Raw genomic sequence first — 72,089 nt, 5'->3', positions numbered from 1 at the left:
TGGACAAGGGGAAAGGGGTGTAACCACCCCCTCCCTGGGTCCTCCAGTAGTTGGGACCCTAGAGTAAGTCCAACCACTAAACTTAGAATAAGTATAGGAACCCAGTCCTTAATACTTTGGATTATACCTGGACGAAACTCTACAACATATATCCTGGAACTTTGACATTCTATTTCGACTAGAAGACAGAAGGATCTCCCTTGTGGTCAAGGAGTGACTTCCCTGTTCAAACCGGCTCCAAAGAAGCATCTTGCAGGTCTGCATTTCCAAGGCTCCCGCCGGATCCCGACAGATTTGCAACACAGGACACAGACTTCCAGACTTCCCCGAGGCCGACATGAGATCCCAGCAAAGCTGAGACCCGCAGCCCTCACAAGTGACTTGAAATCGGAACTCCTGGACACTATGCACATTTGCTAGTGCATCAACTTACCAAGCTTTCCCGAAGTTGTGCATTGGGCTAATTATAGTCCCTGGGCCGTCGACTGGTGGGTCCCCATGAAGGTAACTCTTTTGTTTCTTGGGCTTCCCTGATTGCTCCAGATGTGCCCTGACTCCCCTCCAAAATGTGAGTCCCTCAGACCTTTCTGGTCTGCACCAACGCCAATTTATTTGCTTTCTACATGGGTTGCTGTTGCCAAGGCTTGTTGGGTCCAATCCAGATACCGACACCACAGCACTCGACATCCCTCATGGCACTGCTCAAATCCAGCTCCTTATTGTTGTTGAGGCATCCTGGTCCTCATTGCTGAAGAGTCAAGCTTTACCTTCTGCACCTGTAATCACCGGACATCGGTGGGCATCTGCTCATCGCCTTCCTGGTCACTGGCTAGTAACCCAGACTCTGTCCTCTCTGCTTTCAGGTTCTTCATCTCTCTGATCCACCCTTGGATCCATCCGGACACTTTCTACTTGGTCGCTGCAGCTCTTTTCCGCAGCTCACCATAGAAAACGACGACGAAACCTGACACAAAAAGACACCTATGCACCCGGCTTCCACGGGTGATGTAACTCGAGTACTCCGGTGCTCCCGTGGATATTGACTCTAGAGCTGCCTAGTTCTAAATGGGTTTGCTCCAAGTCCACTTCTGAGTGTCCCTAATCTTTAAAATTCTAACCTCAACTTTCTCCATAGAAGTCAATGGTGATTCTCGGCTGTGTTTAGACACTGCACGTGTGCCCCGTGGGTCATCTCTGTCACTTCCTTGGGTGGTTCCTGGTTGCCCCAGCGGTTTTACAGGCCCTAGGCCTTGTCTCTATGTCTATTGTAGTTCTTATACTACTTTCTTAGTATATGGTTTATTACGCCCCTAGGGCTAATCATATATTGTGCTAATTTACTGTGTGCTAAATAAGTTTACCAAATGTACTTTCGCCTCTAGCCTCATAAAGAGACTAGAGGGATGTGTTTAGAATAAATACATATATGTTATATATATACCTAGCGTGGTTCTCCTTTCAATTGGTCATTCATGAGATTATAGACTGGCAAAACAAGCTGCTTTACATACCTTCAAGACTTAGCCTGAAGGTTGCTCTCCACAGCTACCACTAGGATAGCTTTCTATATAGATTATCTTTAAACCTACCATCAATAAGGGTCGTTTGGACTTGTGCAAGGTGCCCACTAGAATAGTGGACAGCATATGCCAGGCCAACTTCTCACAGTTTCACTTCCAGTGGATCTGCTTGTTGGCTCTAGTTGCATCTTAGGGTACCAGACAGTTTCACCAGCAAGGAGGAATAGACGCTGAGAGCAGAGGACAGCTGGTCAGCCACCACTAAGTGCACTGAGAAACACCTACTGGAACCCCTCTTGGACTAGGTGCAGTAAGAAGCCGGGGGCCCGAGTCTCTCAACCCCCAGCGACAGGACAAGAAAGAACTCTTAACCCCACAGGGCTGCTACCATCTCTGGTTGTCTTTGTACACCGCTTTGCCCTTGTTTTATTCTCTGCTGCTAATCTGCTCTCCTTTCTGTTTCTGCGATGCTGCTCCTGAATGCAAGAGGAGAAGTGGGAGGCAATCGGGGCCAACAAGTGGGGACAATGCAGTTCGCTTGCAAGCTGCACCCGGTCCTGTTCTGGCCGCTTCTGCTGGCTACCGGGTCTCTCACTTAGCAGCCACCTACTAATGGTGGCTGCGCTTGTGCTTGGCTTCCCAACCTGCTGGTCCCGCGACCCGTCTAATTAGCCTGACGGCTGCTCTACTGTGGCTGATGCTGCATCTCTGGATTTCAGGGGGCTTAGTCCTCCTGACTACCGTTTACTCCTCTGCACGGGTCCCCAGGCAGGAATTCGTTAAGAGTTGAGGCAGCAGGACGAGAAAGAGCAATAGGGCCTTATGGCCATCAGGGTTTGAAGAGGGGCTGGGCAGAGCCAAGAGGGTCAAGTGGGAGTCAAGAGGGGGCCGCAACTAAGCGAAAGTAAGTACTTGACCACGGCTCTCCCCTCAGCTTAGCTCTCTCCTCTCTCTTCTCCTCACCTCCAGATGACATTGATGCTCCGTGTTCTTTGCCGGCACAAGGGCTCTTGGCTCATATCACTTCAGCTGCAACTGCAATTGCTGCCGCAAGAGGCTGCAAAAGGCCGTGAGCAACCGTGGCACACACCGCCTGGTTCTTGAAGGAGCAGCACCAGCAGTGGGAGCGCCCAATACAGCCCTCAGAGGAGTGGCAGAGGAGTTACGGTTATGGCTACGGCTACAATGAGGCAAATCCAGCAATGTCACTTCCAAACGGCCGTTCCACTCTCCAACACCGCAGCCTCACTCGCTTGCTGACAAGAATGCACATGACCGCAGGGAGGAGTCCAACAGACAGTTAGTTCCAGGCTGCTGAGAGAGAAGCTCTATCACTGGCCAAACCATTATTTAAAAAAATGATCATCTTTAAGACAGTTCCAGTCATACTTACTCTATGGGATGCCTGTTCACCAGTACTGTCTTTTAACTTTTTTAGGCTGGGTCTGTTTCATCAGTTGTTAAATCCAGAGGAAAAATGGTTTAAGTATACCGATTCTCCATTTTGTTCCTGTAATTTGTCTCTTAAAAGTGATATTTTGCACATCGTGATGATATGTCCTATGTTTGAACATCTCCATCACAAATTTTCAAATCCACTTCTTTTAATTGGTTCCTTTGATTGTGACAGGGCAACTTTTTTGTTTTACAACTTCTAAATTTGCAATTAATATATTATAAAGTATCAATGTTTCATATGAGGGGTTCATAAAGTGATACGATAGGGGACAATACCACTTGTATTGTATGGCATATGAATCTATTCATATACTTTTTTTTACTGTGATGGATTCTCTTATGTACTTGTATGATTGTATCGCAAAATCGAATATAAGTCTCCTATCATTATATTAGGACGAGCAGCTAGGTGAAATGTATCAGTATAATGACATCCATTTATGTTTTATTGCTTGAAAATTATATTATTTCAATCATTGCAGGGCTCATTAGTACCCCACCTATTTTAGTGAATATTTTTGACCTCCCCATACTAGACAATAATATAGATAACACAGGTAACATAGGCGACCCCTAATGAGCCCACTTCCTAGAACTTTTTTCTGAGGTTTTTATCCCTTCGGCTTTCGTCTTAGTATTGTTTTAGCATTTTCACAATCAATGTATTATTAATGTAATTGTTTTATATATTACACTGCTATGACCTGTAATTCGTATCTATTGTGCTTTTATGTATTTATATTGCTTTTGTCCTGTGCACTTTTATGGTTTCTTGAAACGAAATAAAGTTGGTTGAAGAAGAAGACCTCTTAGAACAAACTGTGTGCCATTGTATCTTCTCTAGTCTGAGGGGCTGCATACACCCTTTGAAATAAAAGTTAGACAGTCCAAGTAAATGTATAAATGACCTTCACTAAAGATCACAATGACTTTGCATTACACTCCTGGTGACCAAACAGGTAAAACAAAGCAGTCTTAAGAGGAGCCCTTGAAATGTACCATGTTGGAAATCAATAATGTGTTTGCATTATTGAATACTATTTGTGGTTGCGATGTGAACTTAAAAAATATTTTTGCAAAATAAATAGTCTACAGTTACTGGGGTGTGAATTATATTTGCTGGAAAAGCAAGAGAGACAGACCTTGGTGGACTCGCTATTGGAATCATTACTTCTTCAATCTGCCAATTTTCATTTGCACAGAAATATACTTTTATGAGCCTTGAGACTAGAAGATTAATGTTGAGGTCCAAAGTGATTCAGTTTCTGCCTGGTCTGAGCTCTTACAGTTCAAAGGACAGGGTGTTACGATTCCCTTATGGGCCTTCTTTTGAAAGCCTCCACTTAGAATAAAAATTTTAAAGCCAGCTACAAACCAAAAACAAATGACAACATTTTGGTGTAAACCCTACTGGCCATGCACATTTGAGGCTGTTCCCCTGATGAGTCTTCTGAGCCTTCACTGAAGGTGATCATTCTCCTCATTAACATATGGGAACCTAAATGTGTTCCTAAATCTACTTTCAGTCACCCATCTTATGTGCTGCAGCTACTGCCTCTAAGTCACCTCTGTGTCTCTTCTAAGCAACCCCTCCCCCTATTAGGCACATCTGCACTCCCTTGGTTCGCAATGTGCAGGGCTGCAAGAGGGACATTGAAAAATCCCTTATCCACTAATGCTAATACTGAAACAGGTGTAGTGGCACCTAGGTCCAGGGTTTAGGGGAACATCCAAATTATGACTGTATTTTACTATCTAAATGTAAACAGGGGGCTAATTTCCTTTCAATGGTGTCCATCTAAACATTCTCAATCTCAGTGTGTCCTCTGACTGGAGGCTGTATCTGGTTGACTTTGGATGAGGATATATTGGTGAAGCACTTGCAGAATCAGGCAGATACCCAGAGGACCTGTGGGATGAAGAGGGAGAACTAAGGGGTGAAGAGGTTACACAGACGAGGAGGACAAGGGTACAAGAATCTCACAAAGGACCAGAAAAAGGGCCAGTACAACTGAATGGAGGAGGAGGCGAATGACCAGGTCCACCTGTAGGGTTAGGAACTGGATGTCCAAAAGAAGGAAGAGAAAGCAATATCAGTAGGGCCATGAAAAAGACCTGGAGGATCAGGCACCAAAGACCAAGTCTGCTAGAATGACTGATGCCACAAGGACATGAGGACCAGCATGCCCAAGACAAAGGGAAGGATCAGTAAAACCAGGAGGAGAATTAGAATGAGGAATACCAGAACCAGGAGGCCAAAGAGGAGGAGAATGATTGGCAAGTGGAAAACGAGGGGCATCAGGAGGACTAGGACACAAGAACAAGAAGGAAGAAGACGGCCAGATCCACAAGGAGGACTTAGACCACTACAAAGACCACACACAGGATGAGGAGAAGGAAGATGGCCATGAGGATGACTAGAGGAGTTGAAGGGGGTCCAGGACCACTAAGAAGTTTATGAACTCCAGGACCACCAGAAGGATTTGGGTCACTTGACCAACAGGGGGCCAATACCTTGTCCAAGTACTAGGGAAAACAAGAGGATCAAGACCAGGAGGACTGGGAAAAGGACTTCCAAGAGGACTAGGAGAATAAGGAGGAAAACCAGGAGGAGCAGGCACAGAAAAAGGAGGAGAATTACGAAGAGAAGGAGAAAGAGGAGGCCAGGAGGAACAGAACAGCAGTCACCGCCATGAGGGTCAACATCAGGACCGCTAGGAGGAATGGCACTAGAGGATCCAGAGGACTAGGAAGAGGATGACCAAGACTAGCTGGACCATAAACACAAGGACAAGCAAGATCATGAGGACCAGCAGGACTGGGAACAGAAGGATGAAAAGTTCCAAGAACACCAGGGCAAGATCACCAGAAGAACAACAAGGAGGGACACAGCAAGAAGCACCATGGTAAAGATAATATTTACCAACAGGACAAGGGTCTCAGGAGGATGAGGGCCACTTATGACCAATTATCAATACCCAGAAGATCAGGACCAAGAATATGTGGATGAAGACCAGAAGTATGAGTTTGAGGAAAACTACGAGGTGGGACAGGGTAAAGAAGATTAAGAAGATAATCAGGAGGAAGAGATCTAGAAAAAAGGATAGCTTGAAAACCAACATGAAATTAGGAGAACTAGGAAAAGGAAGAGCTGGTAAACCAGGAGCATGAAGAGGAAAACCTGCTGGTGGAAGACCAGGATGAGGAGAATGACCAGGAGGAGCAGAGGGACCAGGGCAGCCGAGAAGACTAGGAGCACTAGGATTACCAGGTCCCCCAAGAGAATCAGTGGACCATGACCTGGAGGACCAGGATACAAGCAACAAGAGAATCGTGAGAACAAGCATTAGGAGGAATAGGGATGGGTGTAGCAAATGCAGAATAAGGATTTGAAAAAGGAAAGGGAGAGCAACAAAACTAGTTAGTACCATCAAGACCAGCAGGAGGATGAGGAACAAGAAGACCATGACTGGGGGGAGGGACTAAAATGGCCAAGAGGATCTAGACAAGAGTGCCATAAGAAGCAGGCATAGCAGACAACCCAGAAAACTAGAATCACCAAGAGAACTAGGACAACCAAAACGAGGGCCTTCAGCAACTGTGGTTAGGAATACAGGGCCCACAATGACAAGAAGTGATTCTAGGCTACATGCGTTAGGGCATGCCCCAGTTAAATGCAAAAGAAACAATTGATGGACAGAATTCTGGACAATCCAAACATTCACCCACAGTCACAAAGACCTGGGTTAAATCCATCATTCTTTTGTTCACCACACCACCACAGTTTGGACCCAGCCATATGCAATTCAGTCTTAGACCTGTTCCTTGTGGGAACAGTCCAGCCTGAGCTACCAAGCCAGGTCCTCCCTGGACTGGAAGCAAGCATCCTAGGACCAGTTTCAGGGCATCACCCTTCATCAGCCAGGCTAGCTTGAATCCAGTGGTGAATTGAGCACGGCGCCCACGTCTGGGCATACCCTTCCCACTTAGGGCGACATTTGCAAAGGAACAATTGATGAGCGGGCTGCTGGGCAATGGAAACCTTCAAGCCCAGTTACAGGGATCTGGGTTAAATCCATCATTCTATTGCTCACCACACCACCCCAGTGTGGACCCAGCCTTAAGCAAATCAGTCTTCACCCTGTTCCTTATGGGAACCATCCAGCCTGAACTGCAAAGCCTTTCTTCCCATGGACTAGAAACAAGCATCCTGGGACCCGTTTCAGGACATCACCCTTCATCAGCCAGGCTAGCTTGAATCCAGTGGTGTAATGAGCACCAGACCCACGTCTGGGCATACCCTTCCCACTTGGGGTGACATATGCAAAGGAGCAATTGATGGACGGAATGCTGGACAATGCAAACAGTAACCCCAAGTCACAAAGATCTGGGTTAAATCCATCATTCCTTTGCTCACCACACCACCTCAATTTGGACCCAGCCATATGCAAATCAGTCTTGACCAAGTTCCTTGAGGGAACAGTCCAACACGAACTGCCAAGCCAGGTCTTCCCTGGACCAGAAACAAGCATCCTGGGACCGGTTTCAGGGCATCTCCCTTCATCCTCCAGGCTAGCTTGAATCCAGTGGTGTAGTGCACACAGGACCCACATCTGGGCATACCCGTACTACTCAGGACGACATATGCAAAAGGAACAATTGATGGATAGAATGGTGGACAATGCAAACATTCACCCCAAGTCACAACAATCTGTGTCAAATCCATCATTCTTTTGCTAACAAACTACCCCAGTTTGGACCCATCCATATGCAAATCAGTCTTGACCCAGTTCCTTGTGGGAACTTCCAGCCCAAACTGCCATGCCAGGTCCTCCATGGACTGGAAACAATCATCCTGGGACTGGTTTCAGAGCATCACCCTGCATCAGCCAGGCTAGCTTGAATCCAGTGGTGTAGTGAGCATGGGACCCACCCACTTAGGGCGACATATGTAAAGGAACAATTGATGGACGAAATGCTGGACAATGCAAACATTCACCCCCTGTCACAAGGATTTGGGTTAAATCTATCATTCTTTTGCTCACCGCACCACCCCAGTTGCGACACAGCCATATGCAAATCAGTCTTGACCCTGTTCCTTGTGAGAACCATCCAGCTCAAACTGCCAAGCCAGGTCCTCCGTGGACTGGAAACAAGCATCCTGGGACTGGTTTCAGGGCATCACCCTTCATCAGCCAAGCTAGCTTGAATCCAGTGGTGTAGTGAGTTAGGGACCAACGTCTGGGCATACCCTTCCAACTTGGGGTGACATACGCAAAGGAAACCCAGATCTCTTGACTGGGGGAGAATGTTTGAATCATTCAGCATTCCGTCCATCATTTTTTGCAGTTACACTTATCGCCCTAAGTGGGATGAGTATGCGCCAGACGTGGGCCCCTTGCTCAGTGTGCCACTGGATTCAAGCTAGCCTGGCTGATGAAGAGTGAAATAAAACCGGTCCCAGGATGCTTGTTTCCTGTCCAGGGAGACCTGGCTTGGCAGTTCGTTCTGGACTGTTCCCATGAGGCACAAGGTCAAGGCTGATTGCATATGGGTGGGTCCAAACTGGGGTGCAGCAGTGGGCAAAAGAACAATGGATTTAAACCAGATCTCTTGACTTGGGGAGTATGTTTGAATCATTCAGCATTCCGTCCATCATTTGTTGCAGTTACACTTTTCACCCTAAGTGGGAAGGACATTCACAGACATGGGTCCCTTGCTCACTGTGCCACTGTATTGAAGCTAGCCTGGCTGATAAAGGGTGACATAACCTGAAACCGGTCCCAGGATGCTTGTTTCTGGTCCAGGGAGGACCTGGTTTGGCGATTTTCTCTGGACTGTTCCCATGAGACACAGTGTCAAGACTGATTTGCATAAGGCTGCGTCCAAACTCTGGTGGCATAGTGGGCAAAAGAATGATGGATTTAAACCATATCTCTTGACTGGGGGAGAATGTTTCAATCATTCAGCATTCCATCCATCATTTATTACAGTTACACCAGTTAAATGCTGCATGTGTCCTCTTGTGGTTCCTTGAAGGTCTATAATCCAAAATCTGACTCCATTAGGTAACCTCTACAGAAATCCCTATGGACATTAGAGATCTTGATTGCTGACAGGCATTAATTATAAAAGGGTACTCCTGTGTGAGGCACTGTGAGTCAAAAAAACAGAGCCATCAATGAAGAAACAATTAGACATATTAATGGTCACCTTTCAAAAAATACTTGTGGTCATGTGTATTTAGAATTAGTACATAAGAGAGCTTGTTCACACACAAACTCACTCTAGCATTCATACAGAATTTATAATTTGATGTTTGTCATTTACCATTGACCCTCAACATGTCCTCAATTTTGCCCTTTGGCCTCATCTCAATTGACTTATCTCCTTGCAGACCCTTGAGTTATGCATGAAGGCAGCTGTTACCAAGAGTTGCAGAGCACTGAAGGAAACTGTGCCAACCGTGCTTACGGCTCTGCATCACCTGGTAAGTATATACATGAGGACATGCAAAGTATTTCAGCAGGAGACAACTGACATTTCCTAACAAAGAGGGTCCTGCATTAATCCAATTTATAGTAAGAGTATTTTTAGAGGGGAACATTTGGGAACTCGCTTGTATAAAATATTAAATGATCACCCATAAAGAGCCTACATGAACCAATTTGCTTCAAGGATGCAAAGAAAGAATACAATGCAAATACCTCTGTCAGATCTTTCAGCGTTGAGAGGTCATCAGAAGGAACCACCCATAAGTCTACCTCTCAGCAACTCTGGCTCTGATAATAGGTAGCAACAGAGTGGCCTGACAAGGGAAGGGACACAGGGAGGTACACCAAGGATGGAGACATGAAAAAGAAAAGATTTGCCCAATAACAATGGTTTACAAACAAATATATAATCACTAACAATGATTATCTCTGAGGGTCAATTGTCCATCTAGACTTTACTATATAACATATACTTATATAGATAATGATAAATAGTATATATCATATACATCTGATTAATGTCATCGATCAAAGTAAATTCATTATTTATCCAGCTGGGGTTCCTAAAGTCAATATGTACAGAAACTACCCTACAAATAAGTTCAAACAATCCAAATGCATAATTCAAAATCAAGTTAAAGCCATTCGCTTTGCTATACAATAGCATTAGCAAAGCTAATGCCTTTAACTTAATCAAAAGCAAGACCTATGCATTTTCAATGCTTCTTTTTTTATTGCTGCTATGAGTACTTTCCAAGAGACTGGGAGCATACTACATTTACTCAGATCCTGCTTAATATCTTTTACTAATGCTAACCATTTATCAGGGACCATCTTTGGCAGTGATGGGGTGATGCAAAGTCTTTAATATTTAGTGTAATAGAAGTTATTTTTTAAATCCCTTCACTTCTGTTTGTGCAGGCATCAGTGCAAGTGTTTTAGATTTATTTATATTTAGACAAAACCATGCTATCCCATAAACAGTCTACTTGTTCCGAGAGTCGTGTATCAAGTCTTGGAAAACCATCCCTTTACAGGTTCCTCTTTGAATGGTCTTCTGTTTGCTCCTCTCTGCAAGAATTAATATATTCAGATGGTATGTGGTATCTTGGCAAACACAAGGAGATCTTTGCCACAATGTCCTGAGGTCTAGCTTTGTCATAGAGCTCTTTCTCCCCCTTTGTGGTCTCTTTCAATCCCTATAGGGAAGTCTAAAGAGCTGTTCAAGCACTCCACCACATATTCTCCTTCTTCTCCCTTTCCTTTTCCATATTACAGCCTCTTAGATTGCCTGTCTGGACCTATTTTCTAGGTCTTCACATCTATTAACTAATTATATGCTCTCGGTCTCCGGAGTAACTATCGACGTGGTGGCAACCTGGCTCATGTTACATGAAAATTGCTCTTTAAAGCCATGCCTCCAGCCTGGTAATATAGATTCCACCATCTAGTGCAGTGGTTCTTAACCTGGATTCTGCAACACCTACTCAGGCTGCCCAAAATAGAAAATCAAATCAAATAGCAAATTAATTAAGCAAACCTAGCCAAAACATCGAAAATGTATTAATGTTCTATAAATTAGTAGGAATTTGCAACTGGGAGTCTACAAATTAAGTTGGTACTGTTAGCACGATTCGAGGGAGCAGCACAAGAACAGCAACTAGAATCCAGTTGGACAAATGGTGGCCTCAACTGGAGCACTGCTAGACACGAAAAACGCCAGCAGTAGGAACGAAAAAGAAAGTGATTTGCAACAGTCTAGCATATTGTTTTTGAATCTGAGAAATAAAAACACATTTTGAAAAGTTCCAACCTTCCAATTAAAATGTCAACTTTTTCATAGTTTTTTATTTGTGAGTGAAAGAATTGCATATGTTGTGTATTTTGTTTGATGTACACTTGTTTCTTTATTTTCCTGTATTGTTTAGATGTTTGAATCGAAGCAATTGTGCTCAGGCAGGGTCCAGCTTCTAGTAGTGATTCAGTCGGTGTCTGTTTACAGATGTCAAAAGTTTAAACACCACTTAATTGTAGTGGCAATTCCGCCTCACTTCAACATATGCAATGTTCCTAACCCCTTCCTACTAGTGTCATGCTTATCACCCACTTAAAGTTGTTCAGTATTTTCATGTGTCACGCTGTGTCTTCCCGGTAGCAAGCCTCAATTTGCAGGTGTTCCGCTACTAGCAGTTGTCATCATGCATCAAGCCGTCTCCCTTACGCCATGTCAAAGTCCTCATGCCCTAGTCTCTCTTCCTCCACCCATAACAATACATATAACCCTCATACACTGCCTGTCATTCTTCATAACCCACCTTGTCGCACACCATACCCGGATGGTGTCAGGCTTCAATCGGGGTAGAACGCATCTGAGCTGGGTTTTGCTTCTAACATCTGAAGTCACAGGTCTCGCCTTTTCAGACGAATAGCCAAGGCTATTGTGAAATATCCTTCAGGCTTAAAGAGCATCTTCATGCGTCCCAGACATACCAACTTTCAATGCATGTACCTGTCTTGTCATTCTCTATATCTCCTATTGTGTCACAATCCTTGTCCCCGTCTCGGACTTTAACCTGCAAGCAGCATACCTACAAGCCAAGTTGTCAAAATTCCATGATGTCAAAATCCTAGAATCAAGTTCCCTGCAATGAACCTCGAACCACGAGTATCATAGGGTTTTACCAATTGTCTCTAGAAGGAAATGCCACTGTTCAGTGGAGTCGCTCTATCCATTACTGTTTCGGTTTCATCCAATCACCTACAAGATGCTGCTTTAGGTTTCACACGTGTTCAAAGATGACTTACAAAGATGTCGTGCTCATGTCAAAACATACCTGCTGTTATCATGGAATGTATGACCTTACAACGCGGTCTTTACACCGCGATACGTTCACAACGCGGTCATTACAATGCAAGTTGTTAGAACGACTTGCGCTAGAGGCGAGGGACTTAGGAATAGTATGATTTACTATTCCAACTCCAGCTACGTAACAATAGGGAAGGTATTGGAATAGTAAATCATACTATTCCTTACTATATAGCGCCATCCAGCGCAAGTCGTTGTAACGACTTGCGTTGTAATGACCGCGTTGTAAACATATCGCGGTGTAAAGACCGCGTTGTAACTGTTGTCTCCCATTATCATGCTCTTCCCTACTAACAGACCTACATAGTCATCTTCCGTGCGGCTGCTCACCCGCAATTATGGCACCAACCAGTCATCAGAATGGCTGGAGTCGAAGACCAGTGTCACAACTCCTTAAATGACCGGTTCAGGTGTGGCACGTTCAGCCAGAATAATTGATGACAAATCACCCTTAAAGTAATATTCAGTATTCCCTTCTACAAAAGTATGTGTCACTTAATAGCTACTACATAAAACAAGCTTACAAAAAAAAGTGCTGCAATGAACAAAATAAATAATTATGAGAAGCATACGCTTACCGTCATGGCGGCAGAGAATAAAGAAGCTTACAAAAAAAGTGTGGCAAGCTGATAATATACCTACTGTGTCACGCCACGGGTAAGAGATCCAATCCCGCTAGGCATGGCTAAAAGGAGACAGGATGGCAACAAGCAGCGATTTACATGCCTTGCATGCAATCATTGCACTGCTATCGGCATAATTTTGATGCCAAACGTCGCGCACAAATCAAAGCTGAAGGTGGAGCTAAGACGAGGCTTTTGGAATTGTATCAATTCCAAGAAGATTCGTAAGACGAGAGCAGCACATGCGCTGCCTATGTCACAAGACCTAAAAAAGGAAGTACACAACTTGACGACCATGGCATGAAATTCTAAATAGCAATGCTGGTGTGTGGAATTTGCAATGAACAGGAACCAAAAAGACATGCAGCTCTGATGGGGACCAATCTGCGAGAACTGAATGCAAGCAAAGAACAAAAAAAAGAAATTATTGCTAGCGGTACGGCAGAAGCAGCGAGTGGCGGTGAGACCTGAAAAAGACCCTAATGCAGGCACCAACAGAAACACTCGCTCACTACTCTGCCAACCAGAAACTGGGGACACAAAAGGGAGGAAAAGTGCACAAAAGAGGCCCGCTCTGAAAAGCATGCAACCCACCTTGCTAGCCAGACACTGTGAGATGCAAAGGGGGAACGCACTTACAGTCCCTGGAGATAAACTAAGTTGAAGTGCAACAACAGCCTCTGTCTTGATTTCCTTGAACAGCAGACGCTGTCACTAGTGCCAACTGTGTTAAATAGCATTCAGTACGACTGCCTGCTGCAATGTTGTGAGACTTCAGTCTCCAAACCATGCAGAAACCATAGGAAACTAAGGCGTTAATCTTAGAATGGCAACTGAGAATTTGCAATTCCACCATCATGGCCCCACAAATCCTGACAAACTCTTATGCCGTCATTTCCCCACTGAATGGAATTTGCTTTCCAGATGTATAGGGTTGGCTTTCAAATAGCCTAGCTTCCATTATTGTTTAATATGGCTTTGTTATTGACAGATCTGCGCACCCTACCGTGGAGGTTCAGATGAAAGGGAAGAGTCAGTCAAGGTGTCCACGGCCATTATCCTGTCACTGGGTGAGTTGGTCATAAATGTATATATGTATATATTTGTGATACTGCAAGTATATGACGGTCTTTACCAGTGATCGGGTCCTCCGAAACATTAATTTCTGTCCACTGCTCTGCACATCACTTGATCTTCTTAAAAGCTATTGTTGCTTCAGTAATTACCTCCCTTCCCAGTGCATTTGTTAGCTTTCTATTAGAACACGTTGTCCAATTTACTATATACAGCTATAGTAGTCACATGAGTACCATGTGCTCCACCGATCATCATTAAATGTTGTAAACTATTGATATTGTACCTCCTGGATATGCGTTGAAAATTTCCTTACATTTGGCCTTGATGACCTGCTCCCCTGCGTTTAGTTCCTCCGTGCATGATTTTATTGTATGTCATTTTTCATGTATGTCTATTTTTCTCTTCACTTTACTCTTGCAGCCCATTCTAGCTCTAGTGAGGTCCTTAAATATTTTGGAAGTAGCTTGATCCATATGGGTGCAGAGTCCCGTGCCACAACAATAAAGCTGCTCTGCAAGCTTCTTGCTGAAACTGGTAAGCCTCTCAGTGGGTGGGTGGCAGCATGTGATTTCGATAGACATGGAAGATAGTTAAAGGACTGAATGCTTTCATGGAATGTGGAGCCCTAAGTTATAATTCCAACTTACCCTCTTACTTAACCAACATGGTGCAGCTATGAGCAAATCACCTCAATTTCATATTCCTCAGCTACACTGACTGCCAACAGTTCCTGGTAGAGCACTGTAATTTAAGAATAAATCCTCCCATCGTTAACATGAGTCGTGGTGAAGAAATAAAGTAGTGGTCAAACATTTCCACATCTGTCTTTTTGATAAATTGCTCCCACTGTGAGCCAATAATGGGACAGGGACACTGTGGAAAGAGATCCTGACATAGACTTCGGTGAGGAACAAAAAGGGACATAAAATATGGGGCAGGAAGACACAGACACACTCAGTGGTACATGATGGCACAGACATGCACAGTAGAACAGGAAGACATTGATAGGCCCATGAGGCTCACAGTCACAGACACACACACCAAGACTTGACAGGACCCTCAGGTAGGTAGGCACATGTAATAGTGGAAGCTTCATCTACTTATCTATTATTCCTGATCGTACTAGACAAAGACAATATCTATGTGTTATGAACATTTGATGTATGGCTTCATTTCATAGATTCAGAAGGTGCCTCTTATCTGGATGCTGTCCGTCACGTGCTTGAGGATGACAATCACAAGGTACCATCAAGTTATTATGTGTGCAGCATTCTGTGGTCAAGCAGTTTCATAATTAGCAACGCAATCTAATTTAAGTTATGCACTTTTTGAATAGTGCAGTATTCTCTACTTACGTGGACTCATTGCAGTGGTGCGTATACCACAGTCTGTTGTATTTTTCTAAGGCTGGTCTTTCGTGCAGGTGTTGGGTCATGCAACCTCCATCCATGTGTGTCTCCTCAGTGTCTTGTGTCTACTGTTTCCCTGTTCAAGTGGACATATCCAAGTTTTCCTGTCCTTCTCTGTGTCAACTCATTTTCAGACCCAATATATAGTATAGTGTAGGTCTGCTAAATCCTGCAGGTTGAGTTAGACAGTGGCCATCATTCTTCCCACAGACTACTCTAGTTTTTTTTCATTTCCACATTATTGGAATCTACAGCCTACTGATTTCTCATTTGCATTTTTGTAATCAATACAAGGTCCTGAGAGCTTCTTTGCTAGTTGTAACCTACCTAGACATCTTTTGCAATGTATCTTTCAATCTTTTACCAAGTTCCAATCACCTATAGAAGGCGTACACCACCTGGAATGTTTGAATATTCCCTCAATCACGCTTTGGTCAGACATTCTGTAAAAACAGTTTAATTAAATTGATTCAAGTTTTATTCTCAGAGTGTCTTAATAACCATTTTCCAATATTTTTTCAAAGGCTATATCCAGGTACTAGCTTTCCACACATACAAGTGTATTTCTATTTCCTCTATGAACAAAAAGGAAGGAGAGATTGTATGGTTTTCTCACACTCCCGTGCTGCTCCCTCACCAGAATGTGGGATTTGGTTTTATTTATACATCAAAAGGGTTTCTCACTAACCATTTTTTGCTTCATCACAGGTTATTCTTGCCACTTTAAGTTTAATATCCAATTTAACAACCAAAGGATATTATGATATGAATGGAAGAGCTTTGATGGAATATGTGCTTAGGAAAAACAGTCTCATCATTGAAGAACAGGTAAGTGGCAGATGTACATATTTGGGTGGGTGAATGTGCTAGGGGAACAGCAACCGTAGTCAGCCCAAAAGAAATAAGTGGACCTTTTAGCCCCTTTGTGCCCCAATGTAGCTTGTTTGCCACGTAATACAGATCTGCAGTGTTCCATATTTGCCCCTGGTGGTGGAATATAGACCTATGTACCTCTATTTAGTTCACATAGGCCCACTTAACATTCCATGTTCTCCATTTGAGCCTGATGTTCCCCACTTGCATTCCAGTGCGTCTTTCACCCTCCCTCAACCGTATGGGTCTCCCTTGCTCCATCAGGCTGATTACATTTGAACCTGAAATTCAGCTGCTGACTACCAGTGTCAACACTGTATATGCCATTTCTTTATGTCTTGTTCTTTCAGGGTGCCCATGACATGAACCAAGCCACTCAAGTGCTTTCCAGTATATTTACTTGTAGCTTCACTTGGACAGCCATCCTTTCAGTATACCTAGGCTTTCCTGTTTTCAGTTTCTATTTGTGGTCCATTCTCGTGTTTTTTTTCAATGTTTTCAAGTTATTTCAATACCTTTAAAAACAAGCATTGGCATAGTCAATAGAGCTCGCCTTTGGGACCTTTGGGACCTTATAAGTGTTTAGTTATCCAGCACAATATCCTGGTGCAACAGCAAGTGTTGCATGGCTAAACACTTATAAGGTCCCAGAGGAAATACCTATTGGCTATGCCAATGCTTGTTTTAAAATCCCTTCTCAATGGTTTATACAATGATCAAAATTACAGCTTTCCTAGAAAATCTCATATCTCCACAATTTCCCAAGCAAAACACCCGGTAAGTAGGAGTAAATGTAAATTCTGCTGTGCAAATCACCAATATCCCTGTTATGCCCTCTTTTAAAGGGCACCACTTGTAACAGGCAAAAATGATGGCACCTTTTAATTTCCGATCCCCGTGGTGTTAGATGTAAAAGAATGCCATAAATATCACATCCCCAGCAGGCCACTCGTAATGAGCTCCTAAACCATCCTTTCCGATTAGGATGTTTAAGAACTACTGATAAAAGGGTTTCCAAAGGGAGTAAATGTGTTAATTTATTGAGCATAATGGAGCATAATGGTGGAAAGAATTGGCAGAGGTGGGCTGCAGAGTTCCTCACAGAACGCTAGCAGCTTAAAGCCATCTGTGGCTACACCAGGACTGGTAAGGGACGAGATAGGACTGGGCAAATGTGTCGGAATTATTATGATTTATGGAGTCCTGCAGCAGGGTAGCAGCACCGGCCCAGCTCCGAAACAACTATCTCGCACTTCCATGTAAAAGAAGATGTGTGCCCACACTTTTCATCAGTTGTTCATGATAAATGGGCAGATAGTGCGGTTTTAATATTACATAAAGTTCCATGCAGCAGGACCATGACTCGCATAAGGCAAAATGAGGCAGCAATGTTAGGGTATTAGGACTAGGTGGCGCAATAAATCAAGGAAAGGCCATTAAAATAGACGGCTTTCCTTCTTTGCCTGGAGCACCGAGTATGCTAAACAAAATGGACTACTAGTGAGGAACAACAGTGGCTTGTGAGCTGCACTGCTTTAACAATGCTTTTGTTTACTTTTAACAATAACGGGAAAAATAGAGACTATGGGGATACGGAAAACAATATGGTTTATCTGTTAAACTTTTGTAGATCAGAAGTTGGCGTTGCACCTATAAAGCACTTCAAAATCCTAGAAAGGTGCAAAGACGCGATTTGACAGACTGGTACCCCAGTACTCATTTGCTTGGGCTTGTTTGGAAGCTCTGTGGGATCCAATATTTAATTACTTCCAGGGCTTACCAGCCTAGCAAACACATTACAAATCTACAGTCACACATCCTGCACAGCTAGAGTAAATATCTATTGCCAGTCTTTTACAAGACATACGTTAAGCGACGAGCGACCACGTTTACCCAGTCAAATGCAGCACTGAATAATCCAAACATACCAATGCTCGAATTGATAGGCAGGTTCTCTCTGCTCGCTACCTCCACTAGGTGGAGCCTAACCTCCATCACAGCTTCCTTGTGGTGCAGACTGAGCATGGACTCCCACAGGGCCTTCTCGCCAAAGAATGTAAGAAAACTAGAAACAACCGGAACTAAACAAAACCATGCATTTGTATTCTACCATTTGCTTTAGAATCTGCCCGGCACATAACAGAGAGCATACAGCTGCATGCTGGAAGAAACAGAGACGCCACATGTATCTCACTTGGTTTCATTATAGATGAACATTGAAAGTATAATAGTGAAAGAAACAGAAAAAAATACAAGCTTCAGCAGCACACGAGTGGTGCGCGCACGAGGCAAGAAGTAAACGAGAGGGAGGGGTGGGAGAGTGCCCGCGCCCATGCTAAACATCTAAAGGACATTTTGAAAAAAGCACGTAGGTGGTGGCCGAAAAAGCATTGTAGGTGCAAATGATGTTTAAACATGAAGCACAGCAACCTAAAGTGGGTCATCGCGATCGTTGTGAAAACGAAAGTGATTGCGATGACGTGCCAAAACACGTAAGGGATGCGCGCGCAGCAGGCCGCATGCTTGTGCGCATTCTAGCAAGCTGGTGGCTGCTTTGGGAGAACTTCCCAAAGCCGCTACTATATGGACAGCGCATGCGCGCTGACTCATCGAGACCTAATCAGTGGTGTCAGGGGTTACAACTTTTTCGCGCCATGAAAAGCAACAGAATCAGTGTTTTTCTGGTGTGTATGGAACATTTTGCTTTTATTATTGCTTGCTTTCTACACTGATAATGCATGGTATATAGACAGTGTATGTACAGTGTATATGAGGTCCAAATACATTTTTGCAAATCAAACGTATTGTAGTACACCATAGACCAGAGACTTCAATGAGTCTTTGGTCATGTGCGCTCGCTTTTTCCTTCCCATGTCCCTTTTTTCTGTGAAAAGGCCCTCTCAACATTGGCACTTGAAATGGGCAATGACAAGACAGCCAGTACACTATTTGCTAACGCTGGCCACTGACATAGCTTTCTATACCTACACTGTGCCCTTGAAGATTGCAATTCTCTGGACAGGTTCTGCAGCATTTGCTTTGAACTGGGCGATTCTGCCCTCCGAGTTATTGAAGTGGTCAAAAATAAAGCAGCACTTTTGAAACTACTGAGAAAATTCCTCTTTACTGAAGGGAACTAGAACTTGCACAGTGTACCACAGTGAGGATTCATTGACTTCAAATGCCATGGTTGATGAAGGGACATTTCTATGTCAAGCCGTTTCTCGTACATTGTAAAATAAAAGTTCCTGAATTGCTCTTCAACACTGATTTGTTTACCATATGGCAAGCACTCTAACATGGAACATGTTGCAGTGCCAAAGTCAATTTAAGGTGTCACCCAGACAACTCTCAAGACGATGTTTCACATTTACACCAAGTATGCAGAACACTTGGCAGACCAGGGTGTTTTCCGCCTCTAGTTTTTTTTATGTCCACTACAGCAGTTATGTTTTCCTGTAAACATCTAAGACTTTAGTAGAGTGTACTTCTTTTCACATCACTAGTAATTTGCGAACAAATATCCTCACATTTCTTGCCTTTGGCATCATCATTCAGCAAACATGTTGTAAACGGTTTCCACATGGGTACTATAGCATTTCACAGCCCCTTGGTCCAAGAACCATCAGCTAAGTGACACAGTTCACAGTGGGATGACTTTTTCTTTGATGCCACACAAAGCACAAAATGAGAAATATTTGTGTTTTAGTCCCCTCGCACAACAAAACAGTGCACTAGGATGGACTAAAAAGTCAATAGCATTCTTCATTAACTCTGAAGATTGTAAAGATGCTTTTAGCATACCATCTAACAAGTGGAAAGGATCTCTTACAGGTATCAATTTTGAAAGGTCATTACACAGCTTTTTTGTATATGTAGCTGAATCACTGCAAGTACAATCAAAATCACTCCAATCTGTGTTGAATTTAGAAAGAAACATTTTGCAGCGGCATACCGAGTGACACTGCGATCCATGTTTCATCCTGTCATGTTTTCACCACTATCCCAGATGCTTGGCGATAGCACTTTTTTCACATATACTTGTCATTATACATTGCATTGAATGTTTAAAGCCTGTGGTGTTGTCAATTCACCTACTATCAATACTGACTCACTAGAAACTTGGGGCTGATCTATCAAGGGCTTTTACCCATTCTCTGTGGATAAATGTGATGGCACATTTTGGGACAGATTTGTATGAAACCAGCCATTTTACCTATCAGTTACAGAATCAAACACAGCCAAAATATCAAATATGATTTTGATATTTCCTGATTCTCTACAGTTTATCAAATTATTAAACACGACCTAAAACATGCTTCTGAACTCTGCATCTTTAGACCAAAGACCACAAAACTTCAAAAAGCAAAAGGAAGAAAAAACATTATTTCAGTGACATCCCTCAACAGCAAAACTCAAGCAGAATAATGTTAGCCCAGTCTTTCTTGCTGCCACCTTATATAACAAAGTTATATTGTATAGGCCCCCTCAGGAAAAAATGACTCTTTCACTCTCCTTTTCCTTTCTTTGAGTGGCATTTAATTAGTAGTACGCAGGTGTTTTTTCAGTGTTTATAAGTTTAAACTGGTGAGGGTTTATCAGTTATTATAGGTTTAAAACTAAGACAGCCAAAGTATACCCTATCCATGGTTTTTCAATTATTGCGAAACGATTAACACAGTGTACCCTTACTATTGTGGGGTCCGAGTTTTGATGTCAAACACAAGTGCAGTCAGTGTCCCCAAATAAGAGTCATTGCCACTGGTTTGAGTAGGACTGTGGCCCTTCTGATCCTTTGATGGCTTTCATCAAGCTCTTGTGGTGTGAAAAATTGTTCAATGTTGTGAACAACGCACATCAGAAAAGGGTCCAATAATATCCTTTAGTTATTCTCATTCTAATTATTTGCCCTCCTCTTCCTCCACAGATCCAATGAGTGATTTTGTATTGGGCACGTTTTCTGCCTCTTCTCTTTTCTTGGACCTTCTCAAGTCCTATGGACGCTTACACTTTGATCATATCTCTAGTCGCTGTAGAAACACCTGTCATCTGACTAGGGGACAGGAATGAGTTTTGGATCAGTGCCCTTCACCAGTGTTTGTGGGGCTGCAGGTGATGGTGTGAAAGCATGGGCAATGGGAGGTGGCATGGTGCCTGAAGGCTGCAGGACACTTGGCTTTGTCAGTGTCCCCGTGAGAGTAGGCCACAGTTGCTTATGCTCTCCCCAATCCCTCCAGAACAGCAAACGTACCATGTCCTTTTTGATCACTGTGAAAGATGGCGGGACCTTATTGAAGCTTGTAAGGAGAGGAACATGCACCACTTTTGGAGCCTGATAAAATGGGGTGCAGGAAGCACATGTAATCACTGCAAAATCATGTGGAGCCTGCTCTGTAGGTTAAGTTTTTTCAGATCAATATGCATCTAATAATAAAATTGATTATGACCCTTCTTGGGTTTATTTTAAATCATCGGATACTGTCTTCAACTTAGCTGATGTGACAATGGCGCTGAGCACTGTTACCATTGGGAGAGCGCTAGGCATAGTCAAGGTCCCCGCAGATATTTTTCTCCAGGATAAAGACAATGGAATTAAAACATAATGTTTTTAGCAAATGCAATTGCTCATGGAGCTCTGATCCCGGATACCTGGAGAGGGGCGGAAATCATCCCGATTTATAAAAAAAGGAGATACATCCTTACCCGGGAACTACAGGCAAATAAGCCTGTTAAACTCAATCCAGAAAGTCGTAGCTCAACTTATCTTGGCAAAAATTAAAACCTGTATTGATGATAATGACATTTTGAGTCCTCTTCTGGGCTAATATGAGCACTATTTATAAAGTATTCCGATTAATTAAAATTTATCGGTGGACAGTAACACTTGGAAAAGGAAGCCTTTATGCAGCCTTTGTTGATCTTAAGTCTGCTTTTGACTTGATATCACGGCCCAAACTGTGGAGGGTACTGCAGGAACTCGGCTTGCCCCCGACCTACTTTTCCTAATTGTGCGCCTCTACGAATACAACTATGACCACATTTGTTGGGGGGCGCCAGGAAACAAGACTGACCAGTTCCCGGTAATGATGGGAGTACGTCAGGGTTGCGTTTTAGCACCTACGTTATTCTCACTCCTTATTAATGGTATTATTAGCTTTTTAGCTTCCTTTTCCACAGATGCTCCAGTTTTAGCAGGCACAAAAAGTCCCATAATAATGTTTGCGGACGATATGCTTATACTGTCTAAAACACTGAGTGGGCTACAGCATTCGCTGTTGCATTTTGAAGAATTTTGCTTATTGCCTGGCCTAACAGTCAATAGTTCAAATAAAAGTTCATGACCTTTAAACCACATAGGTCATTTAATGGGGGGTAATGGATGGGCAATCCGTGGATCAGGTTAATGCATTACTTATCTAGGCATCACTCTGCATAAACGACTTCGCTGGAGGCCGCATATTGACACCATGGCCTTAAAGCACATGCAGTTGGCCGGAGCCATGAAAAAAAGGAACATAAGACATCACTGACTAAGCCCCTTTACCCCGGCACTGCACATCTATATTATGGGGCTTAGAGAAAATGCATCCTCTAGCTTTCTCCGAGAATAAGTTCCTGAGTGGGATAACAAGCCTACATCAAAGTACCCCTATGATTTAGGCAGAAAAGCCATAGTAGACCTTGCAAGGCTGTGCCCTATTCTCTTCTGGCGTAGAATCTGGCGTACCCCAGAATTGGCCATCTTTGCAGACGGTCTTAAAGATATAATGGAGGCAGATCACTTCCACAAGATTGGCTGGCTATGCAACATCAGATCATTACTAATTAGCATGGGTATGCCATCACTGTGGGATGATCCTAGTGCTACTGGGTTCCCACCAAAACATTTAATTAAGCAAAAGTACTGGGAACCGATGGTGCAAGAAGCAAATAGAATGAGCGATGCCACCTCTCTAACAGGGAAGTTCTAACAAATTAAACCAAATCCATGTTTTACTGTGACGTAATTAGTACTAAGCCGCTAGATCGCAAACTGTGTTTTCAGTTTAGAGCAGGCTGCTTACCTTTGAAGTCCTTTACAGCTGCATGGTCCACTGCGGCTGATGACAAATGTCTAAACTGCACTGACACTGAAGAATCATACGCGCATGTGCTGTTTGTCTGTCCGGCGTACGCTGCTCCCCGCAAAGCCTGGCTGACACCCATTTGTAGGAACATGGGTACTCACTTGTTAAGTGTAGCAATGAGAATATTGTGTTCTGATCCATCAGTCCAGTGCGCAGTATCAGTGGAAACGTTTTTGAGATGGATGTGGACAATTAGATCTAGGCTCCTTTTGTACCTCTGTAAATGAAGTCTCCTACCGATAATAATAATAATATGCTATATTTTAATGCTTGGACACTTTTTTAAACTATCTATCAATTAGTAGCATTAATTTTGTCTATCAACATATAGTATATGCTCTTTTAATGTGTTTGATTATCTCTTTTTATTGAAATTTTCAATTTATTGTATTTTTTTTATAACTTGAAAAATCGTTTTTATGTGAATTGCTTTTGTGACATCTGTCGAATAAAGCTCGTGTTGACTGACAGTTAAGCAAGGCCCAACCTTAAAAAAACAAAACCTATGAAAAGCCATTTTTTGGAAAGGCAAGGGTCAGTTTTGGTCATGATTCAAAATGGTGGCCAAAGATAAAATGGTGCCGCAAATGCAAATTTTTACATGAATAAGTGCATAATCAAAACAGCAAAAACAATTTTATTCTAACAAGGTCTGATGCTGGGGACAATTCAGATGCCTGTCCTTGTGTTGCATCGCACTGTAAGAATGATGCTTGTACACCTAGATCCCATCTTAGTTAACCTGATGCACATGTTGACTGGCTTAAGCGCAAAGAAATAAAATGCTCAGACACTTTGGGAATGGACTGGCTCAACAGCAGTGCTCACAGGCAGTACAGAGGCCAACCACACAATCCAGCCTATGAGATCCAACTGCCCCTTAGACTTTACCAAGGCTAACTGGGCTATTTCTGGGGTGATTGGGGAAGGCACATGGGCATTCAGCTACTGCACTGATAAGCTGGGCTTTTCACTGACAGTGCATTATCTAGTGGGTTATTTTCTGTTGCATACCCCACTTTACAGTTTAAATGCCTAACATGGCAAACCACCAAATCCAGCGCAAAGTAGCATGAACATACTTCAAATCAGTATTTTATATCAAAACTGCCTACCATAAACGTGGTTCCTGGTATTCTTTAGTCTTTATTGAGTGTATTAAGTCCCATAAGGTATCACATACTTCCTCATCAAGTCATAGGGGAAGGGCAAATCTGTGTGGTGAGCACGAGATACTACTGTGTGGTGCCAGAGGCGCAATTTCTCAGGGGTAGTGTCCCATGTATCAGAACCTTATATATTATAAGTGAGTCCACCGGTATTTTGACAGTATATGAATGCTATACCCTCCCACGCCTAATGGCTGGGTACTTTTATACTCAACAGAGCGGAGCATGAGAGCATAATCGCATTTGTACATTTCTATTTACATGTTTGAGGCTAGTAGTTTTGCTTTCACATTTGGATTTGTCAAGAGGTTCTCTTTGTGCTTGACAACTTTGATTAGAAAGTTGTGATGTTTTAACTCTCAAATCTCTTGTCCCTCCATAAGGAGAGAAAATACAATTAAAATTATGTGCAAATACATCGTATTTTACTTTGCTTTCTTTTCCACATTTCCACAGATCGCTAGTCACCTGGATGATGAATCTGATGTTGAGGAAGAGACCATCCTCATCCAAATCTCTCAGCTCCTCAATACAATTGCATTACACCATAGAAATACTGATGAGGTAAGCAAGGGGGATGTGAAACAAGGTGGGTTATTTAACTAGGTGTATAGAAAATATAACTTGCAGAATGTCCAAAGACTCCTAAATTCCCGGGTGATCTTCATTATCCTCCGGCTCACATACAAGCACATTTTTGTAAAGCTCCCTCTGCTGCAGGGTTGTATGTTGGAACCATGCAGGAATTTATCACACCTGCCTTAACAACGTGTTCTGAACCACGATTGCAATGTTTGAAACGCATTCCTTTACCAGAGAAGTCGTTACAATGAATTGCCTTAGGGAAAGCGCTGGACTTTGGAATAGTAAAATGTACTATTCCAACTCCATTATGTGCAACAGTAGGGAAAGTGTTGGCCTTAAAGTCCAAAATTAGTCCAACAACGCTTTCCTTTAGGCGAGGCATCGCAACTACCTGTGTGGTAAAGGAATACATTGTAAAGATGCATTAGTGAGTGGATCACATTGTTAATGCACACAGTGGTTCGAGATACGATGTAAAAGTTGTGTCCTCTGATGGAGGAATGGAGGTCTGCTGTCCCATGCAGAACTTCCCAGGGTTTGGAGCATTTGTACAAGAGCACCAATTGAATCCTACCTCATTCATTAGAATGAGGCAGAAGGGTTTGCAGCTTCTTCTAAATAGACTGAAATGAGACTTAATGGTACATCGGTTATATTGCATAACTTTGCTTCTCAATTTGCATCTCCTATTTGCTACCTGTCCCATGATACATCAGGCACCAATATTTCATATCAACATGGTTGTTCATTCCCAGCCATTGCTTTTCGTATTCTGGCACATTCCTAAAGATGATTCTATGAAGATTCCAACAGGTAATGAGCTAATTTGCAAACTTCAGCTCACTTGTAGGGTTTTTGGAAAGTAACATGTTTCACACATTCTCTGCACATAATGGGTTCATTTTGATTGGATGCAGAATCCCAGATTGTAGCATTAAACACGGTTAGTGCTACATCAGTGTAATACTAGGCATCTGCCTTGGACCCCATCAGCGAGGAATTGTATCAGCAAGGGGATGAATCAAATATAGACCCATCTCTTGGATATGGGAGCTTGCAAAATGCCCTATGAACTAAATAAAATGCCAAAAACCCTCCCACCAGCCATGATTGTTTATCTGTGGGAATAAAGCCTTATTAAATGCTAATGATACAAATAACACGTTCACCACTCTTTCTTGCAGGACTTTTGGAAAGAGATTTTGCTCTACATGCTGGAAGAGGGCTATACTTCATCTGTGCCAGCACTGTGCCAGATGGTACTTGTTGTAGATAAGAAAGCAAGCATCAACTTTAAGGAATGTGGTGAGTCTTAAACATCCTACTCATTGATGCCGTGGGATCTACCATTGAAGGTGGTTAATGCTTCCTCCTCCTCTCCCCAGATTCCCTCATATTTAGTAATGATCTGGCATGAGGTGAAGAACCAGTCCATTAGCTCAGGAGTTTGGTTAATTTACTATAGTATGTGGGTGTCATTCTTTCAATAACAGTGTTTGCTCTCACTTTAGTGATATATGTATCTGTGTTGATGTTGCTGCTTTCTATATAATAATAAATCTTCATTCGGAAGTCGTCACATCCATAAAAGATTCAAAAAAATATAAAATATAACTATAAGAAGAACTTCATTACATTAAAAGAGATACTGTGCAAATTTGCATGGTCCAAGCTGACGTCAGTCGCATCTTGAGCTTCTTGATCTAAAAGAATCCCTCAGGAAATTTGTGGCAACAAAAAGGGTATGGTTGTTAGGCAAAAGCTGCAAATGCATTACTACAACCCAGGCTTGTCTAAATTTCATGGCTTTTAAAAGGAGCCTAAGAATCAATCTCCTGGGGTGGGGAAAATATTTACATAAGAAGACAAAGTGTAAGGTGTCCTGTGGCGGCCAAAAGTGTGGCAGGGTATGCTCAGACGTGAGTCCCTTGCTCACTTTGCCACTGGATTCAATCAAGCCGGGCTGAAGACGGCTGGAATGCCAGAAACCGGTCCTCGGAAGCTTGTTTCCGGGCCAGGGAAGGCATGGCTTGGCAGTTTGGGCTGGACTGTTCCCATGAGGCACAGGGTCAGACTAATTAGCATATAGCCATGTCTGAACTGGGGGGGGGGGCAGAGTGGGCTAAAGAATGGTGATGGATTAAACCCAGATCTTTTGACTGGGTGTGAGTGTTTGATTGGTTTAGATGCTCCGTCCATTACCACCCCCTTTTGTACTGCTTTTGGCCGCCATAAGTGTGGTAGGGTATGCTCAGACGTGAGTCCCTTGCTCACTTTGCCACTGGATTCAAGCAAGCCGGGCTGAAGACGGCTGGAATGCCAGAAAACGGTCCTCGGAAGCTTGTTTCCGGTCCAGGGAAGGCATGGCTTGGCAGTTTGGACTGGACTGTTCCCATGAGGCACAGGGTCAGACTGATTTGCATATAGCCATGTCTGAACTGGGGTGGCAGAGTGGGCTAAAGAACGGTGATGGATTAAACCCAGATCTTTTGACTGGGTGTGAGTGTTTGATTGGTTCAGATGCTCCGTCCATTACCACCCCCTTTTGTACTTCTATCTGTGACTAGCATAGATGCCTCCCCTGGTCGCTTAAAGATAATGTGCCCGGTGATATGGGAGGGTCCGCCGCCTTGTTCTCTATATACTTATTGTAGTTTGTCAGCCATAAAGTTACTTTCTGTTGGTTTCAGCTCTTCATCTGGTTATTACCCTCACGCCACTTAAATGCAATGTGCTGACTGTCTCAGGTTTCCACACTCTGTGAGACTTCTCAGGCCTCTAATGGTCCTCTTCAAACCTTGGAGTATTCTTGCTCTCCATGGAGTTACCTATCTCTGGTATGGTGATCAGACCTTTCTGGGTATGGTACCTATTTATACGCTTTTACTTTAGTCAGCCGCAAAATGGATGTATTTTATTTCTCTATGGAGTTACTTTTGGTTATGATATTTGTCTCTTCAATGTTTCTGGTTCATTATTTTGGACTTCAGATCCAGACTAAATTGCTAGTTATTGGCTCTCACTTGACATATGGACCTGATAGACAAGGAGGCCTACTCAATGAGGGTACATGAAAATAATTATTTGGACTGACTCCAAGGTCAAGAAGTAGATTAGCATCATGTGGTGAGAACCTGTAATTGAAAACTACATTTCCAGAGCTCCAATTAGCAGTCCCCACTCAACTTTCCAATGAATATGTTGATAAAGTACAAGTAACCTGGGCAGATGGTATCATAGTCTATTTCTTTGTCACTCATGTAAAGGGTCCTAAGCAGAACAGAACAGGTAATTATGTATTCATTATAGCCTGCTCCCCAGGTGGTTAACATTATTAGAAAATGGTTATGCAAGAACATGTTTTGGTGTCCTCTTTCTGTTGGGATATCCGCTGTCGCAGAATGACTCCTCTTTAGCATGGTCCATTCAATATGTAGGGCGTGTCCACGGCTCCTGTTGCATCCTCTCTTATCCCACTGTAGTCTTCTGTCACTCAATGACAGCTGAAGCAGGACCATTGCATGACAGCTTAGGTAGCATCTTCTGCGGCTGTCATTCCTTGACAGCAATTGTTGGGGTAGGGAGGTGGAGCATTGTAGCACAGACCATTGAGGTACTGTATACCACTAGCAGCATCCTTTGTGGTGGGGTTGTCTTTGTCAGTATCTGCAGGGACATTAAAGCATCCTCATGACCTCTAGTGCCTTATTGAACTACCACCCATCACTCCATCCTCTTCTTTGCAGATACTACTGAGTGTCTTAAGTGTGTTTGTCAGCCACATGTCTTCCTTTGGCAAGTGTTGCTCAGTATTTTATGGACTGAGTATGACATGTCTTCTTTCTTTTGTATCTAAACAGCTAAAGGAATTCCAATACACAGCCTCTTCATAAGATTGCTTGTGAGTATCCACCCCCACCATATTCCAACAGATCCCTCTCCTCAAGTTCTTTGCTGGCATTTCTATGCAACCTGCCCATGGAGAGCTTGCATTCAACTCGGCTTTTATCCTTTTGAACTTGATGGTTTTATTTCTAGTCAATTGGTTATCAGTAAGACATACTATTTATATCACACAGAAACAGCCAAAATGAGGTATTAAGTACTGTATAGAAAACAAGGTAGCATTTCCAGATGCTTTAAAGACCAGTGAGTATTCTCTTGCTGAATTCTTTGTTGTGGGTTTTCAGGTCATTTCTTCACATCCTCGCTGGGATGTCGAAAAGGGAACCGCTGTCTTGGCTCTTCTCGAACGCCTGATTCCTGCAAACTACCCGTTTTTAGCGAGGCTCATCAGAATGAAGATCCCCCCATTGATAACATATTTGGAAGGTGAGTTCCCAAAGCACAAGCCATTGAGCACCCAATTTAAACAAGCATTAATGGTATTTCAAACAAGCATTGACAAAGCTATTAAGCCTGGTGTTGGCTGCTAGTTTTTAGGCTTTGTCCACGCTTGTTTTTTTTCACAGTTTTTGTAAGCCTTTACTGTGGGAGGAGATGCCAGGTACTCAAAAAGCCCACATTCCTTTAGTAGTCCCTGGAACTAAAGAAAAATACTTTGTGGATGTGCTCCTTGTGACCCTCACGGGTGAGTAGTGCGCTCTACAAGTGTATTGATTGATTGATTGAAAAAGCAGAATGCCATCACTTACAGTGAAGTTAGCTTAAGGCTGATTTGGCCCATGATGAATGCTGTGGAGGGCAGAAGAGAATGTGAATGATATGAAACAATAGGTCAACAGATGAGGAGGTCGAACTATGAAGTGTTATAATCATTTTGGTCTTGGTTATAATAAAGGAGTATTTTTCTATATGTATGTAATTTTAGAGCAGGTATGCACTTTTTATCTCTGAACCACGACGGCCATCCCCTATGTGATCAAGGCTGCATCTGACAGCCAAATGCTTTCAGGCTAAAGCTCTATAAAAATAGATCTTCTGCAAACAAGTGATGTGGCAGCCTTTCGGTTATATAAGAAAGGAAACAAAAATATATAAACCTAAAATTACAACCAGATATAAGGATGTAAGAGTGACATCAAGGGCACATGAACAACTGATGACATTGAATTCAAATCCCAGGACAGGCTGAGCCAACAGCCAGATTTTGCACACTTTGAATTGTGTGACTCTACTTCTGCTAGTGCTTGGTATTTAAGCCCATGGCATTTGAAATGTTGCCTGCTGTTCACTTTTACTTACATATTTTCTTTTTTCCCAACTGCTATTTCAGCTGCAACTGAAAGAAACTTTGACTTGGAACAGTGGAAATGCGCGCTTGTTTCAGTAAGGATTAATTGCTAATGAATGTCACACATGGCTCCTAACGCATTGTCTTTCATATTCACTCATTTAGAGTGAATTAATGCAGATATTAAATTCACCCCATCATAGTGCTGTTCTGCTATGTGGTTGCAATATGTTCACCATATGCCTATTGTTTCTCTGGATTGTGAATGGGCACGGTGAGGGAGAAGCCAATCTCGGTACACAACTTTTTCCTAGAATGCAATATTTACCAGAACCATTTAAAACCTCATTGGCCATATTCACATTCAGAACCTTGGAATTACGTGCTTACTGCAGATAGTCCTGCATGTATAAGATTTTATCTCCATGTTTTACCTACATAAATTACAGGCACTGCAGTGATTATTGCATTAAATCAATCTGACTGTTTTTACACAGGGTTAGAAATGTAGCCCCGTGTTGGAAATCAGGTCCTCTGACTCTTTTTGTCCCCAGGATAGTCACACTAGCACAACATTCTTCTTTCCCTGGATTGTCACAATATCACTCTTCCGGGTCTGCCAACTGCTTTTCACATCATCAGAATGTTTATATTCTGCAATCAGTTTGGCATGTGATCAGTGCTCTCCATATTCATCTGAATTGTTACTCTGTCACTGTTCTAGTGTAACCTTGTAATGGCCAGGTTATAACTGTCTCTATTCAATCCTTGGTTATCGCACTCCTACTTGGTTCCTTTGTAACAGTGTATTCTTTGCCAGGTCATCACACTTCACTTTGCTTTTATTGTGCTCCTGTGAGGTAATTTTCTTTTCTTTGTGTTCAGTCTTCACCCTTATTAACACTACATTTTCATTCAGCCCTAACTCTGGTGATCTAAGGGTATATGGAGCAGATTTACAACCCTGTCCGCCCCTTTTGCGTCACTTTTCCCACTTTTCCCATGTTAAAAGTGGCTCAAGGGGCTTGTAAATCAGCCCCTAGAGGTTTGCATTCTGCTCCTAAGTATATGATATAGCTGCAAAATCCCCATGTGTTTTCTGTGTGGATGGCTGCACTGTAACTCTTTTCACAATAATTTGCAGGCAGCATGCTTTTGGTGCGTATGTTTCTGTGTAAATCACTGCCACTGTAAAGGCATCCTATTTCTTCTGACCACTGATTTCACACCACACTATTTACGTGCTGCTCTATGTGTTCTCTGGTTCTTCTGTCCACACATTATTTCATCATTACTGAGGTTGTTGTCAGCTGAAGTTTGTTTTCCCATATCTTCTCAAAGTCACTGCAAACATCAGCTGTGGATACTGCATTAATGTTTATATTACTGCATTAAAGTCTCTCACTGTTTTCTTTTTAGTTCCTGGGGACTATCCTGAAGCAAGCACCATACAGAAAATGGCATGCCTTTTTTATGGAAGAACTCACCGCACAAATTGACAGTTTTGCCCATCATGAGAATGAGGAGGTTAGTGCTCTCAAGGGTCATTTGGAAAGGCAGTTTAATACAAAGTCAGAGAAGGATATAACTTTGTATTCCAATCGCACTGTGATTGGTAAACTACACTTGTATACTATGGGTGCACAGCACTGGAATTAGTCAGTCGGGAAAATCAGGTATGGTTCTCCAACTCCCTGGAAAAGCCAACCTTCTTAGAGTCAGATGGAGATAAACACCATGAGGTAATTCCTCTCCACCTGGCTCGTTAGGAGACACCACATACCAGGGCTATACTCCTTGCCCTAATGGATCTTCTTTAGCCAATAGGTATTATTCATTAGAGCCACTCCCCATTCAGTGGATGTAAGGTCATATTCATGCAAAAATCAGTGGAGCTATTGTTCCTATTGAAAAGCAAGGATGAAAGAAAGGCAGACAAGAAGGGGGAACCCTAAGGATTATTTCTTGGTGCCCTCACACATCAATGAGGATGTCATGCTTCATAGTGGGCGTGCTCCTTGTAAGGCCATCACTGTAATGCTCTATGGGCCCCACAAAGAGTCGCTTTAGCGGGGATCTTTTTATTTTTGCTGTCTGATGAAAAGTGTCTGTGTGAGGGCATTTTGAATGTGGGGGTGGAGTGAAAGTCTAAAGTGAAGGGAAGGGAGACTAAAACTATCTAAGAGATACCAAACTGGACCTTAATGTGATGGGTCCCTTGCAAGGATTAAAAAACATAATTTAGTAGGGTGATGTACCCAAGTAGCCTAAAGTGTGGGCAGGTCGCTATGTTTCACCCACAATGGCCTAAAAAGGATCCACAATGCTTCTTCAGTACCTAAAAAACGGGTGGATAACCCTTTCCCACACCTAAGGCGTGACATCCAGTATAGGTATTCCCTCAAAAGAAAATACCCGGTTCAACAAGTTAAAAATTGATCATCCAATCTAGAAAATAAATGAGAATATAAAAAAAAACACACAGTACGCAAATGTTTTGTATATATGGTCCAATGATTCACTGGAATCGCTTTTCCAGCTCACTGTATCACATTGTCTCCAAAGGTACAAATGTTCATGCTAATATTGGTGCTGATCAGTCACCACAATGTGAAAAATGTGAAAAACACACTTGTACTTACAATATAACAGATAAAGCAAGTGGACATACGTGGAACAGACAACATAAAACCAATCTCTGGTGGTGTTACACATCGCTTCATGAGTGATTGGTTGTCTTCAGGTGTGAGTGCAGGGTCTTACACTTTGATACAATGTATTATGCCCCATAGTTCAAAAGCACAAGAGTCTATTCTCCTCTGCTTTAAGGTGCAGGTAATTGGAGTGATTTTTACAGGTGTGGTGTGTGCATTTGCGGGAAGAAGTGATGACCAAATGGCCAATGAGGAGAGGAGGGGTAACCTTGAGCCAGTAGGAGCAAGCCCCTCACGTGCTGGTGTAACAGAGGTATCATCCCTCATTGGCGGCCATCTCAGAGTGTGTAGTGCTGAAATGCTGGCCGACCCAAAGTCAACCATGGTTTTTGAAAGGTGGCATCTAAGCAGTAAACTAAGACAGTTGAAGGTTTTCTTAATGGAAGGTGATGGTAAGAGAAATGTATGGGGCACCTAAGTGCTCACGCATATATAGTGACGGGAAGCAAGTCAGGTGCACATAAGTGCTTGCCATCCCTCATGGATTATTCTAGGCATATTGGCGTCTATGTTCATGTTGTAAATATGGGCGGTCACATTTAATAAGTAACAAGGGCGGCTAACTGGTCTACTGCCAATGGATTTGCATGCTTGGAGAGCACTGTTGGGCAAATGGCTAATGAGGATAAGAGAGAAGAGTAGGGGTGTGCTAGAAGTCATAGGAGTGAGACCCTCATGTGCTGGTGTAACAGAAGTATCATCCTTCAGTGGTGGCCATCCTGGAGTCTGTGGTGCGGTTAAATGTGGGCTGGCCCAAAGTCATCAATTATATTAGTAAAACGGCGTCTAAAACAGTAGACTAACACAGTTAAATGTTTTCTTATGAAGGGTACCACCTCATTGTTTCCACAGAAACATTTGTAGTAATGAAGAAGATACCCATGGCAAGTCGCAAAAGGCTTATCATAAGCACTGCTTTTTGTGGTATATGAGACTCTAAAGCAGGTATGTTACATGGTCTCAATGGTGAAATGGTAGATCAGATCCCCTGTATGACGGCATGTCAATAAATCCATTGTAAGGGAGTATCTGATTTAGCAGGAGTCTGACATGGGAATTACACCTTGCACCAAGGGATTTCATCATTCAGACCTTTGCTGTTCATGGAGAGGCAGAAAATACACCATTGCTCCCTTCTGAAAAGTTTAACAGGACTACATGAGTTACTTGCCATACATGAAACAAATTTGTTTACAGTGTGTCTTCTTTATTTTCTAATTTAGTTTCTAGGTTGGATGATCAATTTTAAAAATTTTGAACAAGAAGTTGTTTTCTAGGGCAATACCTACACTGCATATTACGTCTTAGGTGTGGGGTAGGGTTACCCCCCCTTTTAGGTTCTGAAGAAGCACTTTGGATCCTTTTTGGACCATCATGCGCAAAACATGTTGACCTGACCACACTTACAGATTTAGGCTACTTGGATACATCACGTCCCTGTAATAGCCCCTACCAAATTAAGTTTTTCAATCTTGCAGAGGGAACTGTCACATTAAAGTCCTGCGTGGTATCTCTTAGACTGTTTTAGTCTCCTTTCATTTCACTATACCCATTCACTCCACCCCACACATTCAAAATGCCATCACACTGGCACATGTCATCAGATAGCAAACCTAAAAAGGTCTTTGCTAAAGCTACCCTTCGTGGGGCACTGCAGCACCAGCCCTATGAGGAGCACATCCTATGATGATATAGTACATCTTCATGGATGTGTGATGGCACCAAGATATAATCAAAGGGATTCTCCCTTCTTTGTCAGCCTTTCTTTCTTCTTTGCTTCCTGAAAGGAACAGTACCTCAACTGCTTTTTGGATTAGCAGTTTCGGAGCATAGGTACTGGACCTTTACTGGCTCCCAGTCCTCCCTCTTCATTGTTTTGAGTCATATTCATGGCCATATCCAAATCTCTACAATGTCCAGAAGATATAACATGACATAACATAACAAACATTTCGCTCAACTCATTAAGAGTTGTTTCATAGTGTGAGTTGAAGACATGTGTAGAGTGAATCAAAGATGAATACTCCTCTATAAGTATTACTCTCATAGAGTGGGCAGGAGTTTCTTTTCATTCTTAACTCAGACTGTCTTTAATTTACTCCTATATTAGGGTTTTATTTTCCGGTGCCTCGGGAAGTGCCTCGCTGCATGCGATGATACTGAGCTGATCTTACGTTACCTTCGAAAGATGTTCAATTCTACTAAGTTTATTACAACTCCTCACCATGCAGTAAGTATCAAGTGTATTTCTATTCCCCTTAGGTAAAATTTGACCCTGTATGACCAGAACAAGCACATGGAGTCTTACGGGACTGAAGAGCATCTGGGTTATATTGTTCTGGATTGTAACTTCATTAAAGGAGCTTGATGGTAAATTAATGATAACAGGAAACACCTTCCTCACTTAGCACATCCTGTCACCCAAAAGTGTGATATCTACCCCATGGATAGCCAAATCATATCAGAGTGGAAACCCTCCGCAGAGTGGGTGAAGACTAAGCTAGCTGAAACTAGAAGTGTAGCGCCTTTGTTCGGGTTACTACTGCTGCATTTCATCAGGGATTATTTTTGCCTCTTTAGGTGATCCGTCTTGATGGACACAAGTGAATTATTTATATAAATCAAGCTTAATCAATGTAGCAGATAAATGGGATGACGATCTAAAGCTTTGTGAAGCTTTCAGAAAGGCCCAAACAGATAACAGAGCTGTCTGTTTCTACCTGTTGTCAGAGGGGGGCGATTTATCAAAGAATGAAGGACAGAGCAGAATCTGGTATAATCCTTGCACAGTACCCTTGAGGAAGAGAGGATAAGCATTCCTTCTAAAGAAAGTGCACTCCTTCTTCCCAAATGCTTGTGTACTAAAAAGTCCTTGCAGTTTCTTTAGGTGAAAACCAGAAAGAACTAAGTTACAGAACAGAAATAGTGACTGAACTCTCATCTTATTGTCCATAGATGTTTCTTCAGTAGCATGGTAAGGACACTCCAGCATAGTTGTATAGGGGGTATCCTTAAATCATGCTTTCTGGAAACTGAATATATTTGCTTTACTAGTGGAGAACCATTTGTAATTGCCAGTTGTAAACACTGAAGGTCCAATCAAGAACCGTATCATTATAATTTCTTTCGAATATGGAATCTCTATTCCAAAATGCCTGTGTTTGGTTAATGTTTTCCTAATGCTGTGAGTTGTCTTTCACTCTTTGCAGGATATAATAATTGGATTTCAAACATGTGCCAAGACTCATCCATTCGAAAGCCGTCGGGTGATTGAAGAGTACAAAGGCTATCTTTTTGCTATTGACCTGGTAAGAACCATGCATCTCTTTTTGTCTCATATTTCCAACTTTCCTCAGCAGTGGCGATTTACATCTATAAAAGTGTAATTTGCAATTAGATAACAGTTTACAAGAAAGAAAAGCAAAAATATGTCTAAAGGCGTAGGTGGTCTACAATACCGAAAACAAAAGAAATTTAAATATTTATTTTGAATGGGCTTATGATACCAAATGCAACAATGTCTTAAATTCACTATAAACAACAAGAACATTCAACCTTTACTTCCTCCTTTGCATTACTCATGACTTCAGAAGTGATAGAGCACAGAGGGAAAGGCTGCCCTCCAAGGCGACTCGCATTTAGGAATCAATACAAGACAGGGTCTAAGACCGGTCCCTGCACTCCGAGGTGGCGGAGTACTCAGGATCAAACACCAGGCCTGGCTAAAGGCTGGGCTCTGTATCCACAGGATACACAATACAGTTACATTGAGGAAAGGGGAAGGGCTCTGTTCATAACTCCAGTTGAAATAGTGACTGGCTTAAGCCAGGAGGCAACCTTCACTGGCCCTGGTGTGTTGTGCTACATTTAGGACATCCTGGGGCCGAATAGCAAAGGCAATCTGAGACAAAAGTCTAACTTTACAACTTTTGGTATTCACAGAAGTTATTTATGACTTTTGGTATTCAAAGAGGTCATTTATGAGTCGTATCTATACGTTTGCAGTCGGGCCGGAATCTTCGCCTCTGTCCCAAACTCTACACACCCAGGCCTTACTCTCCGGCTGGGGCCGTACTCTCCAGCTGTGGCATTACTCTCCATTTTGAGTCGTTCTTTCCAGCTCAGGCCGGATGAAGTGTAATAAATGGGCTGGAATGCAAAATTTACAAAAAGGAACATTAGGAACATGTGATAAATTGTAGAGGAGGCCATTTAAAACAGTCTGGCAGGGAAAAGGGTATGGCCAGACACTGCATCATGACCCAGATAAGTTTGCTCCTCTGTATCATGGTACAATTTGTGCTTACCTCAGTGCTGACTGTAGTGTAAACACTACAGTCAACACTTAGGGCGCTCCCCTTAGTGTTGACTGTAGTGTTAATACCAGAGAGTGTGTGTGTGTGTGTGTGAATAAGAGCTACAGTAGGAGTAATGGGACACATTAAAGTTAGGTGCAGTGATAGACTCCAGGTTGTGTATATTGTGCCAATTATGGAACAGTTTTTGTTTAATGTTAGTCTTAGGGATACCTTTATGGCTAGAGATGAAGTATGGGTTTGATACAGGGTATTGGTAAATGATTTTCTTAAGGTTAAGGATACTTTGCAGGATTGAACTAGGTTTAGGTTTATGGAATGTAGGTGTAAATAATGCTGCTAGTGTTAGGGGTTTTGTGTTTGGGTTACATTGCATAAGAGTAATGGGCAATTGATAAGGATAGCGTTATCGTTAGGCATAGGATTTGCAGTTCGTGTACCTGGTTCGTGAATGAGAAAATGAGCTGGGTGTCGGAAGCGTGGAATACTATCCTGAGTCTGTGTTTTCTGACAATGGTGGCAAGAAGGACCATGCAGATGTTGAGGAGCGTGGGGCTGATAGAGGATCCTTGGGGTACTCCGCAGCTGATCTCTGTTGGTTCAGAGAGGAAGGGCGGGAGTCTGATTATTTGAGTTCGGCCGGTGAGAAAGGAATGGATCCATTCTCCTGAATGCCGGCGTCGCAGAGTCTGGCGGTTAGTGCACGGTGGGAGACGGTGTCGAAGGCTGCAGATAGGTCTAGTGGGATGAGGGCAGCCATGTGTCCTTGGTCAAGGAGGGTGAGGATGTCGCCCGTGGCGGCTAGTTGGGTAGTCTCATGCGGAGGTTGCTACGGAATACAGATTAGGAAGTGTAGAGGATCGAGTTGGATTCAATAAAGTTCGTGAGCTGGTTGTTGACGATCTTCTGTTTGACTTTGGCTGTGAAGGGGAGGAGAGAGGTGAGAAAGGAACGGATCCATTCCCCTGAATTCCGGCGTCGCAGAGACTGGCGGTTAATGCACAGTGGGAGACGGTGTCGAAGGCTGCTGATAGATCTAATAGGATGAGGGCAGTCATGTGTCCCTGGTCGAGGAGGGTGCGGATGTTGCCCGTGGTGGCTATAAGGGCAGTCTTAGTGCTAAGGTTACTACGTAATACAAATTGGGAAGTGTAGAGGATTGAGTTGGATTCTATAAGTTTGTGAGCTGGTTGTTGACGATCTTCTCGGTGACTTTGGCTGCAAAGGGGAGGAGAACGATGGATCTATAGTTCTGGAGGTTGTCAGCTCTGCGGAGGGCTTCTTGAGGAGGATCTTGACATCAGTGTGTTTCCAATCACCGGGAAACATGCCTGTTTTGAGGGTGCTATAGGGGAGGTGGCTCTGTGGTAGATGTACGTCGGGCTGGGGTCAGTGGGGGCTCCTGAGTGTATGCTTCTCATGGTTTTAGCTGTGTCTTCTGTGGTGACAGGGGTCCATGCGGTGATGGTAGGCTGGTTGGCATTGCTGGTTGTAGGTGTAGTAGCGGTGCCTAGGTTCCGCTGAGTAAGTCCCAGATTTCTACTGCATGTCTGTGCAGGGAGCGTATGCTGAGGAGTATGCAGCTCAGGGGAATGGGTGCACTGGCATCCGGTGGGTAGGCACAAATAAATATCACGTAGTCCCAGGGCTTTAAGTGGGCTGGGTCTTGACGGTGCACCAGCAGTACTAAAAAACAGGTGCTGAGATGGGTCCCTATTGGGCTTTTTCATTTGTATAACGTGCCCTTATTATTGCTCTCTCTTTCTAACTCCTGGGGCTAGGTACCCTCTCACACTCCAGTGGATTTGAAAATGCAAAAGCTTATGTGTCCCTTGCCACTGCCTACCTGGGCTCTCTGCAGGAGGGGCCTTTCACTGCAGTGTGGGCCGCACTGAAGCAACCTCTCAATCCGTGTGCCACCTCTTCAATAAAATAGGAACAACGCCTACTTTTCTCAGAACGTAACTGTGGGTCGAAAGGTTGGTATGTGATCGAAAAGAGTGGCAGATTGTAAGGTACTACACTATGAACATTTTGAGAACCATCGGAGTCATTTTACACTCATCTAATTTGAAGAAACCTGTTACATATGTTTCTTTTATTATATTGGATTACACCATATTTGCATGTACATGTGATTTTCCTAGGATTACATTTGTACACATGTGTGCTACTTTGTGTGCATACCCCCAAGGACAGGATGCCATATTGCACATTTATGTCTGCATCTACAAATTTGTCCACTACCCCTATACCGTGGCCAAAACACACGCAGCCATTTTTGTTGTCAGGCATACTGCTCCCACTTACTCATAAACCACAGTGTCTGCTTGGTCAGTCTATCTTGCTCTATGCCTCAATCTGAGAATGCGAAGAAAACATATATGCATTGGTACAGGCAAAGCCTTGCACCGCTATTCAGGTATCTCTCTGATGGTAAATTACACAGTTAGATTAAGTCATGTTTTTAGGTCTTGGCTCTAGACAGCACACATGAGCTGTCTCAAACCAAGAAATACTGCATCTACTACATAGGCTTCAGCCTGCCCATGGGCTTCCAATTTGCTGAAACCTTTGTCACTCTTAAATTCTATCCGCATAATTCCACAGCACACCATGCCACATATTTCCACTACACAACTTCACACTACGCCACACAATTCCACAACAAACAATTTCAATCCAACACTTGCACTACCACCAAACCTGTCATCTCTCTTCCACATACCCACAGCCCCTCTCATCTCTCCCTCACACTCACAGTACCCGCTCTCATCTTGCAATACCACTGCCCTCTCATCCCTCCCTCACATACACTGTCTCCTCTCTATACTGCCTGCTCACACACGCTACCTTCCTGTACCTCCTCACGCTCTGCACTGGTCCGCTTCTCCCCCATGGGTGCCCCTTCCACTCATGCCTTTTTCTCTCTCTCTCTCTCACTTGTATTCTCTCTCACCCCTCTCTCTCGCTCCCTCACACACGCTTACCGCCTCTCTCATATGGTTCTCTTCAGGTCTTGAAGCACAGTTTCTTTCTCGTGCCTTTTCAAAATTTCAATCCCTCAAACCCATCCTCTCCTCCTCTTCTTTGGGTGTCTTCTGCTTACACACGTGGTCCCACTGTATGCATCTGTGGCCTGCTGTCCCCTTCTTTTTGCTACCCTATCTCAATATCAATCACCACTTCCTGCACAAACTACCTATTCCTCTCGATCTTCTTTTCTATCTATTCTGTGCAGCTCTCATCCCTATCTATTCACTATGCCACAACATTCCCTTTCACAAATACACAACACAATTTCAAAACTAACAATGTCCAATACAACCCACATATTTCCACTCTACACCACATACATCCACTTCACTCCAAACCAAAATATATAGGTAAAAGGCATTGTCATGTACGTCAATTGCTCTAAATATCAAAAATCTGAGTCCTAATGTATTGCAAATGCTTGTTAAATTATGCAATCCAATAACTGTGAAGGTCTCTGTGCATTGGCTGAGGGTTATGAAAGGGATAATGTAGATGATCAGTGGCTAATAAAGCAAGACAATGAAAGGCTCAGACTAGATGAAGAGTTTAGAGAAATGCAACAGCACCTACAAAGGCTGAAGTGAGGTGCCTACTTTAACCAATAGTTGTCAATCTAGAAACATGTAATTTGATTCTCTTAGAATACATCAGTCACAACAGCAGTCCCACCTCTTCCTAGGTAACCTAACACTCTACACTGATATTGCATGTATGTATGCATAGATATTTCTATAATCTGAACTTCATAAATATTGTAGTGTTGATGGATGGGCCAGACCATCAAATAGTGTACTCCGTTTGGACAGGACAGTGGTGGCATGTACTCTACTGACCTGGCAGACATACAGCCAACCATATTGAGGGATTTCTTCCCTCTGAAAATCCCATGCTAGTTTGTAGGACTTGGGTCAATAATACCAAAAGTTGTGAAGAAATTCAGCCGGCCCATCTGCAGGGTCAGCTTTGACTGTGATGTGAACAGATTGGTGGAGATTCATTGCTGCATTTCACTCTGATTCGAGAGTAGCTATTGCACAAGAGATAATTCTTGTTGTATTTCCTGTAGCTGGATAGTAATTTATTTCTTTAAAAAAATTATTTTACTTAGTTTTCAACAATTTTAAGATCACAATACTGTGACACTGCTTCGCCATCCACCTGATTCTCCCCTTTCTTAATATCCCATTTAGTTCCAAAATACCATGAAGTAGACCACAGTCAAGTCCACTGCAACCAGTCCGGTGCACTATAGATGGGTCTGTGCCCCAGTCAACTGTGTGCTTTTCCCCAACAACTTCCTATGGGTGGGCCGCTCTGGGTATTTTGTGAAGTGCTTTTTACTGTCCCCAGATGTTATCATACTTTTGTGGTCCCCCTCTGGACCTATTCACGGCTTCCTCAGCTGAAATGAAGAAATCCATCCCTCTTAGCCACTTTGAGATTGGGAGGGCCCCCCGGATCCTCAATGGCCCGCTATGTGATGTTTAGCCAAAAAACAACTGATCCCAACCATCAATTTTTGTCCCCTTACCTGTCCCAACCCGGGAATAAGTTCTGTGTAAATGGCATTCAGCTTTGAGATGGTCAGAGAACATCATATGGTGTGTCTGCCAGACGTCTCCCAATTTTGAGATCCCCAACTTATTTCAGTGTACTTGAGCCCTACTGTTTTCCATAGCCATGTACCCTTCCACAATGGCTTCTTCCTAGTGGGCACCCTCCACTTTCATATCCATTGCAATGCCTCTTTCCAGCTAATCACTGGAATGGCTGGAATGGCTGGAATGGCTGGAATGGCCGGGGGAGTGGGTAGGAGGGACTCCCCATACAGCCAAAACCCTGGTGCTTACCTGGTAAAGTCCATGTGCGTCTCGTAGTGGGTCCCCGTGCACCAAAGATCCAATCAATAACCACAACCAGCTGGGCAGCCCAGTAAAGTAATACAGTCTGATGTCTACTGCCCCTAGTCCACCATCATAAGGGGATTTTATGCAGTTCTTATGGGAGATTCACAGCAACGATCCTCGCTACTTGTTGCTATTGACGTTGGCCTCTAGGGTTGTAAACAAAAGGCTAGGGATTTTGTGGGGGTAGTGTTGCAAAACATACAACAGCTGTGACCAGGCCACAATTTTGAAGAGGGCTATAGACCCCATCATGATCAGGGGGAGAGAGTTCCATCTTGCCATATGTCCCTTAATTTTGCATGTCAAAGGGGTTATATTCCTGCCCTAGCGTTCCTCTGGGTCTCTTGATAAGAGCATGCCTCAGTGTTTGAAATTGGCTTTCTGGTTGGCACAGGTACGCACCCTGTCCAAGCAGAAGCCATAATCCTGGTCAGGATAAGCAAGATACACACTAAAAGATAACCTGTGCTCAGCTTGGCACAGAACACTCAGGGGTATCCAGAGACAATGTGCAAAGTATGTGTGCAACACACACACATGCACAGTAACACAATGAATACACCACAACAAGACTCTAGACAGGTTTAGAAAATGATAGACAATTATATTATAACCAAAACAAGCCTAAAATGACAAAAATCCAATGTATAGAAGTTGAGATATATAACATTTTTAAATGAATAAATGCATTAAAGCACCTAGAAGCAAGCAGCTCTAAAAAGGTTACTTCAGGTTGCGCTGTATCGGGTCAAAGTTCAGGCCAAACGCGTGGAAGCGCAGGCCAGCTACTGAACCCCGGCAGGAAGAAGTGAAAAAAGTACCTTTCCTGGTCTCAAACAGTGAGATGTGTTGATCTGCTCCACGTAGTGAAGGCGATACGTCAGTTCTGAAAATGGGTGGTAGATGTGTTGAGTGATGTGCCACATCGGATTCTGCGACACAGTCGAGGGGATGCATCGATCTTACCAAGCTGCCGCCGAGGCGATACGCAGTCTAATGTATCGATCTCTGAGGGCAAAGCGCTAGTTCTGATGCGCTGTGCCCATTTTACTCCTGCAACTGGTTGATGCGCCAGTTCTGTTAAACACAGACATACAATTCATCAAATTCCATGCTGCAAGTGTCTGGGCCACTTCCAGTGAGTTCAGGTACTGGAACAGGGATAGAGACTTTGATGTCCCTCAGTCTCATGCAATAGGAGGCCAGCCAACAAGCCCTTGGAGATCACTTGGAGGATAGGCAGAGCCCAGCTCTCCTTCAGGGCAGTCAGAGAAAAGCAGACAGCAGAGAAACACCAGAGAAAAGCAGGCCTTCCAAGCCTGCAAGCCAAAGATAAGTCATTTAAGCAGAACAGCAGTCCTTCTGACATAGATTCAGTTCAAGATCCAGAAGTGCCTGATTTTGAGTGGGGCGTGTTGGTCAGAGACCCAGACTTATAGCCAAAAGTGCCTTTGATGCTGGTTGGTGAATTCAAAGCAGCTCTCTGAAGTGCACAGCTTCCTCTTTCAGCCCAGTCCTGTCCTCCAGGCTATCTATAGGGGATAATCAGTCCTTTGTGTGGGGACAGGCCACTGCCTATTCAAGTAAAGTGTTAGACACTCTGTTGCACTCTGCCCAGGTAAGGCCATCAGAATACAAATGCATGTTGATGGCTACTCAGACACACCTATCTTTTCTGGGTTGTGGCTGTCAAGAGGGAATGCAAAAAGTGTAGCTGTCACTTACTCCAATTATTGGAGATGGGCTGTCAGGCACACAACGCAGTATGTGCAGATAAATATCTACTTTCTTATTGTGAACAAAGCAAACACAAGGAAATGATGTACGGAGCGCTGACACTTTTCAGACACTCACCCCCTGTCACAGATTGGGATGAATGCATCATCATTCTTTAGCTCACTTCGCCACTTCAGTTCAGACCCAGCTACATGCAAATCAGTCTTGAACCTGGCTTGGCAGTTCAGGCTGGACTGCTCCCATAAGGAACAGGGTCAAGACTGATTTGCATATGGCTGGGTCCAAACTGGGGTGGTGTGGTAAGCAAAAGAATGATAGATTAAACCCAGATCCTTGTGACCGGGGGTGAATGTTTGCATTGTCCAGCATTCTGTCCAGCAATTGTTTCTTTTGCATACTTTCTTAAAGCATAGCGGCATTTCTAAAATAGCAATGTTAAATTCAACTTCACCAGTAAGTAGGATTTATCACTACCATTCCAAACATACGAAACACAAATTGTAGTGAAAAGTGAAATATGCTGTTTGTCACTATCAGGACACGCAAAACAGAAAAGTACATGTCCTACGTTTTACTTGCATACACTGTGCCCTTAGGGCTACATAGGGCCTACCTTAGGGGTGACTTATAAGTAATAAAGGGGGAGTTTAAGGCTTAGTAAGTAGTTCTAAATGCCAAATCAAAGTAGCATTAAACTGCAAACACAGGCACTGCAGTTGCAGGCCTGAGAGAGGTTTGAAAGGCTTCTTCTGTTGGTGGCACGATCAGAGCTGCAGCCCACTAGTAGCACTACATTTACAGGCCCTGGGTATATGATATACCACCTTACAAGGGACTTACAAGTTAAATAAACAGGTCAATTAAGTATACACCAATTATACACATGTTTAAGGAAGAAGCACATGCTCTTTAGCACTGATTCAGAGTGGTAAAGCGCTCAGAGTCTTAGGACCAACAATAGATTCAGCCAAATGTGGAGGCAAAAAGATTGGGGAACACCACCCTCGGGCTGACAGGTCAAACACCAACTATTTAAATGCTCCAGATCACCTGGAAGTAACTCTGGAGGAATGGCACCACAGGGATTATGACTGATTTCCCCCAGTTCACTCTCAGGCCTGTTTCTTCTTTGTAGATTTCTAGAATGCAAATCAGCTGTAGGATCAGTTGGTTTAGGTGCTGAATATAAAGGAGGACATCATACCACATACAAAGAGATGCAGTACCCTAATTCTACACCCCACCTCAAGCCCCAAACCTGCGCATCCCCCGATCTATTTGGCCAGTGTTTCAATCACAAGAGCGAACAGGAGAGTAGACAGCAGGTGGCCCTGCCAGTGGCCTCTGCCTAGCTGGAACTGTTGTGAGTAAATGGTGTTCACTCTGACCCTATCACATGGCACTGTGTATAACATCTTTACAGACTGAAGGACTTTAGGGCCAAAATTAATCTTTTCCATGATGCGTGGAGGAAAGGTCATTCAATTGAGTCGAAGGCCTTCTCTAAGTCCAGTTGCATCACTAGGAATCTCACCTGTTTCAGTACCCTGGTGCTACGGCCTTTGCAAATATTTTGGTTTAAATATTACTTAGGGGAATCAGGCTGTAAAATGCACAGTCTGTAGGTGGCCTATATGGTTTGGGGAAAACTACAACTGAGGCCCCCTAGATATGATAGGGAATTATCATAGCTGTACCTGCAGCTTCGACCATTGTAAAGAAGTGAGAGAGTAGTGTTGGTGTAACCTTTTCTGCACTTGAACCGGGCACCTTCTCAGAATGCATCTCCTGCAAGGCTGAAAATATTTCCTCCTTAGACAGAGGTGCATCCAAGTCCTGCAGCATGATCAGGTCCGCAGCTATGGGGTGTTGTTGCTCCACGTGCCCGACGTGTTTGATTGGTAAAGTTTCTCATAGTAATGTGTGCAGTCATTGCCGATTGCCTCAGCATCATGTGTCACCTCACCGTTGGGCCCCGTGTCTATGGGACAAACCTGTCTGCCTGTGTAGCAATGTTCCCATATTCTCGCTGTTTTTGAGAATCGGACACTGCTGCCCATGCAGGGTCTGCTATTGTGTTCCCCTGAAGAACTGCTTTCCTTCCCTCCCACAATGTGATTGGGGAGACATCTGTTGTGGAGTTTGTTCTGAGGTAAAGTTATATCTTTACCTTCATGTGTTCCGAAAATCTAACATACTTCAGTCACCCAACCTGAAGGTTTCAGTGCGTATTAGACCTAGGCATCCCCAATTAGTTAAATCGGTCAGTGGTCCAATGGTACCCTTCTGAGAAATCGGAGTCCAGCAGTGAAAATAATACATACTGACTAGTTCTTTGCTTTCCATTGATTGCAAAGCATCAGGGACTCCACCCATGGCACCAGGGTTGAGCCTCTCTTTTCACATCAAGTTGTGGGTGCATGACATTATTGAAGTGGCCTGCTACAGTAAGGTCCCACTCCGAGACTGTGGTGATAACTGTCATCAGATCTTTCATTGTGGTCGCCTGCAGGTTCGGTGAAATATACACAGACACTACCATCCATAGGATGCCATTCAGGAATTGAGTAACCACCACATATCTATCCATGGTGTCTCAGATAGCATGCGTGACCATCAGGGGAAAGGTAACTCTTGTTGAGCACCTAGTAAACCCTGCATGATATACGCAGTTAAAGCCATGCTGTACCAAAAAGGAACCCCTACTCCCAAGCAAATATGTCTCTTGCAACAATAGAACCACCAGGGTCAGCTTGTGGACCTATTGAGAATTGTTGTGCATTTTATTTTATCCAGCAACCCACTGACATTGCAAGACAACAGCTTTTAGTGGATGGTTTTGTTGTCAGAGGTCTTGGCGAGTCGTTGAGCCTGTTTGACTAGGGTCCGTGGCCGTGTAATGTGTCTTGCGTGAGGCATAGTGTTGCAACCGAAATCAGCCCTATAGTACGCAACTTCAGGCGCGGCTGGCACAGGTAACAGCGGTGGGGTGTGAAGGGGTGGGAGGGATGAAGTCGGCAGAAAGTAATCACCATAGTTTTGTGTAGCTTCGCTCCAAGCAAGCCCCTCTATCTGGAGGCAATGTGTCTCTTCTCCATAAGTGAATGAGACAGCATTTGTAGCTATACATGGAGGAAAGGAAGGAAGGGTACCAAAATTCTCCTGTCTGAGGAGGATGCTCTACGTCTGTCCTCTGGTTGTGACCAGAGTTGCCCTCCTATCAGTCTGCTACACTTCTTCTTAGGGTGGGATGGTTGACCCCCTACAGTCTCCCGAGATGTCATTGGCTCCTTTGTTTATATGGGCAGTTATTTCCTCTCCACTGCTCACTCCCAGGCCTCTTCCGGGCTCTCAAAGAAAATGGTTCTCCACTGTGACATTAATTTCAATTTGGCAGGTTATATCAGCATATATTGAATGTCCACAGCCCTGACTTTCTACTTAATCTCTAAGAAAGATTTACAAAGGAGCTGCACTTTAGTTGTGTAATAATGGATGTCTAGATGTTGGCGTACCTGCCACAGGATATATTATCAGTTCACAAAGTTCAGTACCCTGATGACAATGGCTCTAGTGGGTCCCCCCCGTCGGAGGCCTTAGGGCAACCACCCTGTGTGCCCTTTCCAGAACAAAGTAGGGGGAAAACTCACAATCCAGGATCCAGGGTCTGAAGCATTCCATGAGGAATTTCTCTGGGTGCTGGTTTTACATGCCCTCTGGGAGGCCCACCAGCCATAAGGGCAGAGGAGGGTCACCCCCTACACCTGATACAGGGAACATCTGCCTACGCTGGTCCAGGACAGGGGCCACGCCCTCTATCCTCTTGAGACACCACAGTGAGGTGGAGTATTGCTGTACTTGTTTGACCGTCCAAGCCCAGTGTTTGCTGTAGTGGGCTCCTGGGGGGTCACCTCCTGAGGGGGAAGCTGTGTGCCCATCTCCTACCTTTGGGGTGAGACGTCATGTGCGGGTTTCCACCCACCCAGGCTGCAATCGTAGTCCTGGATTCTCATGTTGCTCAGTCTGTCTCATCTACCCTTGTCCGCCAATTTGGCTGGGCTGTCACAAGCCCATGTGGCTGCCTAAAGGTGAAAGGGGGTCCCTACCTCTCTTCTCCATGTGACTGTTTCTTCTGACTCGCTGTGCCCCAAGAGTGAATGCTGAGGTAAACGTGGGTCGCTGCTGTGGGATTGCAGCTCCAGGTTGTGTCCGTTAGCGTCATGCCAGTCTCACGGCAGGGCGTTGTTTGCCTAATGCGTTTCTCTTGTCCCCGGCTTGGGTAAGCTGAAGGGGAAAAGCGCGGAGGCCGCCTCATGGATTTTTGCCTCAGAGAAAAGGTTGCCCCATAGTCAGCTCTTCCAGGATGCAGTTGCAGTCCTGGCTACTTATAGCGCCCAGCCCATCTCCTCCACTTTAAGGTACCCGTTCCGCTATTACGAGCTACCGCTTGGAAGTGAAAACAGCTTTGTCCCACACCCCGGCTAATCAGCTGTCTTCTCTCCCTCACTCATCCCAGGAATCGATGCAAAGGGGGGTTTGCCACGGTGGGTTCACAGCTCCAGGTGGAGTTTGCCACCGGCAGGCCATACGCACACCCATGTTGTCGATCACCAAAATGATCTCTCTCATCCCGGGCTCCCTGGATGGGCCAAAGGGGGTGAATATGAGGGCCATTGTTCAGGTGCTTGCAACCGAAAAAAGGTCGCCTAAGGGTCGGATTCAGCACGATTCTCAGAGCAGACACCAGTTTGTTAAAAATGTGGCCACAATCCTAGGGTGCTTGGCCACGCCCCCCAGTAATTTCTTCCCTGATGCTCTTTACAATGTAGTTGAGGAGAGTGATATGTCAATGGTAGATGATCCCTTTGGAGCCAGGATGGTATTCATCAATAAGGTAGAAAAAGGTAGAAAATGTATTGTTTAGGAGTCATATAAGATTTCTTGAGTAAAGAGCAGAGTGAGCACTTCTAGTAGCAGTACACTTGTACACTGCCAGCTCACCATTATTCACTATTTCTGCATCTTTGATCTATTACTCACAAATAGAAACATTTCACTCACACATATCTTCTACTTTAAAAGGTGATGAACGCAAGGTGCTATGGATGTGAAATGCCAAAATAGGAAGCAAGCATAGTATGCAGTTACTTGTACAATTTTTTTTCTCCATTTTTAGTTGTTTGAGGTGTGCAGCGTTTCATGACTTCCATCTCTGGAAACTCATAACAGTCCACCTTTGTTGACAATGGTCTTGGTAATGCTGATCTTTTTTATTATATTTTCAGTATCCATATAAACTACTTGAAGAAGTAACACCACCGGAACACAGAGATGCCTTCAACATCCCCACCTTAGCAGCTGAGAAACATGTGAGTCTTCTTTAAAATACCATAACATCATGTTTATGTGCCTCCTCTCTCGGACTCAGTTTCTTCCATTCCATCTTCACAAATCAAAGTAAATCTGCAAGATATCACAGGAATAACTGCCTGTGGAAAATGCACTCCATTCTCAGAAACAAAGGAATTCTTTACGATACTAGCAAGGAGTGAATGGTGTAGCAACTCAATCCGTCTCTCAGCCACTGGTACCCTTAGAAAGCTAGAGCTGATTTCTTAATTTCAAAGACGGTTTTAGTGCATAGAGTAAACAGATAGAGTTGGAATCTATCTCCTGCTGGTAACAGGGATTAATTAAAACAATTGTCTCGACTACTAGACTAACCTCTTCTGTGAGAGATGAGAAAACAATACACTGGGTTGATCCTACTTGTGGACAAGCAAGAACTTATGGGCTCAAAAATTCCATTTCACTCTAGGATCAAATTTTGCCTCACTTCTAAACTAGACAAAGGAAACAGCTGGCATTGGCTTTGAGCAAAGAATAAAAAAATCTTCTCTTAAAAAATTGGTCACTCCCAGATTTCGCAGGTGCAAGTGGGGTGGCCGCTCCGTTTCTGTGGCAGCCGTAAAACTCTGGAAATCTTTGCCCCTTCTGATATCCAAGGCAGACTCCCTTCCGGTCTTTAGGAAGCTCTTGAAGACCTGGGACCAGATGCATGACCCATTTTTGCATGCACAAATGGGTTAGCGACCTGTTTGCACATGCAAAATCTAATAGGGCCATGTACAAACCCTATTTAGCAAGTAGCAATTTATTTGCAATTTGATAAATAGGATTTGCAACTCACAATTAGGATGGGGCATTCTGAGGGTGTCCCTTCCTAATTGCGATTTGCTACCCTATGTAAGGATGTTTTGCGATTGCAATTGCAGTCCCAAAACACTCACAATTTACCGCCCTCTTCAAGAGGGTGATAATGCACTCTCAAATGAGAAGGTGTCCCCAGGGGACCCTTCCACTTTGCAAATGCAGGGGAAAACAAAAACGTTAATTTGTAAACACATCCAGTTTTCCTTTAAGGAAAAGGAAAAGGGGCTGGATTTAAAAAAAACTGCTTTATTGAAAAGCAGTCCCAGACATGGAGGTCTTCTAAGTCGAGCAAGTCGCCATACCTTTGAAGGCCAGCCATTCTTACTGGGGTCGCAAACTGCGAGTGCCTCATGAATACTGATGAGGCATGTATTGTGCAACCCCATTGGGAATCACAAACAGTGTCTATGACACTGTTGTACATGGCATTTAGCGACTCGCAAATTGCGACTCGAAATTGAGCGTAATTTGCAAGTCGCTAAATGCCCCGGTCGTACATCTGGCCCCTGGTTATTTGCCTCCTAGCAGGTTGTTGTTGCTGTCACTTCTCTCTGTTCACTTAGCGCCTTGACACCAGCTGGTATAAGTGCGCTTTATAAATACTATCCTATCGTATTACCTAGGATCAACCAGTTTTGCCATTTTAGAGAGAAATATATCAACAGTTTTACAAGTCTAAATAGCCTTCTTGTTTCCATTCTCTCTATCTATCAGCTTGAGAACATGATCAAAATGATGAACAGCACTCTCAGGTTGTGCGAGTTCATACTATCTACAGAGGGCGAGGTAAGATTTTGATGCTTTTTTCTGTCAATGTGAGAGAGAGTGTGAGTACTATCCAATTGAAAGAATCACACAACTAACCGTTACTAATCAATGTGGTCTCTGGAATGTAATGTAAATGTAAGGTGGATTTGTAAAGCAGTGCTTGTCACCCATGAGGGTATCCAGGGGTTTCTCCCATCCAATTATGGGTTTGCTTTACTTGCCAAATAATCCATCCTATGATACACACTTTGCAGTTTTCCACAAATAAATGTTTGGCTTGTTTAGAAGGATCAAATATAACACATGGTGCTGCGCGGTGGCAAACGTTAACTACTCACCTGATTGTTTCACCCAAGTGTTATATTGGTACTAGAGAGGCAGAACGTCTTGTGAGAACAGCATTAATATGTGATGAAACAGCAAAATAGTATTATCACAGAATGCACTACATTATGTTGCATCATTTTCACTGTGTTCAATAATTTGGCCTTCCAAATGTGTCTCTGAACATGAATATTGTGAGGCACTAATATCATTGACAAAAAGTCGAGAGACAAAATGTCAAAAGGTATTTGCATAGATTTTCTGTACCTAATTCCACATCTGTGTATCAAAAAAAACATACACATATATCTTCATTTATGTGGCGTTAATAATGGCAAATGTATACATCTCTCTGTGCATTTACCATTCGATATTTTGTCCCTCTATATTTTGTCCACTGTTTTACTGTGCCACAATATTCTTGTCCTAGATATTAAAGAATACAATCGGCCCTTCATAGTCTTGGAATTCCAGAACCACTTCTGATGGAAGACATTTGATTAATGTTTTAAATTACATTACAGTTGGGTGTGTAGAAAAAGAAGTAAATGCATAGGTTTTCAAGAGTCTTGGGAAAAAGTTAAATCAACATACGACATGGAGAGACTGAGGCTCACATCCCAATGGTGCTGTAGAAGGAGCGTTTCTGGGGTAGGGTCATTCAAAGCAGTCCTCATCATATAAGAAACACATTTATGTTGATTAAGATTGGGTGCAAAACCTTTTAAAAGAGAAAGACTTTGTTTATATGAATTAATTACATGCATCATGTGAGAATAGAGCTCCCAAGAGCTTGACTGTCATCCCTATATGGATGATTTGGGATTGCCACAGAAGAGCAAAATAATTCTGCAAATCTAGTTCAGATGCAAGGGGGGCCCGATGGGTAAGTAACATTATCTGCCCCCTAGAGTCCAAGACTGGTGTTTATCAGGTCGCGGTCAGATTGTTATAAATAATCTGAATGAGTACAAAACTCCTACTGGCTGTTTAGAGACTTCAAAGAGTAGTAGAATTCTGTGGAGTAGCTCCTGCGTGGGAGAGGTTGTGACACTGGAGAAGAGATGAGGCCGCTACTGGAGTACAATATTGTATGGAAGCACATTTTTATGAACTGTCTTACCTCTTGTAGTGTTTAAAGAGGCATAATCTCTTCCCAGCTAACTCCCCCTTTACCTTACTTAAAGTTATTTAAATTCTTTGCAAGCCAACATTTAAAGCAAGGCAAAAGATATTTTATGAGCTCATGGTGCCTCCACGTTGCTTGCTAGACTGTGAGGATGGGCAATTGCCTACTTTACCAATCTGACCTTGTACCTTTCAACTTTCAGGTTCCAGCCGAAATGCCATCTTTCGATTCTGACCACTGTGACTGATATCACTGATCACATTTATGGAGGATCCCTCACCATTTCCTTTCTTTACATATTTATTTAAATAAACATTTAGTATATACCTATTTATGTATTCCATATTTATTTGTTTTATTCAACAGCAAATGTTATACCTCCATTGATATCTTTTTTTAGTATTGTATTTATTAACCACTTATTGATGCCTTATTATTAACTTGTATTATGTTATAAAACTCAATACAAATTTTCAACACAAAAAATATGTGTAATGTGAATGTTCCTACCCACACTTAACTGAAGGTAAACATTGTCCCATTTTTTGTTTGTTATGCATTTTAAGGTGCCCTTGGAACATAATAAATTAAATAAAGAAAATCCATACTCTTGCCTTTAATGAGAGCTATCATATATTCTTGGCTACATGACTGGCATAATCCTTCAAGATAGAGTTTTAAAACTAAGTAGGTGTGGGGCATATTGCAACACTCTTGAAAAGGCCCACTCAGCAAGGTTTTTTAATGCAGAATTTAAGATTTGGGTGGAACATGTTTCTTAAATCACATTCCCAAATTTGAAACACAGGGACACACTGGTCTTTGTCTATGAATTTGCTTGGTTCAGACATGTGCAAGAGAATCAACACGAAGAAAAGAATTCTGTTTATTAGCTGGGCAGTAAACTCTGCTGCACTTCCGGAGTTTGCAGAGTATTTCTCACTCTGTGCCCTGCACAGAGCACGGAGATCCGAAAAACTCTGCAAAGTGGCATGGAGTGGAGTATTTCCTCTCTCCTGGCTCACCAAGGCTTGACTATCTCCTGGCGAGAATCCTCAACATGGGTTGTCACAGCAGATCGTTACTGCTCACGTTGAAAAACCGGCCACTTGCATTGAGGAAGCTGCCACTCAAGTTAAACATGTTTTCAATTGGCAGAAAGAAGCTTGCTCCTCTTGCTCTGCTTGTGGTGCTGTTCACGCTGTTTTACTTCTTGTGGTAAAAAGCAGCAGTGTGACTTATCTCACTCTGCTGCTTGTGCACCTCCGCGGAGTGCTGTGGAATTTTTTGTCACTCAAGCCTACTAATTTGTCCCTTGTTTATGTAAACGCTTATGCCAGCCATTAAAAAGCCATGAAGAATCTAAGAAACCACATTTACACAAATCACCATAAAAAACAAATCCATGCTGATCACATTTATGAATCTTCTTCAACTATTTTCAACCATCTTCGTTATTTGGGATGTTTCAATGGACAAAAATAATCTCACTGTTTCAATTATTATGTAGTGTCCTTGAGCAGGGTAATGGGCCCATACATCTTTCTTGAGGAAATAAATAACAAAGTAAAAAAAAGTGAAAGAGTATCTAAGCCCCTAACTCGCAGGAGATTTTTCGCTTTTTACCCCAAATGATTTTTTCGACTCCTGACTCATTCTAAGAAGGAAGAGATGTAACTGAGGATCATATGGCTTCTCTGGCATAAGTAAGAGACAAGGTAATTAGTAAACAAACCCCGTAGCTGTGTGTCTCAAAATGTCCTTTCTTATTGTTAGATTTGGGGGTCTGTAGTTGGCCCAGGTAGGTACTTGTGACAAATAGGGCCCCTTGCCTCTAGTCTGGGTAAGGGGGGTATACTCCTAAAATAACCCCTGCTCACCCTATTGGTAGCTTGGCACGAGCAGACAGGTTTATCTCAGAGGCAGTGTGTAAAGCATTTGTGAACACATACAGTAATCAAGTGACAACACTACAGATGGATACCACACAGGTTTTATATAAAAAATAAGTATTCTTTATATAGGCTTATCACAAGACCACTACCAACAAAAATTCACAATCCTAAAATTAAGATGGTCGTTTTAGCTTAGTTCTCTTTAGTTCTTAAAATGCAACACTTTGAGTCTATGTACCTTAAGATGCGACACGAAGGGCAACGAAAGTGTTGCAACGATGGAAATGCAGCTAATATCCGGTGCAAAGAAATAAAGATGGTGCTTTCTCCTTGATGCGACGCGCTTCCCGGTAATGCGGCGGCATCTGCTGCAATGTCGATCCTCTTCTCCGGCGATGAGCGGCGACAGGCCCTGCGACATGCTACTCGGAGATGCGGCGGCGACTGATACAACGTCGATCCTCTACTCCTACGACACGCTTCCCGGTGAGGCGGCGGCGTCTGCTGCAACATCGATACTCTCCTCTGGCGATGTGAGGCACCTCATGTTGTGAAGAGGCAGCTCTGCGACACACTTCTCGATCTTGAGTCGTGCTACCAGCTCCTTGCGACGCGCAAGTCCCTAAAAAGTCCAACACAACTGCAGGCTCTTCAGGAGAACTCTTGAGGAGCCAGTGGGTGAAGTCTGCTGTGGTGTGGAGTGCAAAAAAACGATGGATTTGGGCCCAGATCTTTTGACTGGGGTGAATGTGTGACATTGATCCACATTCGGTCCATCACTTGTTGTTTTTGCAATTGCCGTCCCTGAGACTTCAGCAGGAGGCAAGCTCTGTTGCAAGCCCTTGGAGAGCCTTACACAAGTTGATGAAAGTACACACAAAGTTCCTCTCACCTTTCTTTGGCAGTTAGGCAACCACTGTAGGCCAGTCCCCCAAGCAGCACTTCAGCTTAGGGATAATCTTTCCTCAGTTTCGTCAGGTTCCTCTCCTCAGCAAAGGTTTTTTCTTGTCCAAAAGTGATCTAATTTCTTGGGATGAGGGTCCCAATATTTATACCCCAAAATTATTTGTCCTCTGAGGGCAGAGGGGGTTTTGCCTAGTCCAAACCAGTTCAGATGTCTTGTGTGGGTTTCCACTCACCCAGGCTGCAATCGTAGTCCTGCAGTCTCATGCTGCTCAGTCTGTCTCATCTACCCTTGTCCATCAGCTCAGCTGGGCTGTCACAAACTCTTGTGGTTGCCTAAAGGTGAAAGGGGGTCCTTATCTCTCTTCTTCTTGAGACTGACTCCTCAGCCTCGCTGTGCCCCAACAGTCAATGCTGAGGTAAAGGTGGGTCTCTACTGTGCGATTGCAGCTCCAGGTTGTGTCCATTGCCGGCATGCCAGTCTCACGGCAGGGTGTTGTATGGACTAATGCGTTTCTCTTGTCCCCGGCTCCCAGCATGGACTTGGGTAAGCCAAAGGGGACAAGGGTTCGGGCCACCTTATGGATTTTTGTATCAGAGAAAAGGTTGCCCCATAGTCGGCTCGTCCAGGCAGCCCATCTCCTCCACTCTAATTTACCCATTCCGGTATTACGGGCTACCACTTGGAAGTGAAAACAGCTTTGTCCCACACCCCGGCTAATCAGCTGTCTTCTCTCCCTCGCTCATCCAGGAGTTGATGCAAAGGGGTGTTCGCCACTGTGGGTTCACAGCTCCAGGTGGTATTTGCCACCGGCAGGCAGTCTTCCGGCAGGTCATATGCACACCCATGTTGTCGATCACCGAAATTATCTCTCTCATCACAGGCTCCCTGGATGGGCTCAGGTGAGTCAAAGGGGGTGAAAATAAGGACCATTGTTTGGGTGCTTGCGACCGAAAAAGGTCGCCTAAGGGTCAGATTCAGCAGGATTCTCAGAGCTGACACCAGCTTGCTTAAAACGCGGCCACCATTTTAGGCTGCTTGGCCACGCCCACCAGTAATTTCTTTCCTGATGCTCTTTACAATGTAGGGGAGGAGAGTGATATATAATGGTAGGTGAGCCCTTTGCAGACATGATGGTATTTATCAGATAAGGTAGAAACTGTATTCTTTTTTTTTTTTGCAAGACCTTTATTGTCATTTGATAATCGTACACAGCCAGGAGCCTACAACCCTGGGGCCGGCTGCGAGGTAAGAAATAGGACAAGCCAATGAAGGAGTTACACAGCCCTTCAGCCGACAACGCTAGGTCCGGTGGCTTAATGCATTACATGAAGTCTTACAGTTTTATGGTTCTTTTGTAGATGTCCAACGACAAACAGAAAACAATTACTTAGAAACCTGAAAATGAGACCATTACAATCCAGCTGTCACAACAGTGTAATCTGTATGATTCATGACATGTACAATCCGACGGGACAGTACGGCACACAACCATCACAACATCGACCCTTACATTGTAACTCATGTATATGGATCACTCACGCGCGTCCACATCCAGTGTACCCATATAATCTGTGAAGTAGTCCCAAAAGTTCTTGGGCCTAGATTTCACCGGTAGCTCTTCCTCGTATGTTAACAGCTTATCTCTACAGCTGGACATGTCGTGTAGCCATCTGGATGCTTTTGGCACTTTCCTACTGTGCCAGCATTGTGCAATCTGTCTTTTGGCCAACAGTAGGGAAATCACACAAAATTTGCGTTTGGCGGCTTTAAGATGTGGTACGATTCCTAGCAGGCAGGACCGTATTGTGCATTCTACCTCTACCCCTATCATAGTAGAGAGTGTTGTGGTTACCTCCGCCCAGTAGTCTTGGACCTTTAGGCATGACCAAGCCAAGTGTGCGAAATCTGCGCCCTCCACCCCACATCTCTTACACCTGTCTTCTACTTGTAGGCCAAATTTACACATACGCGCAGGCGTGTAGTACGCCTGATGTACAAACTTTTAATGGATAATTCTGAGGTTGCCATTAGGAGTGAGGATTTGTGTTAATGCGCAAGTTTGCTGCCATTCTTGGTCTGTCAGTGAATCCTCTAATACCGTGTCCCATCGTGCTTTAGCCTTCTCAGTGGTGTGTGGTATCTCAGCCTGTGCTGTGGAGTATAGTCTTGATACTAGGTGCGATAAGTCTTGGGTTTCAATGAGCAGCTGTAGTGTGTCTAAACTATCTGGTTCGTTGGGGAATGTAGGATAAAGTTCTTTCAGTGCGCGTTTCAATCTGAGGTGCGTGAAGTGGAACATGGGCGACTTGTTTTGAATATATGTTAGGTCCTCAATGTCAAGAAATGTGCCCTCATGAAACAGGTCACCCATTATTTCTATGCCCACTTGTTGTAATAGTGACATGCCCACTTTTTCACCTGTGACCGACAACGCCTGATGGTGATGTAATGGCATTGCAGGTGCATATAGCGGGGTCTTATGCGCCAGTTGCCCGAGTTTCTGCCAGGCTTTGACTGTGGTGTCGATAGTGTTGATGTCTTGAGCATGAAGGGGTTGTCTGACATGAGACAGGATTGCTGTCAATGGGATTGGTTCCCCGTCCCCTTCCTCAATGGCAGTATGAGCGATGTACGGTAACTCGTGGTACCAATAAGCAGCATATTGGGCCTGGGCACATAAATAATACAATAGAAAGTCCGGCACCCCGAAACCTCCCCGGATATATGGAAGAGTTAGATCCACGCGAGCCTGTTTGCCTGCCCATATGAGCTTTAGTACGAGTGATTTTATGCGGCGGAAAACCTCTCCAGGGGGTGTGATAGGGATGTTATTAAAAAGGTATAATAGTTTAGGTAACACATTCATTTTCACGATCGCTATGTGATCCGCCAAAGATAGTGGCAATTGTATCCAACGCTGTACCTTGTCTTCCAATTTGGAGATCGCTGACCCATAGTTCGACCTGATAATCACCTCAGGGATTCTATGATACATCACACCCAGATACCGTATGGGATCTTTCTGCCATTCTAGCGGATATTCAGTGTCAAAGGGAGTCGTCGTATCCGTTAGAGGGATAATGGAGGATTTGGACCAGTTTATGGCCAATCCCGAGTGTCCCCCGAATTTGATATACTCTCGCAGCAGCCGATTTAAATGTATGTTGGGATCGCGAACGTATAACAACATATCGTCTGCGTACAGCGAGATATGAAGTGGTCTGGAAGGGAACTGCAGGGCCGACGATTTGTATTTCTGTCTGATCAGGCAGGCCAATGGCTCCAGTGCTAGCGTGAAGAGCAAGGGTGAAAGCGGGCACCCTTGCCTGGTACCTCGCTCTATATTAAAGATGTCAGAGAAGTAACCATTCACTCGAACTCGGGCGCACAGATTGGTGTATATCAACGATACCCATTGTACGAAACGTTTGGGGAAGCCCATTCTCTGCAGAATAGCAATCAGATAGCTCCATTCAATAGAATCGAAAGCCTTAGCGGCATTGAGCATGACTGCCACTGCCTTCGTGGAAGGCTGAAGATAGTGCGAGAGGGCAAACAGTGTCCTAGTTTTATGGGATGTTGCCCGCGTAGGGATAAACCCTGCCTGGTCCGGGAGGACCAATTTCGTCATCAGTGGAGTCAGCCGAACAGCCAGTAATTTCGAGAGTATTTTGGAATCAGTATTGATAAGCGATAGCGGTCTGTAAGAGTTGCACAATTCCGGGTCTTTGGAGGGTTTTAAAAGGGCGATTATCACAGCTTCCGAAGTGTAGGGGGTAATTCTGCCCGGTCGAAAGCTGCACCGTACATTTCTACCATATAAGGAGCAAGCACATCTACGTATTGTTTATAAAATTCATTTGTGTACTCGTCTGGGCCAGGTGCCTTCCCGTTCGGAAGTGATTTGATCACGTCAGTCACTTCCTCTACCGTAATGGGTAACGCCAAATATTCCCTCTGGTGAGGTACCGGGTTTTTACCCGGTGCCGGGGGAAACACCCAAAGACCTCGAGTCCCTCCTGTTTTGGACCACAGAAACACAGAGTCTTCTAGGTGATGGCAAAGATCGTATTTATTGGCTGCAACCAGTAACAGGTATCCTAGAAGTACAATAACATGAAGCACATGTATGTTCTCAGGAGACTGCTTGTTTTTACAGAACCAGCCTTCTCTTTTTATACAAAATATTGAGCTTCAGGCAAGAATTCCTTGTTTTACAGTTTGACCATATACATATTTTCACTACAAAGAAAAAGCAGAGTCACGATGACAAGCCCACATTTCAGTCTGTCCAGTTTGTGATAGATTACCCGGCAAGGCCCAGAACTTTCATCAGATATCGACAGACCCCTAATAAAATCGGGCACCTCCTCCTTGTAAAACAGGTCATAAAGAAGAAACAGGGACAGGTGTGTGTGAGATAAAACATAGCTTGTATGCGATGAACGGTTTATGACATGTTATGCCTTGATACTAATCTTGTTCGGCCATTGGGAAAGGAACTGCCCGAACAGGTTTGGCATGAGGCAGTGGAGTCAACTCGCCCAGGTCACAGAGGAGTCAGCAAAGGTGTACGTTGTACGTGTCTTTTTAGATCGAATTCGGCCTTTGGTCGTTTTGACTATGTAAGGGCAATCACAAAATGGATGCCGCTCACAAAATGGAACCCGAGGGTTCAAAGACAAAAACTACGATTTCAGGGTGATTGCGTCACTCGATCATGACGCAAATGTTGATGTATAGTATCCCAATCATTACCGGTCTGCCGATACCAAAATCGTCATGGTACAATGATATTTATGAAACGGATGCAGAGCTGCGGTACCACACAATAGCGGGGTCCAGAATTTTCAGTACCACAGACCCTTCTTTTGCCCTTATATAGGCAATAACCTATACTCATTCTAATCTGAGTCTAGGTCTGTATACATAAAGTCATTGAGATGCTTCTGTAGCATCATCCTATTACTTTACCTCTTGATACAGGTTTCCTTACACATGATGTAGCACAGAGGGCACATATTGCAGGAGCACACTGCACGCACAGGCAGAACATAAACAGAACGGCTAAGACCATCCCAATGACTATCAGAATCTTCCATCCCCAGGCAGATATCAGTTCCCAGAACCACCCCATTAAGGACCAGTCTCTTTTGTCCACATGAATGGACTCAGAGATCTTATGCAATTTGGAGATGGCCTGGTATACTGTCGGAGAGTTATCTGGGATGAAGATGCAGCAACTGGATTGGATCACCTTACATACCCCACCACGATCTGCAAGTATGACATCTAGGGCAACCCTGTTCGGAAGAGTCATAAGGCGGTCCGACTGGAGCTCCGCAGTCAAGTTACTAAGGGCACCAGCCGTTTCAATCACGGCGGATTCAACTACCCTCGTCAATTGGCGAATGTTCTTGTTGTTCACCATAGGCCCCCAAAACGGCAGAAAACCTTTTGCGAAATCCCCAAACTCCTGTTCCGCAGTGTCGTCTTTACTCACAACACCCCTAACTGTCCTTGTCCTATGGTAATCTGCCGCGGCCGTGTAGGTGGGTGGCAGCAGGAACGAGATAAAACATGTGCCCGAAAAGTCAGGGGGCAGCCATGTATATGCTCTATCATGGCAGATGAAATATGTACCCTTAGCTGCTAAGAATGAAGGGGAGGTCTGAGACGAGAAAACATATGTTTCGGTACAGACGCTCTTTCCTAGCTGAGCTCTGGGGTTTTTGCCATTTCCCTGCAGACATAGGTGACCCTGATGGGGTACTATCCAGATTGGGGAGGACTTCTTTGCTCGCTGGCTCTCACTCAAGGAAATTTCATAGTTTGTTATATTCCATCTACTGTAAGCCTGCAATTCGTCTCTGGGAATCGTTCTATACGTGTCGATATCTCTACTCATATTTCTGATTCCCGCAACTAGTGCCTTGTTGCTCGAGTTGCTTCCTGTGGAACGTGAGGAATATGGTTCGAGGGCAAATAGGAACATTGTTTGAAATGCCCACAGAGAACCATAGTAGCTAAATGGCAAGACAAAATAAGGGATACCTTTATCTGTCGTGTGCGGCATAAGTCCACACACCCAACAATTTGTCGTGTTCACTACAAACTGGTGTTGGTGTAGGAGCTGAACGAATGAGTTATTTATAAATTCTAATCTCCTAGAGGACTCATGTTCGGGCAGGGGGTGAAAAGAATGCGAGGAAACAGTAGGAGGAGGTATGGGCTGTGTAGTGGGTGCAAATGAAACTCGAAAGGTGTATAAAGCATAGCCAATTAAAAACATCATTATACTACACAACATAAAAATGCATACTATTAAAAATCGTGTTTTTGCCATTACAGTGCATATTCTGGTTTCAAAGTTCGTTGATCTGGCAGGTCTCTCTATGTTGGGAAACTCCATCCTCCCTAATTTGCTGCCCGCGGTGGGAGGTTGTTTCTGCTAAGGAGTGCTTCTGTCAGTCCAGGGTAACTCTCTTGAACCGACCAGAACTGTCGACCTAACCGTCTCCAGCTGCACTCCAAAGACTGTGGCAACCGCGACCCTAGCAGCACAACCGGATGGCGGTTCAAAAAAAACTAAAATGAGCAAGTTTCCTAGATGAGAGAGCTGCACAATAAAAAGTAAAAAAGGTTTATTTGTCCATAGTCATAGGTCTCAGCCTCAAATTATAACGATTGGTACCAGGTGCCGTTTGGTCTTGAAACAGAAGTTCAGGCTCTGTAGTGTCCAATCGCATTGACGGTGGCGCAGATCCTTGCAGAATGTCGTCACTTTCGCGTACAGAGTTTGTTCCTTTTATCTGTGCATCACTAAAGAGCAAGAAGCGAGGCAAAGTCTCGGTCTCAGAGTCAGCAATCCCTTCCTGGACCCGCTGGTCGTAAGGCAGAGGTAACGGGACCCTCTTGCAATGGGTCCCGTGGATCCAGTTTTTCTTTCCTTCCACTCGAACCGACGAACTTGTGGAGAGGATAACTAGGTGGGGACCGGTCCAGCGGGGCTCATCATTCTTTGTCCGCTGGAAGTTTTTCACGAGGACATAGGTTCCAGGATCGATAGGGTGTCCTGGAGCTTCAGAGGCCTGAGGTAGGATGTCGTGGACCTGTTGGTGTAAAACACGTAATTTAGCCGTCAATTCATACAGATAGTCAAGCAGTACAGGATGCTCTATTTCACTAAACCTGGTGGGCCTTGGCACTCCCCATATGTTGGCCGGGCGGCCGAACACAATTTCATGTGGACTAAGTCCCACTCTAGAGTGAACAGTCATTCTTGTGGATAGGAGTGCCAAGGGCAGGGAGTCAGGCCATTTAAGACCTGTGCTTGCTTGAATCTTGGCCAGTTTCAGTTTTAAAGTGCCATTATAGCACTCTACTAGTCCAGCTGATTGGGGGTGATTTGCAGCGTGGAACTTCTGTTGTATGCCTAGCCCCTCACACACTTTCTTCCTCACTCGTCCCACAAATTCACTTCCATTATCACTCCAAACCATACTAGGCATTCCAAACCTAGGGAAGAATTCCTTGACAAGGGCTTTAGCTGTGGATAAGGCAGTGTTGTCCTTAAGGGGATATGCTTCCACCCACCTGGAGAAGGCACAAACAACAACGAGTACGTATTTCAGATTGTTGCACCTTTCCATGTGGATGAAATCTAGCTGCAAAACCTCGAACCGATACGTTGGAGGCGCAAAATGACCAGCTGGAGTTGGGGTTCCTCTACCAGGGTTGTATTTCAGACACACCATACAATTCTTGACCACATTCTCTGCACACTTAGGGATCCCAACATTTTGCCATACTGGAGCCAACAACTTACAGATCCCTTTCACGCTAATGTGAGCCATTCCATGAGCCATTGTCACCACGGCAAGCACATACGCATCGGGTAACAACCATCTCTGATGTTCTGACAATTCGACCCAACAACCATTCGCATCCAATTTACCCTTACTTTCTCTCCATTCATTCACCTCTTTCTCTGTGGCTTCGGCTTGGATAGACTTCACACTCTCAATCGCATCTTCACACATACCAACATCACCAATCCATCTCGCAGGGCCTGCAACATACATTCGGCTCATTACATTCCTTGCAGTTTCTTTCGCGACTTCATCCGCAAATGCATTTCCACGACCAACATCATCCGTCACCTTTTTGTGTGCACTGCATTTCACAATCGCAACTTGTAATGGCAAGGTCAGTGACTCGAAAAGCTTATTTACTAACTGACCATGCTGGATCTTAGCATCATGCGAAGTCAGGAACCCACGTTCTCGCCACAAACGTCCAAAACTGTGAGCCACGCCAAAGGCGTATTGGCTGTCCGTGTACACATTCACTCGTTTCCCTTTTGCCAAAACACATGCTCTTGTAAGTGCAATCAACTCTGCTGCTTGCGCGGAATTGTGGGGGATACGTGCAGCTTCAACAATAGTATGCAACGTCGTTACAGCATATGCTGCAGTCGTATCGCCATTCGGCAACTTGAAACATGAACCATCAACCTATAAGGTATCATCACATTCAGGAAGAGGAGTGTCCTGTAAATCTATTCTCCCTCTTGTCTCTTCTTCTGTCCTAAAACAGCACTCATGTTCCTCGACTTCATCTGTCTCTACTGGAATGGGCAATAACGTGGCTGGGTTTAGTGTGTCGCACATCTTTATATGTACATGACTTGCTAACAGTGTCAGCTCATAACTTGACAATCGAGCACTAGTTAAGTGCTGTGTCCTTGTTCTGTTTAGCAAAATGTCTACTGCATGTTTGACCATGACAATTAGCATGTTATTCATTACTAACCCAGCAGACTGTCGAATACAGACAGCTGCTGCCGCAGTGGCTCTCAAGCAACTTGGCAATGCCTTAGCTACCGGATCTAGAGTCGCTGAAAAGTATGCGCATGGACGCTGTTTGTCCCCGAAAGATTGTGTCAGAACTGATAAAGCACAACCTTCTTTCTCATGGACATACAATGTAAAAGGCTTACTGTAGTCGGGGGTACCCAACACAGGAGCCGAACACAATGCATCACGCAATTTGGAAAAACTTTTCTGACACTCTTCAGACCACGGAATGGGTTTCGGTGTATCTTTACGAGTTAATGCTACCAAAGGTTTGGCCAATAAGGAGAAATTCAATATCCATTGCCTGCAATATGATGTAATGCCCAAGAAAGCACGCACTTCTCTCTGTGTCCTTGGGACACTCAATCTTGCAATTGCCTGAATTCTTTCTGGGGTCAGTTTCCTTCCCTCCTTCGATAAGAGGTGACCTAGGTAGGTCACTTCTTGTCGACAATATTGCAACTTTGAAAGAGAGACTTTGTGGTGCAGATCACATAAATGACGCAACAACGACAATGTGGCTTCCCTACAAATATCCTCAGTATCTGCAGCTATTAGCAAATCATCGACGTACTGAATAAGGGTAGCGCCGTCGGGTAAAACGATCGTGTCAAGCTGCGATTTCAAGGCCTGACTGAATATTGATGGACTTTCACAGAAGTCCTGAGGAGCGCGTTTGAAGCGGAAACTTCGGCCTCCTAAATTGAAGCCAAAAATATCTCTGCTCTCCTCGGCAATCGGGATGCTGAAGAAAGCATTCTTTAAGTCAATCACCGAGAACCAAGTGGCTGAAGCTGGAATCATAGTCAATAGGGCAGTGATATCAGGGACGACTGGAAATTGTGGCACAACAATCTTATTGACCTCTCTAAGATCAATCACAAATCGGTACACAGGTGGCTGGGAAGGATCAGTACGCTTCAGAACCGGCAGAACAGGACTATTACTGATGTTGCCTGCTGTCTCCTCAATGACATCTTTCTCAATCAGATCATAAGTGATCGCTAACAACGCTTTTTTACCTTCACTAGAGATCTTGTATTGGGGAATGCGTGGCATTCTAACATTAGTTTTCAATGTTATAACATATGGCGCTATTTCCAAGAGACCCACATCATTAGAGCCAGTAGCCCAAAGTGTATACGGAAGAGAAGACAATTCTGCTGGGAGCTTTTCCCTTGACATGTACATTGGAGAAACCACTTTCTTACCCAGTGTAAGCTGTACTCCCGAAGGAGAACAGTACAAGGTTGCATACAATCTTTTCAACAGATCCAATCCCAACAAGTTTTCGCCACAACCTGTTGTGAGAATAAGGGGTGCTTCTAATTCACATGGCCCAACAGAAAGGGACATAGGACTAGAGATCGGTTCCTAACCGGGGCGCCAGAAAAACCTACTGAAACATTCATTTCGCCAGACAAAGGTGCGCCAGGGAGTTTTGAGTGCATAATAGAACTCTTTGTAGCACCAGTATCTAACAGAAAAGGCTCTGACACACCTGATGTAATCACCTCAACATAAGGTCCGTTCTGATCTACTGGAACTGCTACAACTCCCTCTCTTTGTCCATGGCTGTCCTAGCAATCATACATAATCGTTTTCTGCATAGTAGTCATCAGCATAGTACTGAGCTGTCCTGGCGAACACGTTATTCTGCTGGTCAAAACTATTCATAGAATTCTGAGGCGGGAAAGAAGGAGCATTCTGGGGGAAATTTCCACGGCCCCTACCTCTAGGAGCCTGTTGAACACCTCGACCTCTTGCACCAGAAGCACCATTCATACGTCGTAACAAAACCGGACAACTACTCTCGAAATGACCCTCTTCCTTGCAATACGCACACTGATTCGGTCCATACTGTAAACGTGGTTGAGAAGACTCGTTTCTTTGCGAGTTTCTCGAATACTGCTGGGGTTGCTGATAGTCACGCTGACTAGTAGTACTAGGTGGATAAGCTTGCTGTAGAAGGACTATAGTTTTCAATTCCTTAGTCTTTTTATCCGCTTTCTCTAGCTCATCTTTGCGCCGATTTTCATAGTACTGGGCCGTAGCTAAAATCTGTGCTGATGTGGAAACGGCCCAAGCACTCTCAGAATCCTTCAACTTATTACATAATTCAGGAAGCAAATTATGTACAAATTTGTCAACAAACAATCTCTGGCCACCCTCAGTAGCCATATCCTGACCACTATTATCGACGAAAGTCTCCTCGAACTGCGTGAAAAAGTCGGACACAGTCTCATCTTTCTTCTGCTTGCACGCAGACAACTTGTCCCAATTCACACGCAATTCGGGCATTAAAGTCTTAATATACGTAATAATCCTACCAGGAAGTTCTGCTACTAAAGGCTCAGGTTTAGCACCACCAACTTGTCTAGCATCAGCAGTTGCAATATTAACCCATGTGTCACCTAACTCTTGATCATGATCTGTATGACGAATCTTTCCCCATAAAGGCTGTGGAACAACATTTCCAAACAACATGTCTATATCGGCTAAATTCATGATGCAGGAGCTCGCAGTCTGTGATAACTCCTTATAATATCCTGCAGGATTTTTACGGGGATCAGGCAATGTCTGTTTAAGAGCCAAAACTTCAGATCTCTTCCAAGGAACATGTACCCACACACGCTGAAAATGCGGCGGAATGGCTGGATTAGCATTTGCGTCACCTTCCCTCCAAACTGGGGGAACCTCTCTCATGGGATACTGTCGCGCCTTTTTCCTACCTGGTGCGTCACATTCAGATAGTGATCTGGAAGTGCCCCCTCTACTCCTATAGGATAATAATGTCGCAACCGCTTGTTCAACATCGGTGCCCACAATCATGCCCTCCGCGAACCTGAACCGCACAAGGTACAACTCAGACAGATCGTGTTCCGGATCATTTCCCTTCAGATCTTCGCGGAGAAGTACACACATTTGTTCAAAAACATATCTCTGTTTCGATGCTTCCCATTGACGGAAGACTTCTATAATAGACTCTTCATCATGTCTTGCAGTATCGACAACCCATTTGCGCGCTAACTCATCCAATAATTCTCTCTCCCGATAGTCAGGCAGTTGACTCCGCAACTGTCTTCGTTCTGAGTTAGGGGTCGTATTAGGCGACCCAAAGAAAGGTGAGAAAGGTGAGAAAAGGCCAGTAACAGTGTTTGTTACTCTCTGTCGAACAGAAGGAGAAACTGACGGAAAGGCATAAGCGCCGGAAAAGACAGGCTGATGTAAAGCAGAGGTGGAGGCAGTAATAGAGGAAGTATTAGGATAAGCAGTTGGAGCAGTAGGCGAAGTCGTAGGAAAAACAGATGGAGTAGGTAGCAAAGGCGGCGACCCTTGAGAGGGCTGCGCCGGAGCAGTAGGAACCAGCTGAAGAGGAGCTGTGCTTGTAGTAGAACCTGTGGACCAACAATGGGAGGTTGTTGGGGTGCTGTAGCACTCTGCGCATAAGGCGGTGGTGAACTCAGTAAATGAGACATTAAAGGATCTTTATCGAGTTCTTCTTTTGAACCTCGTCCTTTACGTGGCAAAACTGGGTAGACCTTGTCTACCGCTAACTTCCTACTTCTAAGTGTTTGTTCACTCTCTTGCTCTTCCTCATTATCCCTGAACGCCACGGCAGCTTGTACCATCGACATACCTTGTTTATTTTTCTTTGCTAATTTCATTTCTTTCTGTTTGGCTTCTTTGCGCCATAGGCGAAAGGAATCAAACATCGCCGGCCGGGCTTTCTTCTTGAAAAGTTTTACCTGCAGATTATCTAAAATCTCTGTGTCAAAGCTACCATATTGGGGCCATTTTAAGACACCATCGTTTCTGGTGTATCGGATCCACACTTCATTATATGTGATAGGGCCTACGCCATGCTTCACATAGAGCTCATACGTTGGAGTTCCAATCGGAGGAACCGGACACGAGTCCTCCAATCGGGAGTCCCTACTACAACCAAGACAAAACAAATTTCCAAGTCTGCTAAGACCAGGCATCTTCGCTCTCTAGTCTGGCTTCAAACTGCAAAGGATTATCGAATACGATAGTCTCGTGAATACACGAGGCCTTCGGCTTTGGCGCTTGCAAGTTCCAAATCAAAGCGTATCCGAAGGATACCAAACAAAGAACCAAACTAAGGACTGGGAGACGCTCCACTTATACTTAACTGAAGTATCGATGATCGATGACGTCACCAGAAGACTCGTCTATCGTTTCGCTCTACCAATCATCAAGGGTCCAAAACAGGGCGATAGTCAGGGCAGCAGTCCTTCGTAGCCGTCAGGACGTGGGGAACCTCGCAGCAAAGACCTTCGGAACCACGTCGACATACAGGGGTTGCTGAAGTGGCTGCCCGTCCTCCGGAATTTTCACTCGAAGCTCCTCACGAACCTCTGGCTTGGACCGGTACCGCTTGATACCGCCCGAGTTGGGTGCCAACTGAGGTACCGGGTTTTTATGGACCCGGCGGTGCCAGGGGAAACACCCAAAGACCTTGAGTCCTTCCTGTTTTGGACCACAGAAACACAGTCTTCGAGGTGATGGCAAAGATCGTATTTATTGGCTGCAACCAGTAACAGGTATCCTAGAAGTACAATAGCATGAAGCGCATGTATGTTCTCAGGAGACTGCTCGTTTTTACAGAACCAGCCTTCTCTTTTTATACAAAATATTGAGCTTCAGGCAAGAACTCCTTGTTTTACAGTTTGACCATATACATATTTTCACTACAAAGAAAAAGCAGAGTCACGATGACAAGCCCACATTTCAGTCTGTCCAGTTCGTGATAGATTACCCGGCAAGGCCCAGAACTTTCATCAGATATCGACAGACCCCTAATAAAATCGGGCACCTCCTCCTTGTAAAACAGGTCATAAAGAAGAAACAGGGAAAGGTGTGTGTGAGATAAAACATAGCTTGTATGCGATGAACGGTTTATGACATGTTATGCCTTGATACTAATCTTGTTCGGCCATTGGGAAAGGAACTGCCCGAACAGGTTTGGCTTGAGGCAGTGGAGTCAACTCGCCCAGGTCACAGAGGAGTCAGCAAAGGTGTACGTGTCCTTTTAGATCGAATTCGGCCTTTGGTCGTTTTGACTAGGTAAGGGCAATCACAAAATGGATGCCGCTCACAAAATGGAACCCGAGGGTTCAAAGACGAAAACTACGATTTCAGGGTGATTGCATCACTCGATCATGACGCAAATGTTGATGTATAGTATCCCAATCATTACCGGTCTGCCGATACCAAAATCGTCATGGTACGATGATATTTATGACACGGATGCAGAGCTTCGGTACCACACAATAGCGGGGTCCAGAATTTTCAGTACCACACTGGCCGTCCGACAGCCAACCTATTGCCACATCCTCCAAATAGCTAAAAATCTCCTCCGCCGATGCTATCGGTTGTGATTTGTATAGTGCCCCGTGAGTGTCAACAAAGCCTTTCAGAATGTCCGTGGCTTGTGTCTGTAATGTACCATCCCTAGACTTGATGCGCAGTATAGCCGTGTGTCCCTTGCCCTCGCATATTTTGGTTGCCAGTACGCCGCCAGGTCTACCGCCCTCACCGAAAGATCTAGCCGTGTGTTTTCGATCTATATACTTTATTTCATCGTCAACAAATGTTTGATGTTCTGTGTGTATTAGACGCAGTTCCCCCAGTAGGGTGATATCGTGAGTGGTCTCAAAGGCCATTTCTCGCTCCTTCATGCGCGTCTCGCAGCGCTTTATCTGTTGCCTAATGTCCTTTAATATGCCTATTGTAGTGCTCATGCACACGCCCCGTATTGTGGCCTTAAATGCCTCCCATAACAGCCCTGGATCCTCCACCACTGGTACATTTATCTGAAAATATTCCCTAATCGCTTTATTGATGGTTTTAGCGTAAACATTATCAGCTAGAGCACGTGAGTTGAACCTCCAGTGAAACGGGGTGGTGCGTAATGCGGTATCGTGAGTTTTAACAATACAGGGTTATGGTCTGACAGTGTTCTAGGTGGGACTCGCAAGTCCTGTGCCCACAGTGCAATGCTATCCGTGCCCAGCCAGTAATCCAAACGTGACCAACTATTGTGGATCGCTGAAATGTGTGTGGCCCCCGGTGTGTCAGGGTGTCTGTGTCTCCAAAGATCTGTTAACGACAGGTCCGTCAGCATATGAACAAGTTTCGTCCTTGCCTGCTTGTGCTGTTCCGAGGAGTGTAAGGAACGGTCTACACCATCCACCATAGCCACATTCCAGTCACCCCCGCATATGATGTGTGTGTTTGTGAGTGTCTGTAAATGCCCCCACACTTCTTGAAAAAATTCGGGTGCATCCACATTCGGACCGTACACGTTAAGGAGCGTTAGTCGTTGCCCACGTAATGTGCCGGACACAATAACATATCTCCCATTGGTGTACTGTGAAGTTCACACCCCTCCGGATCAGTGTGCTCACCTCTCTCGAATAAGAGGAGTAAGTAGCAGTGTAGGACGACTGCGCCCAGCGTTTGCCTATGTGCTGATGTGTGTTAGGTGCGATGTATGTCTCCTGCAGCACAGCCACATCTATGTCCCATCTATTTAGGTAGGCAAACACCTGTCTTATTTTCTTTGGTTGTGTAAAGCCTCTGATATTCCACGTGAGGAAATTTAAATGTGTTCTACCTGTACCTCTACCTTCCGGAGTCATCGATAAGGCCATTGAGTCCAAGCTAGCAACAACTTACAATCATGATCAGAATCCATACGCACTGCAATGTGTGCGGTCACGTGTGACCTATTAGCCCCTTGCCATACAAAACACAGGAACTTGACATTGTCATGAAAAATACCCCTACCCCTCCCCCCACCCACTCCAGCAACCCAAATCTGCCCTTCTGAAACATACCCTTCAACCTAGAGAACTTCAGAACAATTCCCATCTTAACAGAACTTACGTGGGGGGATACCCTTGCGGAGGTCCGCTTGGCGCACAACTCAACACCCAACTTAATGGATGCGGACGACTCACTTATCGATCGATTCACACATGTGTGGTATGGCTGGCTGCCCCTATCCCACCCACCACCAACAGGAACCTGGATACAGTCTGTGAGTAGTAACATCAGTGACCTCGTAGAGCATGACAGTCCAGCATGAAGATGCCAGCGATTTAGGGGGCTTTGTGTAAGGCTGATAACAAGGTATACAGTGTGCACATATATCTCACCCGGTCATATCGAACCTTCCGTATTATGACACTGCGTGAGGCCGTAATGGCCGCACCACAAATCACAGGTCATGTGCTCCTTTGCCATTGTTCACCCTGGTCCTTTCGTCAAACGGGCAGTGGTCTACAGGACGCATAGGAGCGTGAAACATTATCATGCAGAGTGACAGAGTCCCGAGTGGAGCGGGACAGTATAGAGGGCATGTGCAGACCCATTGGCCAGCACTAACAATCAGCCAGCAAGGCACTTCCTCATTATATCAGAAGTAAGTTAGGGTCATAATGCAGATATGCCAGTGATGTGCAACCCATAGCGATAAAGGGCCCTCTGGAGGCTAGGATTAATGCATAACAACGCCTTGTTAATGAGCGTAGCAATGATACAGTTCTCATGGCTACACAGTGGGCCAGTCTCTAGTCCTGTCACGTCCAGCGGCCTCCAACGATTACACCCAAAGCAATAGTTTGCATATCTGACAGCCCTTTGAAACAGTTAGTGCAGGCCACGGAAATTGGCAGTCGATGCCACCTGGGGTTTGCACGCCGTGAACATGACCGTACCAGTTATTGGGAACATCAAACCACAAATGATCAGAGATCGTCTTACCACAATTTTCGCGGGAGTACTGCCTATCTGTCCATCCCCCTCAGTCGGAATCCGGTTTCTGTTCCACTCGTGCATTAAGTTTATTCTGTTTCA

The 72,089-nt window shown here is 44.1% G+C and overlaps 1 protein-coding gene across 1 annotated transcript; it reads left to right on the top strand.

Moving 5' to 3' along the window:
- Nucleotides 1-14,511: 14,511 nt before the first annotated feature.
- On the top strand, nucleotides 14,512-52,789 carry LOC147749187 (maestro heat-like repeat-containing protein family member 1). Its single transcript, XM_086936545.1, has 14 exons — nucleotides 14,512-14,572; nucleotides 15,219-15,280; nucleotides 16,156-16,275; nucleotides 25,073-25,180; nucleotides 26,386-26,506; nucleotides 29,062-29,102; nucleotides 29,392-29,533; nucleotides 30,438-30,490; nucleotides 31,815-31,922; nucleotides 35,220-35,339; nucleotides 36,319-36,417; nucleotides 49,394-49,477; nucleotides 51,036-51,107; nucleotides 52,745-52,789. The coding sequence occupies exons 1-14, from the start codon at nucleotides 14,512-14,514 to the stop codon at nucleotides 52,787-52,789; spliced, it is 1,236 nt and encodes a 411-aa protein (XP_086792671.1).
- The last annotated feature ends 19,300 nt before the right edge of the window (nucleotides 52,790-72,089 follow it).

The sequence above is a fragment of the Lissotriton vulgaris genome, chromosome 1_1, assembly GCF_964263255.1.
Source record: "Lissotriton vulgaris chromosome 1_1, aLisVul1.2, whole genome shotgun sequence".
Lineage (NCBI taxonomy): Eukaryota > Metazoa > Chordata > Amphibia > Caudata > Salamandridae > Lissotriton > Lissotriton vulgaris.
Note: the sequence above shows the minus strand (reverse complement) of the source record. Positions and strands in the feature narration are given on the sequence as shown.

Coding starts and splice junctions, on each gene's coding strand:
- LOC147749187 (XM_086936545.1), top strand. CDS start 14,512: ATGGGTGCAGAGTCCCGTGCCACAACAATAAAGCTGCTCTGCAAGCTT. Junction 15,281..16,155: donor TTGAGGATGACAATCACAAG/GTACCATCAAGT, acceptor GCTTCATCACAG/GTTATTCTTGCCACTTTAAG. Junction 49,478..51,035: donor CCTTAGCAGCTGAGAAACAT/GTGAGTCTTCTT, acceptor TCTATCTATCAG/CTTGAGAACATGATCAAAAT.